Genomic DNA, 70,199 nt, shown 5'->3' with positions numbered 1-70,199 from the left:
TACGGCGTAGGGTATGGGTTAGGGTTAGTGTTAGGGTTAGGGCTCGGTTTAGGGTACGGTTAGGATTAGGGTACGTGTTAGGTTTAGGGTAGGGGTTAGGGTTAGGGTACGCGTTAGGGTTAGGGTAGTTAGTTAACCTATCCCACTCTCTAGATACCCCTTAGCACGTAAAGGAATATTATTTGGGGTTCCAGCAATGGAGAAGAATTTAGACACTAGGATAAGATAAGGAACACACCCATTATAAAGAAATCACATTAGGATTCTCTTTTTAAGCTGTTGCTTAAAACACTAGTGCTTAGGAAATCTATTGGAGGCAGAAGCAGTCAAGGGTAGCCTAGGGTTAGTGTTAGGCTTAGGGTTAGGCTTAGGGTACGGCTTAGGGTACGGGTTTGGGGAGGGGTTCAGGTACGGCGTAGGGTATGGGTTAGGGTTAGGGTTAGTGTTAGTGTTAGGGTTAGGGCTCGGTTTAGGGTACGGGTTAGGATTAGGGTACGTGTTAGTGTTAGAGTAGGGGTTAGGGTTAGAGTACGCATTAGGGTTAGGGTAGTTATTAAACCTATCCCACTCTCTAGATACCCCTTAGCACGTAAGGCAATATTATTTGGGGGTGCAGCCATGGAGAAGAGTTTAGACACTAGGATAAGATAAGGAACACACCCATTATAAAGAAATCACATTAGGATTCTCTTTTTAAGCTGTTCCTTAAAACACTAGTGCTTAGGAAATCTATTGGAGGCAGAAGCAGTCAAGGGTAGCGTAGGGTTAGGGTTAGGCTTAGGGTTAGGCTTAGGGTACGGCTTGGGGTATGGGTTCGGGGAGGTGTTCGTGTACGGCGTAGGGTATGGGTTAGGGTTAGGGTTTGGGTTAGCGTTAGGGTTAGGGCTCGGTTTAGGGTACGGGTTAGGATTAGGGTACGTGTTAGGGTTAGGGTTGGGGTTAGGGTTAGGTTACGCGTTAGGGCTAGGGTAGTTAGTAAACCTATCCCACTCTCTAGCTCCCCCTTAGCACGTAAAGGAATATTATTTGGGTGTCCAGCCATGGAGAAGAGTTTAGACACTAGGATAAGATAAGGAACACACCCATTATAAAGAAATCACATTAGGATTCTCTTTTTAAGCTGTTCCTTAAAACACTACTGCTTAGGAAATCAATTGGAGGCAGAAGCAGTCAAGGGTAGCCTACGGTTAGGGTTAGGCTTAGGGTTAGGTTTAGGGTATGGCTTAGGGTATGGGTTCGGGGAGGGGTGCGGGTACGGCGTAGGGTATGGGTTAGGGTTAGGGTTAGGGTTAGTGTTAGGGTTAGGGCTCGGTTTAGGGTACAGGTTAGGATTAGGGTACGTGTTAGGGTTAAGGTAGGGGTTAGGGTTAGGGTATGCGTTAGGGTTAGGGTAGTTATTAAACCTATCCCACTCTCTAGATACCCCTTAGCACGTAAGGGAATATTATTTGGGGGTGCAGCCATGGAGAAGAGTTTAGCCACTAGGATAAGATAAGGAACACACCCATTATAAAGAAATCACATTAGGATTCTCTTTTTAAGCTGTTCCTTAAAACAGTAGTGCTTAGGAAATCTATTGGAGGCAGAAGCAGTCAAGGGTAGCCTAGGGTTAGGGTTAGGCTTAGGGTTAGGCTTAGGGTACGGCTTAGGTTACGGGTTCGGGGAGGGGTGCGGGTACGGCGTAGGGTATGGGTTAGGGTTAGGGTTAGGGTTAGTGTTAGGGTTAGGGCTCGGTTTAGGGTATGGTTTAGGATTAGGGTACGTGATAGGGTTAGGGTAGGGGTTAGGGTTAGGGTACGCGTTAGGGTTAGGGTAGTTATTAAACCTATCCCACTCTCTAGATACCCCTTAGCACGTAAAGGAATATTATTTGAGGGTCCAGCCATGGAGAAAAGTTTAGACACTAGGATAAGATAAGGAACACACCCATTATAAAGAAATCACATTAGGATTCTCTTTTTAAGCTGTTCCTTAAAACACTAGTGCTTAGGAAATCTATTGGAGGCAGAAGCAGTCACGGGTAGCCTAGGGTTAGGGTTAGGCTTAGGGTTAGGTTTAGGGTACGGCTTGGGGTATGGGTTCGGGAAGGTGTTCGTGTACGGCGTAGGGTATGGGTTAGGGTTAGGGTTTGGGTTAGTGTTAGGGTTAGGGCTCGGTTTAGGGTACGGGTTAGGATTAGGGTACGTGTTAGGGTTAGGGTAGGGGTTAGGGTTAGGTTACGCGTTAGGGCTAGGGTAGTTAGTAAACCTATCCCACTCTCTAGCTCCCCCTTAGCACGTAAAGGAATATTATTTGGGGGTCCAGCCATGGAGAAGAGTTTAGACACTAGGATAAGATAAGGAACACACCCATTATAAAGAAATCACATTAGGATTCTCTTTTTAAGCTGTTCCTTAAAACAGTAGTGCTTAGGAAATCTATTGGAGGCAGAAGCAGTCAAGGGTAGCGTAGGGTTAGGGTTAGGCTTAGGGTTAGGCTTAGGGTACGGCTTAGGTTACGGGTTCGGGGAGGGGTGCGGGTACGGCGTAGGGTATGGGTTAGGGTTAGGGTTAGGGTTAGTGTTAGGGTTAGGGCTCGGTTTAGGGTATGGTTTAGGATTAGGGTACGTGATAGGGTTAGGGTAGGGGTTAGGGTTAGGGTACGCGTTAGGGTTAGGGTAGTTATTAAACCTATCCCACTCTCTAGATACCCCTTAGCACGTAAAGGAATATTATTTGAGGGTCCAGCCATGGAGAAAAGTTTAGACACTAGGATAAGATAAGGAACACACCCATTATAAAGAAATCACATTAGGATTCTCTTTTTAAGCTGTTCCTTAAAACACTAGTGCTTAGGAAATCTATTGGAGGCAGAAGCAGTCAAGGGTAGCGTAGGGTTAGGGTTAGGCTTAGGGTTCGGCTTAGGGTACGGCTTAGGGTACGGGTTCGGGGAGGGTTTCGGGTACGGCGTAGGGTATGGGTTAGGGTTAGGGTTAGGGTTAGTGTTAGGGTTAGGGCTCGGTTTAGGGTACGGTTAGGATTAGTGTACGTGTTAGGTTTAGGGTAGGGGTTAGGGTTAGGGTACGCGTTAGGGTTAGGGTAGTTAGTAAACCTATCCCACTCTCTAGATACCCCTTAGCACGTAAAGGAATATTATTTGGGGTTCCAGCAATGGAGAAGAATTTAGACACTAGGATAAGATAAGGAACACACCCATTATAAAGAAATCACATTAGGATTCTCTTTTTAAGCTGTTGCTTAAAACACTAGTGCTTAGGAAATCTATTGGAGGCAGAAGCAGTCAAGGGTAGCCTAGGGTTAGTGTTAGGCTTAGGGTTAGGCTTAGGGTACGGCTTAGGGTACGGGTTTGGGGAGGGGTTCAGGTACGGCGTAGGGTATGGGTTAGGGTTAGGGTTAGTGTTAGTGTTAGGGTTAGGGCTCGGTTTAGGGTACGGGTTAGGATTAGGGTACGTGTTACTGTTAGAGTAGGGGTTAGGGTTAGAGTACGCATTAGGGTTAGGGTAGTTATTAAACCTATCCCACTCTCTAGATACCCCTTAGCACGTAAGGCAATATTATTTGGGGGTGCAGCCATGGAGAAGAGTTTAGACACTAGGATCAGATAAGGAACACACCCATTATAAAGAAATCACATTAGGATTCTCTTTTTAAGCTGTTCCTTAAAACACTAGTGCTTAGGAAATCTATTGGAGGCAGAAGCAGTCAAGGGTAGCCTAGGGTTAGGGTTAGGCTTAGGGTTAGGCTTAGGGTACGGCTTGGGGTATGGGTTAGGGGAGGTATTCGTGTACGGCGTAGGGTATGGGTTAGGGTTAGGGTTAGGGTTAGTGTTAGGGTTAGGGCTCGGTTTAGGGTACAGGTTAGGATTAGGGTACGTGTTAGGGTTAGGGTAGGGGTTAGGGTTAGGGTATGCGTTAGGGTTAGGGTAGTTATTAAACCTATCCCACTCTCTAGATACCCCTTAGCACGTAAGGGAATATTATTTGGGGGTGCAGCCATGGAGAAGAGTTTAGCAACTAGGATAAGATAAGGAACACACCCATTATAAAGAAATCACATTAGGATTCTCTTTTTAAGCTGTTCCTTAAAACAGTAGTGCTTAGGAAATCGATTGGAGGCAGAAGCAGTCAAGGGTAGCCTAGGGTTAGGGTTAGGCTTAGGGTTAGGCTTAGGGTACGGCTTAGGTTACGGGTTCGGGGAGGGGTGCGGGTACGGCGTAGGGTATGGGTTAGGGTTAGGGTTAGGGTTAGTGTTAGGGTTAGGGCTCGGTTTAGGGTATGGTTTAGGATTAGGGTACGTGATAGGGTTAGGGTAGGGGTTAGGGTTAGGGTACGCGTTAGGGTTAGGGTAGTTATTAAACCTATCCCACTCTCTAGATACCCCTTAGCACGTAAAGGAATATTATTTGAGGGTCCAGCCATGGAGAAAAGTTTAGACACTAGGATAAGATAAGGAACACACCCATTATAAAGAAATCACATTAGGATTCTCTTTTTAAGCTGTTCCTTAAAACACTAGTGCTTAGGAAATCTATTGGAGGCAGAAGCAGTCAAGGGTAGCCTAGGGTTAGGGTTAGGCTTAGGGTTCGGCTTAGGGTACGGCTTAGGGTACGGGTTCGGGGAGGGTTTCGGGTACGGCGTAGGGTATGGGTTAGGGTTAGGGTTAGGGTTAGTGTTAGGGTTAGGGCTCGGTTTAGGGTACGGTTAGGATTAGTGTACGTGTTAGGTTTAGGGTAGGGGTTAGGGTTAGGGTACGCGTTAGGGTTAGGGTAGTTAGTAAACCTATCCCACTCTCTAGATACCCCTTAGCACGTAAAGGAATATTATTTGGGGTTCCAGCAATGGAGAAGAATTTAGACACTAGGATAAGATAAGGAACACACCCATTATAAAGAAATCACATTAGGATTCTCTTTTTAAGCTGTTGCTTAAAACACTAGTGCTTAGGAAATCTATTGGAGGCAGAAGCAGTCAAGGGTAGCCTAGGGTTAGTGTTAGGCTTAGGGTTAGGCTTAGGGTACGGCTTAGGGTACGGGTTTGGGGAGGGGTTCAGGTACGGCGTAGGGTATGGGTTAGGGTTAGGGTTAGTGTTAGTGTTAGGGTTAGGGCTCGGTTTAGGGTACGGGTTAGGATTAGGGTACGTGTTAGTGTTAGAGTAGGGGTTAGGGTTAGAGTACGCATTAGGGTTAGGGTAGTTATTAAACCTATCCCACTCTCTAGATACCCCTTAGCACGTAAGGCAATATTATTTGGGGGTGCAGCCATGGAGAAGAGTTTAGACACTAGGATAAGATAAGGAACACACCCATTATAAAGAAATCACATTAGGATTCTCTTTTTAAGCTGTTCCTTAAAACAGTAGTGCTTAGGAAATCTATTGGAGGCAGAAGCAGTCAAGGGTAGCCTAGGGTTAGGGTTAGGCTTAGGGTACGGCTTAGGTTACGGGTTCGGGGAGGGGTGCGGGTACGGCGTAGGGTATGGGTTAGGGTTAGGGTTAGGGTTAGTGTTAGGGTTAGGGCTCGGTTTAGGGTACAGGTTAGGATTAGGGTACGTGTTAGGGTTAGGGTAGGGTTTAGGGTTAGGGTACGCATTAGGGTTAGGGTAGTTATTAAACCTATCCCACTCTCTAGATACCCCTTAGCACGTAAAGGAATATTATTTGGGGGTCCAGCCATGGAGAAGAGTTTAGACACTAGGATAAGATAAGGAACACATCCATTATAAAGAAATCACTTTAGGATTCTCTTTTTAAGCTGTTCCTTAAAACACTAGTGCTTAGGAAATCTATTGGAGGCAGAAGCAGTCAAGGGTAGCCTAGGGTTAGGGTTAGGCTTAGGGTTAGGCTTAGGGTACGGCTTGGGGTATGGGTTCGGGGAGGTGTTCGTGTACGGCGTAGGGTATGGGTTAGGGTTAGGGTTTGGGTTAGCGTTAGGGTTAGGGCTCGGTTTAGGGTACGGGTTAGGATTAGGGTACGTGTTAGGGTTAGGGTAGGGGTTAGGGTTAGGTTACGCGTTAGGGCTAGGGTAGTTAGTAAACCTATCCCACTCTCTAGCTCCCCCTTAGCACGTAAAGGAATATTATTTGGGTGTCCAGCCATGGAGAAGAGTTTAGACACTAGGATAAGATAAGGAACACACCCATTATAAAGAAATCACATTAGGATTCTCTTTTTAAGCTGTTCCTTAAAACACTACTGCTTAGGAAATCAATTGGAGGCAGAAGCAGTCAAGGGTAGCCTACGGTTAGGGTTAGGCTTAGGGTTAGGTTTAGGGTATGGCTTAGGGTATGGGTTCGGGGAGGGGTGCGGGTACGGCGTAGGGTATGGGTTAGGGTTAGGGTTAGGGTTAGTGTTAGGGTTAGGGCTCGGTTTAGGGTACAGGTTAGGATTAGGGTACGTGTTAGGGTTAGGGTAGGGGTTAGGGTTAGGGTATGCGTTAGGGTTAGGGTAGTTATTAAACCTATCCCACTCTCTAGATACCCCTTAGCACGTAAGGGAATATTATTTGGGGGTGCAGCCATGGAGAAGAGTTTAGCCACTAGGATAAGATAAGGAACACACCCATTATAAAGAAATCACATTAGGATTCTCTTTTTAAGCTGTTCCTTAAAACAGTAGTGCTTAGGAAATCTATTGGAGGCAGAAGCAGTCAAGGGTAGCCTAGGGTTAGGGTTAGGCTTAGGGTTAGGCTTAGGGTACGGCTTAGGTTACGGGTTCGGGGAGGGGTGCGGGTACGGCGTAGGGTATGGGTTAGGGTTAGGGTTAGGGTTAGTGTTAGGGTTAGGGCTCGGTTTAGGGTATGGTTTAGGATTAGGGTACGTGATAGGGTTAGGGTAGGGGTTAGGGTTAGGGTACGCGTTAGGGTTAGGGTAGTTATTAAACCTATCCCACTCTCTAGATACCCCTTAGCACGTAAAGGAATATTATTTGAGGGTCCAGCCATGGAGAAAAGTTTAGACACTAGGATAAGATAAGGAACACACCCATTATAAAGAAATCACATTAGGATTCTCTTTTTAAGCTGTTCCTTAAAACACTAGTGCTTAGGAAATCTATTGGAGGCAGAAGCAGTCAAGGGTAGCGTAGGGTTAGGGTTAGGCTTAGGGTTCGGCTTAGGGTACGGCTTAGGGTACGGGTTCGGGGAGGGTTTCGGGTACGGCGTAGGGTATGGGTTAGGGTTAGGGTTAGGGTTAGTGTTAGGGTTAGGGCTCGGTTTAGGGTACGGTTAGGATTAGTGTACGTGTTAGGTTTAGGGTAGGGGTTAGGGTTAGGGTATGCGTTAGGGTTAGGGTAGTTAGTAAACCTATCCCACTCTCTAGATACCCCTTAGCACGTAAAGGAATATTATTTGGGGTTCCAGCAATGGAGAAGAATTTAGACACTAGGATAAGATAAGGAACACACCCATTATAAAGAAATCACATTAGGATTCTCTTTTTAAGCTGTTGCTTAAAACACTAGTGCTTAGGAAATCTATTGGAGGCAGAAGCAGTCAAGGGTAGCCTAGGGTTAGTGTTAGGCTTAGGGTTAGGCTTAGGGTACGGCTTAGGGTACGGGTTTGGGGAGGGGTTCAGGTACGGCGTAGGGTATGGGTTAGGGTTAGGGTTAGTGTTAGTGTTAGGGTTAGGGCTCGGTTTAGGGTACGGGTTAGGATTAGGGTACGTGTTACTGTTAGAGTAGGGGTTAGGGTTAGAGTACGCATTAGGGTTAGGGTAGTTATTAAACCTATCCCACTCTCTAGATACCCCTTAGCACGTAAGGCAATATTATTTGGGGGTGCAGCCATGGAGAAGAGTTTAGACACTAGGATAAGATAAGGAACACACCCATTATAAAGAAATCACATTAGGATTCTCTTTTTAAGCTGTTCCTTAAAACACTAGTGCTTAGGAAATCTATTGGAGGCAGAAGCAGTCACGGGTAGCCTAGGGTTAGGGTTAGGCTTAGGGTTAGGTTTAGGGTACGGCTTGGGGTATGGGTTCGGGAAGGTGTTCGTGTACGGCGTAGGGTATGGGTTAGGGTTAGGGTTTGGGTTAGTGTTAGGGTTAGGGCTCGGTTTAGGGTACGGGTTAGGATTAGGGTACGTGTTAGGGTTAGGGTAGGGGTTAGGGTTAGGTTACGCGTTAGGGCTAGGGTAGTTAGTAAACCTATCCCACTCTCTAGATACCCCTTAGCACGTAAGGGAATATTATTTGGGGGTGCAGCCATGGAGAAGAGTTTAGCCACTAGGATAAGATAAGGAACACACCCATTATAAAGAAATCACATTAGGATTCTCTTTTTAAGCTGTTCCTTAAAACAGTAGTGCTTAGGAAATCTATTGGAGGCAGAAGCAGTCAAGGGTAGCCTAGGGTTAGGGTTAGGCTTAGGGTTAGGCTTAGGGTACGGCTTAGGTTACGGGTTCGGGGAGGGGTGCGGGTACGGCGTAGGGTATGGGTTAGGGTTAGGGTTAGGGTTAGTGTTAGGGTTAGGGCTCGGTTTAGGGTATGGTTTAGGATTAGGGTATGTGATAGGGTTAGGGTAGGGGTTAGGGTTAGGGTACGCGTTAGGGTTAGGGTAGTTATTAAACCTATCCCACTCTCTAGATACCCCTTAGCACGTAAAGGAATATTATTTGAGGGTCCAGCCATGGAGAAAAGTTTAGACACTAGGAAAAGATAAGGAACACACCCATTATAAAGAAATCACATTAGGATTCTCTTTTTAAGCTGTTCCTTAAAACACTAGTGCTTAGGAAATCTATTGGAGGTAGAAGCAGTCAAGGGTAGCCTAGGGTTAGGGTTAGGCTTAGGGTTCGGCTTAGGGTACGGCTTAGGGTACGGGTTCGGGGAGGGTTTCGGGTACGGCGTAGGGTATGGGTTAGGGTTAGGGTTAGGGTTAGTGTTAGGGTTAGGGCTCGGTTTAGGGTACGGTTAGGATTAGTGTACGTGTTAGGTTTAGGGTAGGGGTTAGGGTTAGGGTACGCGTTAGGGTTAATGTAGTTAGTAAACCTATCCCACTCTCTAGATACCCCTTAGCACGTAAAGGAATATTATTTGGGGTTCCAGCAATGGAGAAGAATTTAGACACTAGGATAAGATAAGGAACACACCCATTATAAAGAAATCACATTAGGATTCTCTTTTTAAGCTGTTGCTTAAAACACTAGTGCTTAGGAAATCTATTGGAGGCAGAAGCAGTCAAGGGTAGCCTAGGGTTAGTGTTAGGCTTAGGGTTAGGCTTAGGGTACGGCTTAGGGTACGGGTTTGGGGAGGGGTTCAGGTACGGCGTAGGGTATGGGTTAGGGTTAGGGTTAGTGTTAGTGTTAGGGTTAGGGCTCGGTTTAGGGTACGGGTTAGGATTAGGGTACGTGTTAGTGTTAGAGTAGGGGTTAGGGTTAGAGTACGCATTAGGGTTAGGGTAGTTATTAAACCTATCCCACTCTCTAGATACCCCTTAGCACGTAAGGCAATATTATTTGGGGGTGCAGCCATGGAGAAGAGTTTAGACACTAGGATAAGATAAGGAACACACCCATTATAAAGAAATCACATTAGGATTCTCTTTTTAAGCTGTTCCTTAAAACAGTAGTGCTTAGGAAATCTATTGGAGGCAGAAGCAGTCAAGGGTAGCCTAGGGTTAGGGTTAGGCTTAGGGTACGGCTTAGGTTACGGGTTCGGGGAGGGGTGCGGGTACGGCGTAGGGTATGGGTTAGGGTTAGGGTTAGGGTTAGTGTTAGGGTTAGGGCTCGGTTTAGGGTACAGGTTAGGATTAGGGTACGTGTTAGGGTTAGGGTAGGGTTTAGGGTTAGGGTACGCGTTAGGGTTAGGGTAGTTATTAAACCTATCCCACTCTCTAGATACCCCTTAGCACGTAAAGGAATATTATTTGGGGGTCCAGCCATGGAGAAGAGTTTAGACACTTGGATAAGATAAGGAACACATCCATTATAAAGAAATCACTTTAGGATTCTCTTTTTAAGCTGTTCCTTAAAACACTAGTGCTTAGGAAATCTATTGGAGGCAGAAGCAGTCAAGGGTAGCCTAGGGTTAGGGTTAGGCTTAGGGTTAGGCTTAGGGTACGGCTTGGGGTATGGGTTCGGGGAGGTGTTCGTGTACGGCGTAGGGTATGGGTTAGGGTTAGGGTTTGGGTTAGCGTTAGGGTTAGGGCTCGGTTTAGGGTACGGGTTAGGTTTAGGGTACGTGTTAGGGTTAGGGTAGGGGTTAGGGTTAGGTTACGCGTTAGGGCTAGGGTAGTTAGTAAACCTATCCCACTCTCTAGCTCCCCCTTAGCACGTAAAGGAATATTATTTGGGTGTCCAGCCATGGAGAAGAGTTTAGACACTAGGATAAGATAAGGAACACACCCATTATAAAGAAATCACATTAGGATTCTCTTTTTAAGCTGTTCCTTAAAACACTACTGCTTAGGAAATCAATTGGAGGCAGAAGCAGTCAAGGGTAGCCTACGGTTAGGGTTAGGCTTAGGGTTAGGTTTAGGGTATGGCTTAGGGTATGGGTTCGGGGAGGGGTTCGGGTACGGCGTAGGGTATGGGTTAGGGTTAGGGTTAGGGTTAGTGTTAGGGTTAGGGCTCGGTTTAGGGTACAGGTTAGGATTAGGGTACGTGTTAGGGTTAGGGTAGGGGTTAGGGTTAGGGTATGCGTTAGGGTTAGGGTAGTTATTAAACCTATCCCACTCTCTAGATACCCCTTAGCACGTAAGGGAATATTATTTGGGGGTGCAGCCATGGAGAAGAGTTTAGCCACTAGGATAAGATAAGGAACACACCCATTATAAAGAAATCACATTAGGATTCTCTTTTTAAGCTGTTCCTTAAAACAGTAGTGCTTAGGAAATCTATTGGAGGCAGAAGCAGTCAAGGGTAGCCTAGGGTTAGGGTTAGGCTTAGGGTTAGGCTTAGGGTACGGCTTAGGTTATGGGTTCGGGGAGGGGTGCGGGTACGGCGTAGGGTATGGGTTAGGGTTAGGGTTAGGGTTAGTGTTAGGGTTAGGGCTCGGTTTAGGGTATGGTTTAGGATTAGGGTACGTGATAGGGTTAGGGTAGGGGTTAGGGTTAGGGTACGCGTTAGGGTTAGGGTAGTTATTAAACCTATCCCACTCTCTAGATACCCCTTAGCACGTAAAGGAATATTATTTGAGGGTCCAGCCATGGAGAAAAGTTTAGACACTAGGATAAGATAAGGAACACACCCATTATAAAGAAATCACATTAGGATTCTCTTTTTAAGCTGTTCCTTAAAACACTAGTGCTTAGGAAATCTATTGGAGGCAGAAGCAGTCAAGGGTAGCGTAGGGTTAGGGTTAGGCTTAGGGTTCGGCTTAGGGTACGGCTTAGGGTACGGGTTCGGGGAGGGTTTCGGGTACGGCGTAGGGTATGGGTTAGGGTTAGGGTTAGGGTTAGTGTTAGGGTTAGGGCTCGGTTTAGGGTACGGTTAGGATTAGTGTACGTGTTAGGTTTAGGGTAGGGGTTAGGGTTAGGGTACGCGTTAGGGTTAGGGTAGTTAGTAAACCTATCCCACTCTCTAGATACCCCTTAGCACGTAAAGGAATATTATTTGGGGTTCCAGCAATGGAGAAGAATTTAGACACTAGGATAAGATAAGGAACACACCCATTATAAAGAAATCACATTAGGATTCTCTTTTTAAGCTGTTGCTTAAAACACTAGTGCTTAGGAAATCTATTGGAGGCAGAAGCAGTCAAGGGTAGCCTAGGGTTAGTGTTAGGCTTAGGGTTAGGCTTAGGGTACGGCTTAGGGTACGGGTTTGGGGAGGGGTTCAGGTACGGCGTAGGGTATGGGTTAGGGTTAGGGTTAGTGTTAGTGTTAGGTTTAGGGCTCGGTTTAGGGTACGGGTTAGGATTAGGGTACGTGTTACTGTTAGAGTAGGGGTTAGGGTTAGAGTACGCATTAGGGTTAGGGTAGTTATTAAACCTATCCCACTCTCTAGATACCCCTTAGCACGTAAGGCAATATTATTTGGGGGTGCAGCCATGGAGAAGAGTTTAGACACTAGGATAAGATAAGGAACACACCCATTATAAAGAAATCACATTACGATTCTCTTTTTAAGCTGTTCCTTAAAACACTAGTGCTTAGGAAATCTATTGGAGGCAGAAGCAGTCACGGGTAGCCTAGGGTTAGGGTTAGGCTTAGGGTTAGGTTTAGGGTACGGCTTGGGGTATGGGTTCGGGAAGGTGTTCGTGTACGGCGTAGGGAATGGGTTAGGGTTAGGGTTTGGGTTAGTGTTAGGGTTAGGGCTCGGTTTAGGGTACGGGTTAGGATTAGGGTACGTGTTAGGGTTAGGGTAGGGGTTAGGGTTAGGTTACGCGTTAGGGCTAGGGTAGTTAGTAAACCTATCCCACTCTCTAGCTCCCCCTTAGCACGTAAAGGAATATTATTTGGGGGTCCAGCCATGGAGAAGAGTTTAGACACTAGGATAAGATAAGGAACACACCCATTATAAAGAAATCACATTAGGATTCTCTTTTTAAGCTGTTCCTTAAAACAGTAGTGCTTAGGAAATCTATTGGAGGCAGAAGCAGTCAAGGGTAGCGTAGGGTTAGGGTTAGGCTTAGGGTTAGGCTTAGGGTACGGCTTAGGGTACGGGTTCGGGGAGGGTTTCGGGTACGGCGTAGGGTATGGGTTAGGGTTAGTGTTAGGGTTAGGGCTCGGTTTAGGGTACGGTTAGGATTAGGGTACGTGTTAGGTTTAGGGTAGGGGTTAGGGTTAGGGTACGCGTTAGGGTTAGGGTAGTTAGTTAACCTATCCCACTCTCTAGATACCCCTTAGCACGTAAAGGAATATTATTTGGGGTTCCAGCAATGGAGAAGAATTTAGACACTAGGATAAGATAAGGAACACACCCATTATAAAGAAATCACATTAGGATTCTCTTTTTAAGCTGTTGCTTAAAACACTAGTGCTTAGGAAATCTATTGGAGGCAGAAGCAGTCAAGGGTAGCCTAGGGTTAGTGTTAGGCTTAGGGTTAGGCTTAGGGTACGGCTTAGGGTACGGGTTTGGGGAGGGGTTCAGGTACGGCGTAGGGTATGGGTTAGGGTTAGGGTTAGTGTTAGTGTTAGGGTTAGGGCTCGGTTTAGGGTACGGGTTAGGATTAGGGTACGTGTTAGTGTTAGAGTAGGGGTTAGGGTTAGAGTACGCATTAGGGTTAGGGTAGTTATTAAACCTATCCCACTCTCTAGATACCCCTTAGCACGTAAGGCAATATTATTTGGGGGTGCAGCCATGGAGAAGAGTTTAGACACTAGGATAAGATAAGGAACACACCCATTATAAAGAAATCACATTAGGATTCTCTTTTTAAGCTGTTCCTTAAAACACTAGTGCTTAGGAAATCTATTGGAGGCAGAAGCAGTCAAGGGTAGCGTAGGGTTAGGGTTAGGCTTAGGGTTAGGCTTAGGGTACGGCTTGGGGTATGGGTTCGGGGAGGTGTTCGTGTACGGCGTAGGGTATGGGTTAGGGTTAGGGTTTGGGTTAGCGTTAGGGTTAGGGCTCGGTTTAGGGTACGGGTTAGGATTAGGGTACGTGTTAGGGTTAGGGTTGGGGTTAGGGTTAGGTTACGCGTTAGGGCTAGGGTAGTTAGTAAACCTATCCCACTCTCTAGCTCCCCCTTAGCACGTAAAGGAATATTATTTGGGTGTCCAGCCATGGAGAAGAGTTTAGACACTAGGATAAGATAAGGAACACACCCATTATAAAGAAATCACATTAGGATTCTCTTTTTAAGCTGTTCCTTAAAACACTACTGCTTAGGAAATCAATTGGAGGCAGAAGCAGTCAAGGGTAGCCTACGGTTAGGGTTAGGCTTAGGGTTAGGTTTAGGGTATGGCTTAGGGTATGGGTTCGGGGAGGGGTGCGGGTACGGCGTAGGGTATGGGTTAGGGTTAGGGTTAGGGTTAGTGTTAGGGTTAGGGCTCGGTTTAGGGTACAGGTTAGGATTAGGGTACGTGTTAGGGTTAAGGTAGGGGTTAGGGTTAGGGTATGCGTTAGGGTTAGGGTAGTTATTAAACCTATCCCACTCTCTAGATACCCCTTAGCACGTAAGGGAATATTATTTGGGGGTGCAGCCATGGAGAAGAGTTTAGCCACTAGGATAAGATAAGGAACACACCCATTATAAAGAAATCACATTAGGATTCTCTTTTTAAGCTGTTCCTTAAAACAGTAGTGCTTAGGAAATCTATTGGAGGCAGAAGCAGTCAAGGGTAGCCTAGGGTTAGGGTTAGGCTTAGGGTTAGGCTTAGGGTACGGCTTAGGTTACGGGTTCGGGGAGGGGTGCGGGTACGGCGTAGGGTATGGGTTAGGGTTAGGGTTAGGGTTAGTGTTAGGGTTAGGGCTCGGTTTAGGGTATGGTTTAGGATTAGGGTACGTGATAGGGTTAGGGTAGGGGTTAGGGTTAGGGTACGCGTTAGGGTTAGGGTAGTTATTAAACCTATCCCACTCTCTAGATACCCCTTAGCACGTAAAGGAATATTATTTGAGGGTCCAGCCATGGAGAAAAGTTTAGACACTAGGATAAGATAAGGAACACACCCATTATAAAGAAATCACATTAGGATTCTCTTTTTAAGCTGTTCCTTAAAACACTAGTGCTTAGGAAATCTATTGGAGGCAGAAGCAGTCACGGGTAGCCTAGGGTTAGGGTTAGGCTTAGGGTTAGGTTTAGGGTACGGCTTGGGGTATGGGTTCGGGAAGGTGTTCGTGTACGGCGTAGGGTATGGGTTAGGGTTAGGGTTTGGGTTAGTGTTAGGGTTAGGGCTCGGTTTAGGGTACGGGTTAGGATTAGGGTACGTGTTAGGGTTAGGGTAGGGGTTAGGGTTAGGTTACGCGTTAGGGCTAGGGTAGTTAGTAAACCTATCCCACTCTCTAGCTCCCCCTTAGCACGTAAAGGAATATTATTTGGGGGTCCAGCCATGGAGAAGAGTTTAGACACTAGGATAAGATAAGGAACACACCCATTATAAAGAAATCACATTAGGATTCTCTTTTTAAGCTGTTCCTTAAAACAGTAGTGCTTAGGAAATCTATTGGAGGCAGAAGCAGTCAAGGGTAGCGTAGGGTTAGGGTTAGGCTTAGGGTTAGGCTTAGGGTACGGCTTAGGGTACGGGTTCGGGGAGGGTTTCGGGTACGGCGTAGGGTATGGGTTAGGGTTAGGGTTAGGGTTAGTGTTAGGGTTAGGGCTCGGTTTAGGGTACGGTTAGGATTAGGGTACGTGTTAGGTTTAGGGTAGGGGTTAGGGTTAGGGTACGCGTTAGGGTTAGGGTAGTTAGTAAACCTATCCCACTCTCTAGATACCCCTTAGCACGTAAAGGAATATTATTTGGGGTTCCAGCAATGGAGAAGAATTTAGACACTAGGATAAGATAAGGAACACACCCATTATAAAGAAATCACATTAGGATTCTCTTTTTAAGCTGTTGCTTAAAACACTAGTGCTTAGGAAATCTATTGGAGGCAGAAGCAGTCAAGGGTAGCCTAGGGTTAGTGTTAGGCTTAGGGTTAGGCTTAGGGTACGGCTTAGGGTACGGGTTTGGGGAGGGGTTCAGGTACGGCGTAGGGTATGGGTTAGGGTTAGGGTTAGTGTTAGTGTTAGGGTTAGGGCTCGGTTTAGGGTACGGGTTAGGATTAGGGTACGTGTTAGTGTTAGAGTAGGGGTTAGGGTTAGAGTACGCATTAGGGTTAGGGTAGTTATTAAACCTATCCCACTCTCTAGATACCCCTTAGCACGTAAGGCAATATTATTTGGGGGTGCAGCCATGGAGAAGAGTTTAGACACTAGGATAAGATAAGGAACACACCCATTATAAAGAAATCACATTAGGATTCTCTTTTTAAGCTGTTGCTTAAAACACTAGTGCTTAGGAAATCTATTGGAGGCAGAAGCAGTCAAGGGTAGCCTAGGGTTAGGGTTAGGCTTAGGGTTCGGCTTAGGGTACGGCTTAGGGTACGGGTTCGGGGAGGGGTTCGGGTACAACGTAGGGTATGTGTTAGGGTTAGGGTTAGGGTTAGTGTTAAGGTTAGGGCTCGGTTTAGGGTACGGGTTAGGATTAGGGTACGTGTTAGGGTTAGGGTAGGGGTTAGAGTTAGGGCACGCGTTAGGGTTAGGGTAGTTATTAAACCTATCCCACTCTCTAGATACCCCTTAGCACGTAAAGGAATATTATTTGGGGGTCCAGCCATGGAGAAGAGTTTAGACACTAGGATAAGATAAGGAACACACCCATTATAAAGAAATCACATTAGGATTCCCTTTTTAAGCTGTTCCTTAAAACACTAGTGTTTAGGCAATCTATTGGAGGCAGAAGCAGTGAAGGGTAGCCTAGGGTTAGGGTTAGGCTTAGGGTTAGGCTTAGGGTACGGCTTAGGGTACGGGTTCGGGGAGGGGTGCGGGTACGGCGTAGGGTATGGGTTAGGGTTAGGGTTAGGGTTAGTGTTAGGGTTAGTGCTCGGTTTAGGGTACGGGTTAGGATTAGGGTACGTGTTAGGGTTAGGGTAGGGGTTAGGGTTAGGGTACGCGTTAGGGTTAGGGTAGTTATTAAACCTATCCCACTCTCTAGATACCCCTTAGCACGTAAAGGAATATTATTTGGGGGTCCAGCCATGGAGAAGAGTTTAGACACTAGGATAAATAAGGAACACACCCATTATAAAGAAATCACATTAGGATTCTCTTTTTAAGCTGTTCCTTAAAACACTACTGCTTAGGAAATCTATTGGAGGCAGAAGCAGTCAAGGGTAGCCTAGGGTTAGGGTTAGGCTTAGGGTTAGGGTTAGTGTACGGCTTAGGGTACGGGTTCGCGGAGGGGTTCGGTTACGGCGTAGGGTATGGGTTAGGGTTAGGGTCAGGGTTAGTGTTAGGGTTAGGGCTCGGTTTAGGGTACGGGTTAGGATTAGGGTACGTGTTAGGGTTAGGGTAGGGGTTAGGGTTAGGGTACGCGTTAGGGTTAGGGTAGTTAGTAAACCTATCCCACTCTCTAGATACCCCTTAGCACGTAAGGGAATATTATTTGGGGGTCCAGCCATGGAGAAGAGTTTAGACATTAGGATAAGATAAGGAACACACACATTATAAAGAAATCACATTAGGATTCTCTTTTTAAGCTGTTCCTTAAAGCACTAGTGCTTAGGAAATCTATTGGAGGCAGAAGCAGTCAAGGGTAGCCTAGGGTTAGGGTTAGGCTTAGGGTTAGGGTTAGTGTACGGCTTAGGGTACGGGTTCGCGGAGGGGTTCGGTTACGGCGTAGGGTATGGGTTAGGGTTAGGGTTAGGGTTAGTGTTAGGGTTAGGGCTCGGTTTAGGGTACGGGTTAGGATTAGGGTACGTGTTAGGGTTAGGGTAGGGGTTAGGGTTAGGGTACGCGTTAGGGTTAGGGTAGTTAGTAAACCTATCCCACTCTCTAGATACCCCTTAGCACGTAAGGGAATATTATTTGGGGGTCCAGCCATGGAGAAGAGTTTAGACATTAGGATAAGATAAGGAACACACACATTATAAAGAAATCACATTAGGATTCTCTTTTTAAGCTGTTCCTTAAAGCACTAGTGCTTAGGAAATCTATTGGAGGCAGAAGCAGTCAAGGGTAGCCTAGGGTTAGGGTTAGGCTTAGGGTTAGGGTTAGGGTACGGCTTAGGGTACGGTTTCGGGGAGGGGTTCGTGTACGGCGTAGGGTATGGGTTAGGGTTAGGGTTAGGGTTAGTGTTAGGGTTAGGGCTCGGTTTAGGGTACGGGTTCGGATTAGGGTACGTGTTAGGGTTAGGGTAGGGGTTACGGTTAGGGTACGCGTTAGGTTTAGGTTAGTTATTAAACCTATCGCACTGTCTAGATACCCCTTAGCACGTAAAGGAATATTATTTGGGGGTCCAGCCATGGAGAAGAGTCTAGACACTAGGATAAGATAAGGAACACACCCATTATAAAGAAATCACATTAGGATTCTCTTTTTAAGCTGTTCCTTAAAACACTAGTGCTTAGGAAATCTATTGGAGGCAGAAGCAGTCAAGGGAAGCCTAGGGTTAGGATTAGGCTGAGGGTTAGGCTTAGGGTACGGCTTAGGGTACGGGTTCGGGGAGGGGTTCGGGTACAGCGTAGGGTATGTGTTAGGGTTAGGGTTAGGGTTAGTGTTAAGGTTAGGGCTCGGTTTAGGGTACGGGTTAGGATTAGGGTACGTGTTAGGGTTAGGGTAGGGGTTAGAGTTAGGGTACGCGTTAGGGTTAGGGTAGTTATTAAACCTATCCCACTCTCTAGATACCCCTTAGCACGTAAAGGAATATTATTTGGGGGTCCAGCCATGGAGAAGAGTTTAGACACTAGGATAAGATAAGGAACACACCCATTATAAAGAAATCACATTAGGATTCTATTTTTAAGCCGTTCCTTAAAACATTAGTGCTTAGGAAATCTATTGGAGGCAGAAACAGTCAAGGGTAGCCTTGGGTTAGGGTTAGGCTTAGGGTTAGGGTTACGGTATGCCTTAGGGTACGGGTTCGGGGAGGGGTTCGGGTACGGCATAGGGTATGGGTTAGGGTTAGGGTTAGGTTTAGTGTTAGGGTTAGGGCTCGGTTAAGGGAACGGGTTAGGATTAGGGTACGTGTTAGGGTTAGGGTAGGGGTTAGGGTTAGGGTACGCGTTAGGGTTACGGTAGTTATTAAACCTATCCCACTCTCCTGATACCCCTTAGCACGTAAAGGAATATTAGTTGGTGGTCCACCCGTGGAGAAGAGTTTAGACACTAGGATAAGATAAGGAACACACTTATTATAAAGAAATCACATTAGGATTCTCTTTTTAAGCTGTTCCTTAAAACACTAGTGCTTAGGATATCTATTGGAGGCAGAAGCAGTCAAGGGTAGCCTAAGGTTAGTGTTAGGCTTAGGGTTAGGGTTAGGGTACGGGTTAGTGTACAGGTTCGGGTTAGGGTTAGGGTTAGGGTTAGGGTTAGTGTTAGGGTTAGGGCTCGGTTTAGGGTACGGGTTAGGATTAGGGTACGTGTTAGGGTTAGGGTAGGGGTTAGGGTTAGGGTACGCGTTAGGGTTAGGGTAGTTATTAAACCTATCCCACTCTCTAGATACCCCTTAGCACGTAAAGGAATATTATTTGGGGGTCCAGCCATGGAGAAGAGTTTAGACACTAGGATAAGATAAGGAACACACCCATTATAAAGAAGTCACATTAGGATTCTATTTTTAAGCTGTTCCTTAAAACACTAGTGCTTAGGAAATCTATTGGAGGCAGAAGCAGTCAAGGGTAGCCTAGGTTTAGGGTTAGGCTTAGGGTTAGGCTTAGGGTACGGGTTCGGGGAGGGGTTCGGGTACGGCGTAGGGTATGTGTTAGGGTTAGGGTTAGGGTTATTGTTAGGGTTAGGGCTCGGTTTCGGGTACAGGTTAGGATTAGGGTACGTGTTAGGGTTAGGGTAGGGTTTAGGGTTAGGGTACGCTTTAGGGTTAGGGTAGTTATTAAACCTATCCCACTCTCTAGATACCCCTTAGCACGTAAAGGAATATTTTTTGGGGGTCCAGCCATGGAGAAGATTTTAGACACTAGGATAAGATAAGGAACACACCTATTATAAAGAAATCACATTAGGATTCTCTTTTTAAGCTGTTCCTTAAAACACTAGTGCTTAGGAAATCTATTGGAGGCAGAAGCAGTCAAGGGTAGCCTAAGGTTAGGGTTAGGCTTAGGATTAGGGTTAGGGTACGGCTTAGTGTACAGGTTCGGGTTAGGGTTAGGGTTAGGGTTAGGGTTAGTGTTAGGGTTAGGGCTCGGTTTAGGGTACGGGTTAGGATTAGGGTACGTGTTAGGGTTAGGGTAGGGGTTAGGGTTAGGGTACGCGTTAGGATTAGGGTAGTTATTAAACCTATCCCACTCTCTAGATACCCCTTAGCACATAAAGGAATATTATTTGGGGGTCCAGCCATGGAGAAGAGTTTAGACACTAGGATAAGATAAGGAACACACCCATTATAAAGAAATCACATTAGGATTCTCTTTTTAAGCTGTTCCTTAAAACACTAGTGCTTAGGAAATCTATTGGAGGCAGAAGCAGTCAAGGGTAGCCTAGTGTTAGGGTTAGGCTTAGGGTTAGGCTTAGGGTACGGCTTAGGGTACGGGTTCGGGGAGGGGTTCGGGTACGGCGTAGGGTATGGGTTAGGGTTAGAGTTAGGTTTAGTTTTAGCTTTAGGGCTCGATTTAGGGTACGGTTTTGGATTAGGGTACGTGTTAGGGTTAGGGTAGGGGTTAGGGTTAGGGTACGCGTTAGGGTTAGGGTAATTATTAAAACTATCCCACTCTCTAGATACCCCTTAGCACGTAAAGGAATATTATTTGGGGGTCCAGCCATGGAGAAGAGTTTAGACACAAGGATAAGATAAGGAACACACCCATTATAAAGAAATCACATTAGGATTCTCTTTTTAAGCCGTTCCTTAAAACACTAGTGCTTGGAAAATCTATTGGAGGCAGAAGCAGTCACGGGTAGCATAGGGTTAGCGTTAGGCTTAGCTTTAGGCTTAAGGTACGGCTTAGTGTACGGGTTCGGGGAGGGGTTCGGGTACGGCGTAGGGTATGGGTTAGGGTTAGGGTTAGGGTTAGTGTTAGGATTAGGGCTCGGTTTAGGGTATGGGTAAGGATTAGGATACGTGTTAGGGTTAGGGTAGGGGTTAGGGTTAGGGTACGCGTTAGGGTTAGGGTAGTTATTAAACCTATCCCACTCTCTACATACCCCTTAGCACGTAAAGGAATATTATTTGGGCGTCCAGCCATGGAGAAGAGTTTAGACACTAGGATAAGATAAGGAACACACCCATTATAAAGAAATCACATTAGGTTTCTATTTTTAAGCTGTTCCTTAAAACACTAGTGCTTAGGAAATCTATTGGAGGCAGAAGCAGTCAAGGGTAGCCTAGGGTTAGGGTTAGGCTTAGGGTTAGGCTTAGGGTATGGCTTAGGGTACGGGTTCGGGGAGGGGTTCGGGTACGGCGTAGGGTATGTGTTAGGGTTAGGGTTAGGGTTAGTGTTAGGGTTAGGGCTCGGTTTAGGGTACAGATTAGGATTAGGGTACGTGTTAGGGTTAGGGTAGGGTTTAGGGTTAGGGTACGCGTTAAGGTTAGGGTAGTTATTAAACCTATCCCACTCTCTAGATACTCCTTAGCACGTAAAGGAATATTATTTGGGGGTCCAGCCATGGAGAAGAGTTTAGACACTAGGATAAGATAAGGAACACACCCATTATAAAGAAATCACATTAGGATTCCCTTTTTAAGCTGTTCCTTAAAACACTAGTGTTTAGGAAATCTATTGGAGGCAGAAGCAGTGAAGGGTAGCCTAGGGTTAGGGTTAGGCTTAGGGTTAGGCTTAGGGTACGGCTTAGGGTACGGGTTCGGGGAGGGGTGCGGGTACGGCGTAGGGTATGGGTTAGGGTTAGGGTTAGGGTTAGTGTTAGGGTTAGTGCTCGGTTTAGGGTACGGGTTAGGATTAGGGTACGTGTTAGGGTTAGGGTAGGGGTTAGGGTTAGGGTACGCGTTAGGGTTAGGGTAGTTATTAAACCTATCCCACTCTCTAGATACCCCTTAGCACGTAAAGGAATATTATTTGGGGGTCCAGCCATGGAGAAGAGTTTAGACACTAGGATAAATAAGGAACACACCCATTATAAAGAAATCACATTAGGATTCTCTTTTTAAGCTGTTCCTTAAAACACTACTGCTTAGGAAATCTATTGGAGGCAGAAGCAGTCAAGGGTAGCCTAGGGTTAGGGTTAGGCTTAGGGTTTGGGTTAGTGTACGGCTTAGGGTACGGGTTCGCGGAGGGGTTCGGTTACGGCGTAGGGTATGGGTTAGGGTTAGGGTTAGGGTTAGTGTTAGGGTTAGGGCTCGGTTTAGGGTACGGGTTAGGATTAGGGTACGTGTTAGGGTTAGGGTAGGGGTTAGGGTTAGGGTACGCGTTAGGGTTAGGGTAGTTAGTAAACCTATCCCACTCTCTAGATACCCCTTAGCACGTAAGGGAATATTATTTGGGGGTCCAGCCATGGAGAAGAGTTTAGACATTAGGATAAGATAAGGAACACACACATTATAAAGAAATCACATTAGGATTCTCTTTTTAAGCTGTTCCTTAAAGCACTAGTGCTTAGGAAATCTATTGGAGGCAGAAGCAGTCAAGGGTAGCCTAGGGTTAGGGTTAGGCTTAGGGTTAGGGTTAGTGTACGGCTTAGGGTACGGGTTCGCGGAGGGGTTCGGTTACGGCGTAGGGTATGGGTTAGGGTTAGGGTTAGGGTTAGTGTTAGGGTTAGGGCTCGGTTTAGGGTACGGGTTAGGATTAGGGTACGTGTTAGGGTTAGGGTAGGGGTTAGGGTTAGGGTACGCGTTAGGGTTAGGGTAGTTAGTAAACCTATCCCACTCTCTAGATACCCCTTAGCACGTAAGGGAATATTATTTGGGGGTCCAGCCATGGAGAAGAGTTTAGACATTAGGATAAGATAAGGAACACACACATTATAAAGAAATCACATTAGGATTCTCTTTTTAAGCTGTTCCTTAAAGCACTAGTGCTTAGGAAATCTATTGGAGGCAGAAGCAGTCAAGGGTAGCCTAGGGTTAGGGTTAGGCTTAGGGTTAGGGTTAGGGTACGGCTTAGGGTACGGTTTCGGGGAGGGGTTCGTGTACGGCGTAGGGTATGGGTTAGGGTTAGGGTTAGGGTTAGTGTTAGGGTTAGGGCTCGGTTTAGGGTACGGGTTCGGATTAGGGTACGTGTTAGGGTTAGGGTAGGGGTTACGGTTAGTGTACGCGTTAGGTTTAGGTTAGTTATTAAACCTATCGCACTGTCTAGATACCCCTTAGCACGTAAAGGAATATTATTTGGGGGTCCAGCCATGGAGAAGAGTCTAGACACTAGGATAAGATAAGGAACACACCCATTATAAAGAAATCACATTAGGATTCTCTTTTTAAGCTGTTCCTTAAAACACTAGTGCTTAGGAAATCTATTGGAGGCAGAAGCAGTCAAGGGAAGCCTAGGGTTAGGATTAGGCTGAGGGTTAGGCTTAGGGTACGGCTTAGGGTACGGGTTCGGGGAGGGGTTCGGGTACAGCGTAGGGTATGTGTTAGGGTTAGGGTTAGGGTTAGTGTTAAGGTTAGGGCTCGGTTTAGGGTACGGGTTAGGATTAGGGTACGTGTTAGGGTTAGGGTAGGGGTTAGAGTTAGGGTACGCGTTAGGGTTAGGGTAGTTATTAAACCTATCCCACTCTCTAGATACCCCTTAGCACGTAAAGGAATATTATTTGGGGGTCCAGCCATGGAGAAGAGTTTAGACACTAGGATAAGATAAGGAACACACCCATTATAAAGAAATCACATTAGGATTCTATTTTTAAGCCGTTCCTTAAAACATTAGTGCTTAGGAAATCTATTGGAGGCAGAAACAGTCAAGGGTAGCCTTGGGTTAGGGTTAGGCTTAGGGTTAGGGTTACGGTATGCCTTAGGGTACGGGTTCGGGGAGGGGTTCGGGTACGGCATAGGGTATGGGTTAGGGTTAGGGTTAGGTTTAGTGTTAGGGTTAGGGCTCGGTTAAGGGAACGGGTTAGGATTAGGGTACGTGTTAGGGTTAGGGTAGGGGTTAGGGTTAGGGTACGCGTTAGGGTTACGGTAGTTATTAAACCTATCCCACTCTCCTGATACCCCTTAGCACGTAAAGGAATATTAGTTGGTGGTCCACCCGTGGAGAAGAGTTTAGACACTAGGATAAGATAAGGAACACACTTATTATAAAGAAATCACATTAGGATTCTCTTTTTAAGCTGTTCCTTAAAACACTAGTGCTTAGGATATCTATTGGAGGCAGAAGCAGTCAAGGGTAGCCTAAGGTTAGTGTTAGGCTTAGGGTTAGGGTTAGGGTACGGGTTAGTGTACAGGTTCGGGTTAGGGTTAGGGTTAGGGTTAGGGTTAGTGTTAGGGTTAGGGCTCGGTTTAGGGTACGGGTTAGGATTAGGGTACGTGTTAGGGTTAGGGTAGGGGTTAGGGTTAGGGTACGCGTTAGGGTTAGGGTAGTTATTAAACCTATCCCACTCTCTAGATACCCCTTAGCACGTAAAGGAATATTATTTGGGGGTCCAGCCATGGAGAAGAGTTTAGACACTAGGATAAGATAAGGAACACACCCATTATAAAGAAGTCACATTAGGATTCTATTTTTAAGCTGTTCCTTAAAACACTAGTGCTTAGGAAATCTATTGGAGGCAGAAGCAGTCAAGGGTAGCCTAGGTTTAGGGTTAGGCTTAGGGTTAGGCTTAGGGTACGGGTTCGGGGAGGGGTTCGGGTACGGCGTAGGGTATGTGTTAGGGTTAGGGTTAGGGTTATTGTTAGGGTTAGGGCTCGGTTTCGGGTACAGGTTAGGATTAGGGTACGTGTTAGGGTTAGGGTAGGGTTTAGGGTTAGGGTACGCTTTAGGGTTAGGGTAGTTATTAAACCTATCCCACTCTCTAGATACCCCTTAGCACGTAAAGGAATATTTTTTGGGGGTCCAGCCATGGAGAAGATTTTAGACACTAGGATAAGATAAGGAACACACCTATTATAAAGAAATCACATTAGGATTCTCTTTTTAAGCTGTTCCTTAAAACACTAGTGCTTAGGAAATCTATTGGAGGCAGAAGCAGTCAAGGGTAGCCTAAGGTTAGGGTTAGGCTTAGGATTAGGGTTAGGGTACGGCTTAGTGTACAGGTTCGGGTTAGGGTTAGGGTTAGGGTTAGGGTTAGTGTTAGGGTTAGGGCTCGGTTTAGGGTACGGGTTAGGATTAGGGTACGTGTTAGGGTTAGGGTAGGGGTTAGGGTTAGGGTACGCGTTAGGATTAGGGTAGTTATTAAACCTATCCCACTCTCTAGATACCCCTTAGCACATAAAGGAATATTATTTGGGGGTCCAGCCATGGAGAAGAGTTTAGACACTAGGATAAGATAAGGAACACACCCATTATAAAGAAATCACATTAGGATTCTCTTTTTAAGGTGTTCCTTAAAACACTAGTGCTTAGGAAATCTATTGGAGGCAGAAGCAGTCAAGGGTAGCCTAGTGTTAGGGTTAGGCTTAGGGTTAGGCTTAGGGTACGGCTTAGGGTACGGGTTCGGGGAGGGGTTCGGGTACGGCGTAGGGTATGGGTTAGGGTTAGAGTTAGGTTTAGTTTTAGCTTTAGGGCTCGATTTAGGGTACGGTTTTGGATTAGGGTACGTGTTAGGGTTAGGGTAGGGGTTAGGGTTAGGGTACGCGTTAGGGTTAGGGTAATTATTAAAACTATCCCACTCTCTAGATACCCCTTAGCACGTAAAGGAATATTATTTGGGGGTCCAGCCATGGAGAAGAGTTTAGACACAAGGATAAGATAAGGAACACACCCATTATAAAGAAATCACATTAGGATTCTCTTTTTAAGCCGTTCCTTAAAACACTAGTGCTTGGAAAATCTATTGGAGGCAGAAGCAGTCACGGGTAGCATAGGGTTAGCGTTAGGCTTAGCTTTAGGCTTAAGGTACGGCTTAGTGTACGGGTTCGGGGAGGGGTTCGGGTACGGCGTAGGGTATGGGTTAGGGTTAGGGTTAGGGTTAGTGTTAGGATTAGGGCTCGGTTTAGGGTATGGGTAAGGATTAGGATACGTGTTAGGGTTAGGGTAGGGGTTAGGGTTAGGGTACGCGTTAGGGTTAGGGTAGTTATTAAACCTATCCCACTCTCTACATACCCCTTAGCACGTAAAGGAATATTATTTGGGCGTCCAGCCATGGAGAAGAGTTTAGACACTAGGATAAGATAAGGAACACACCCATTATAAAGAAATCACATTAGGTTTCTATTTTTAAGCTGTTCCTTAAAACACTAGTGCTTAGGAAATCTATTGGAGGCAGAAGCAGTCAAGGGTAGCCTAGGGTTAGGGTTAGGCTTAGGGTTAGGCTTAGGGTATGGCTTAGGGTACGGGTTCGGGGAGGGGTTCGGGTACGGCGTAGGGTATGTGTTAGGGTTAGGGTTAGGGTTAGTGTTAGGGTTAGGGCTCGGTTTAGGGTACAGATTAGGATTAGGGTACGTGTTAGGGTTAGGGTAGGGTTTAGGGTTAGGGTACGCGTTAGGGTTAGGGTAGTTATTAAACCTATCCCACTCTCTAGATACTCCTTAGCACGTAAAGGAATATTATTTGGGGGTCCAGCCATGGAGAAGAGTTTAGACACTAGGATAAGATAAGGAACACACCCATTATAAAGAAATCACATAAGGATTCTCTTTTTAAGCTGTTCCTTAAAACTCTAGTGCTTAGGAAATCTATTGGAGGCAGAAACAGTCAAGGGTAGCTTAGGGATAGGGTTAGGCTTAGGGTTAGGGTTACGGTACGGCTTAGGATACGGGTTCGGGGAGGGTTTCGGGTACGGCATAGGGTATGGGTTAGGGTTAGGGTTAGGTTTAGTGTTAGGTTTAGGGCTCGGTTAAGGTAACGGGTTAGGATTAGGGTACGTGTTAGGGTTAGGGTAGGGGTTAGGGTTAGGGTACGCGTTAGGGTTAGGCTAGTTATTAAACCTATCCCACTCTCTAGATACCCCTTAGCACGTAAAGGAATATTAGTTGGAGGTCCACCCGTGGAGAAGAGTTTAGACACTAGGATAAGATAAGGAACACACCTATTATAAAGAAATCACATTAGGATTCTCTTTTTAAGCTGTTCCTTAAAACACTAGTGCTTAGGAAATCTATTGGAGGCAGAAGCAGTCAAGGGTAGCCTAAGGTTAGGGTTAGGCTTAGGGTTAGGGTTAGGGTACGGCTTAGTGTACGGGTTCGGGTTAGGGTTAGGGTTAGGGTTAGGGTTAGGGTACGGCTTAGGGTACGGGTTCGGGGAGGGGTTCGGATACGGCGTAGGGTATGTGTTAGGGTTAGGGTTAGGGTTAGTGCTCGGTTTAGGGTACGGGTTAAGATTAGGGTACGTGTTAGGGTTAGGGTAGGGTTTAGGTTTAGGGTACGCGTTAGGGTTAGGGTAGTTATTAAACCTATCCCACACTCTAGATACCCCTTAGCACGTAAAGGAATATTATTTGGGGTTCCAGCCATGGAGTAGAGTTTAGACACAAGGATAAGATAAGGAACACACCCATTATAAAGAAATCACATTAGGATTCCCTTTTTAAGCCATTCCTTAAAACACTAGTGCTTAGGAAATCTATTGGAGGCAGAAACAGTCAAGGGTAGCCTAGGGTTAGGGTTAGGCTTAGGGTTAGGGTTACGGTACGGCTTAGGGTACGGGTTCGGGGAGGGGTTCGGGTACGGCGTAGGGTATGGGTTAGGGTTAGGGTTAGGTTTAGTGTTAGGGTTAGGGCTCGGTTTAGGGTACGGGTTAGGATTAGGGTACGTGTTAGGGTTAGGGTAGGGGTTAGGGTTAGGGAATGCGTTAGGGTTAGGGTAGTTATTAAACCTATCCCACTCTCTAGATACCCCTTAGCACGTAAAGGAATATTAGTTGGAGGTCCAGCCGTGGAGAAGAGTTTAGAGACTAGGATAAGATAAGGAACACACCTATTATAAAGAAATCACATTAGGATTCTCTTTTTAAGCTGTTCCTTAAAACACTAGTGCTTAGGAAATCTATTGGAGGCAGAAGCAGTCAAGGGTAGCCTAAGGTTAGGGTTAGGCTTAGGGTTAGGCTTAGGGTACGGCTTAGGTTACGGGTTCCGGGAGGTGTTCGGGTACGGCGTAGGGTATGGGTTAGGGTTAGGGTTAGGTTTAGTTTTAGCTTTAGGGCTCGATTTAGGGTACGGTTTAGGGTTAGGGTTAGGGTTAGGGTTAGGGTTAGGGTTAGGGTTAGGGTTAGGGCTCGGCTTAGGGTACGGGTTCGGATTAGGGTACGTGTTAGGGTTAGGGTAGGGGTTAGGGTTAGGGTACGCGTTAGGGTTAGGGTAGTTATTAAACCTATCGCACTGTCTAGATACCCCTTAGCACGTAAAGGAATATTATTTGGGGGTCCAGCCATGGAGAAGAGTCTAGACACTAGGATAAGATAAGGAACACACCCATTATAAAGAAATCACATTAGGATTCTCTTTTTAAGCTGTTCCTTAAAACACTAGTGCTTAGGAAATCTATTGGAGGCAGAAGCAGTCAAGGGAAGCCTAGGGTTAGGATTAGGCTGAGGGTTAGGCTTAGGGTACGGCTTAGGGTACGGGTTCGGGGAGGGGTTCGGGTACAGCGTAGGGTATGTGTTAGGGTTAGGGTTAGGGTTAGTGTTAAGGTTAGGGCTCGGTTTAGGGTACGGGTTAGGATTAGGGTACGTGTTAGGGTTAGGGTAGGGGTTAGAGTTAGGGTACGCGTTAGGGTTAGGGTAGTTATTAAACCTATCCCACTCTCTAGATACCCCTTAGCACGTAAAGGAATATTATTTGGGGGTCCAGCCATGGAGAAGAGTTTAGACACTAGGATAAGATAAGGAACACACCCATTATAAAGAAATCACATTAGGATTCTATTTTTAAGCCGTTCCTTAAAACATTAGTGCTTAGGAAATCTATTGGAGGCAGAAACAGTCAAGGGTAGCCTTGGGTTAGGGTTAGGCTTAGGGTTAGGGTTACGGTATGGCTTAGGGTACGGGTTCGGGGAGGGGTTCGGGTACGGCATAGGGTATGGGTTAGGGTTAGGGTTAGGTTTAGTGTTAGGGTTAGGGCTCGGTTAAGGGAACGGGTTAGGATTAGGGTACGTGTTAGGGTTAGGGTAGGGGTTAGGGTTAGGGTACGCGTTAGGGTTACGGTAGTTATTAAACCTATCCCACTCTCCTGATACCCCTTAGCACGTAAAGGAATATTAGTTGGAGGTCCACCCGTGGAGAAGAGTTTAGACACTAGGATAAGATAAGGAACACACTTATTATAAAGAAATCACATTAGGATTCTCTTTTTAAGCTGTTCCTTAAAACACTAGTGCTTAGGATATCTATTGGAGGCAGAAGCAGTCAAGGGTAGCCTAAGGTTAGTGTTAGGCTTAGGGTTAGGGTTAGGGTACGGGTTAGTGTACAGGTTCGGGTTAGGGTTAGGGTTAGGGTTAGGGTTAGTGTTAGGGTTAGGGCTCGGTTTAGGGTACAGGTTAGGATTAGGGTACGTGTTAGGGTTAGGGTAGGGGTTAGGGTTAGGGTACGCGTTAGGGTTAGGGTAGTTATTAAACCTATCCCACTCTCTACATACCCCTTAGCACGTAAAGGAATATTATTTGGGCGTCCAGCCATGGAGAAGAGTTTAGACACTAGGATAAGATAAGGAACACACCCATTATAAAGAAATCACATTAGGATTCTCTTTTTAAGCTGTTCCTTAAAACACTAGTGCTTAGGAAATCTATTGGAGGCAGAAGCAGTCAAGGGTAGCCTAGGGTTAGGGTTAGGCTTAGGGTTAGTCTTAGGGTACGGCTTAGGGTACGGGTTCGGGGAGGGGTTCGGGTACGGCGTAGGGTATGTGTTAGGGTTAGGGTTAGGGTTATTGTTAGGGTTAGGGCTCGGTTTAGGGTACGGGTTAGGATTAGGGTACGTGTTAGGGTTAGGGTAGGGGTTAGGGTTAGGGTACGCGTTAGGGTTAGGGTAGTTATTAAACCTATCCCACTCTCTAGATACCCCTTAGCACGTAAAGGAATATTATTTGAGGGTCCAGCCATGGAGAAGAGTTTAGACACTAGGATAAGATAAGGAACACACCCATTATAAAGAAATCACATTAGGATTCTCTTTTTAAGCTGTTCCTTAAAACACTAGTGCTTAGGAAATCTATTGGAGGCAGAAGCAGTCAAGGGTAGCCTAGGGTTAGGGTTAGGCTTAGGGTTAGGCTTAGGGTACGGCTTAGGGTACGGGTACGGGGAGGGGTTCGGGTACGGCGTAGGGTATGGGTTAGGGTTAGGGTTAGGTTTAGTTTTAGCTTTAGGGCTCGGTTTAGGGTACGGGTTAGGATTAGGGTACGTGTTAGGGTTAGGGTAGGGGTTAGGGTTAGGGTACGCGTTAGGGTTAGGGTAGTTAGTAAACCTATCCCACTCTCTAGATACCCCTTAGCACGTAAAGGAATATTATTTGGGTGTCCAGCCACGGAGAAGAGTTTAGACACTAGGATAAGATAAGGAACACACCCATTATAAAGAAATCACATTAGGTTTCTCTTTTTAAGCTGTTGCTTAAAACACTAGTGCTTAGGAAATCTATTGGAGGCAGAAGCAGTCAAGGGTAGCCTAGGGTTAGGGTTAGGCTTAGGGTTAGGCTTAGGGTATGGCTTAGGGTACGGGTTCGGGGAGGGGTTCGGGTACGGCGTAGGGTATGTGTTAGGGTTAGGGTTAGGGTTAGTGTTAGGGTTAGGGCTCGGTTTAGGGTACAGATTAGGATTAGGGTACGTGTTAGGGTTAGGGTAGGGTTTAGGGTTAGGGTACGCGTTAGGGTTAGGGTAGTTATTAAACCTATCCCACTCTCTAGATACTCCTTAGCACGTAAAGGAATATTATTTGGGGGTCCAGCCATGGAGAAGAGTTTAGACACTAGGATAAGATAAGGAACACACCCATTATAAAGAAATCACATAAGGATTCTCTTTTTAAGCTGTTCCTTAAAACTCTAGTGCTTAGGAAATCTATTGGAGGCAGAAACAGTCAAGGGTAGCTTAGGGATAGGGTTAGGCTTAGGGTTAGGGTTACGGTACGGCTTAGGATACGGGTTCGGGGAGGGTTTCGGGTACGGCATAGGGTATGGGTTAGGGTTAGGGTTAGGTTTAGTGTTAGGTTTAGGGCTCGGTTAAGGTAACGGGTTAGGATTAGGGTACGTGTTAGGGTTAGGGTAGGGGTTAGGGTTAGGGTACGCGTTAGGGTTAGGCTAGTTATTAAACCTATCCCACTCTCTAGATACCCCTTAGCACGTAAAGGAATATTAGTTGGAGGTCCACCCGTGGAGAAGAGTTTAGACACTAGGATAAGATAAGGAACACACCTATTATAAAGAAATCACATTAGGATTCTCTTTTTAAGCTGTTCCTTAAAACACTAGTGCTTAGGAAATCTATTGGAGGCAGAAGCAGTCAAGGGTAGCCCAAGGTTAGGGTTAGGCTTAGGGTTAGGGTTAGGGTACGGCTTAGTGTACGGGTTCGGGTTAGGGTTAGGGTTAGGGTTAGGGTTAGGGTACGGCTTAGGGTACGGGTTCGGGGAGGGGTTCGGATACGGCGTAGGGTATGTGTTAGGGTTAGGGTTAGGGTTAGTGCTCGGTTTAGGGTACGGGTTAAGATTAGGGTACGTGTTAGGGTTAGGGTAGGGTTTAGGTTTAGGGTACGCGTTAGGGTTAGGGTAGTTATTAAACCTATCCCACACTCTAGATACCCCTTAGCACGTAAAGGAATATTATTTGGGGTTCCAGCCATGGAGTAGAGTTTAGACACAAGGATAAGATAAGGAACACACCCATTATAAAGAAATCACATTAGGATTCCCTTTTTAAGCCATTCCTTAAAACACTAGTGCTTAGGAAATCTATTGGAGGCAGAAACAGTCAAGGGTAGCCTAGGGTTAGGGTTAGGCTTAGGGTTAGGGTTACGGTACGGCTTAGGGTACGGGTTCGGGGAGGGGTTCGGGTACGGCGTAGGGTATGGGTTAGGGTTAGGGTTAGGTTTAGTGTTAGGGTTAGGGCTCGGTTTAGGGTACGGGTTAGGATTAGGGTACGTGTTAGGGTTAGGGTAGGGGTTAGGGTTAGGGAATGCGTTAGGGTTAGGGTAGTTATTAAACCTATCCCACTCTCTAGATACCCCTTAGCACGTAAAGGAATATTAGTTGGAGGTCCAGCCGTGGAGAAGAGTTTAGACACTAGGATAAGATAAGGAACACACCTATTATAAAGAAATCACATTAGGATTCTCTTTTTAAGCTGTTCCTTAAAACACTAGTGCTTTGGAAATCTATTGGAGGCAGAAGCAGTCAAGGGTAGCCTAAGGTTAGGGTTAGGCTTAGGGTTAGGCTTAGGGTACGGCTTAGGTTCCGGGTTCCGGGAGGGGTTCGGGTACGGCGTAGGGTATGGGTTAGGGTTAGGGTTAGGTTTAGTTTTAGCTTTAGGGCTCGATTTAGGGTACGGTTTAGGGTTAGGGTTAGGGTTAGGGTTAGGGTTAGGGTTAGGGTTAGGGTTAGGGCTCGGTTTAGGGTACGGGTTCGGATTAGGGTACGTGTTAGGGTTAGGGTAGGGGTTAGGGTTAGGGTACGCGTTAGGGTTAGGGTAGTTATTAAACCTATCGCACTGTCTAGATACCCCTTAGCACGTAAAGGAATATTATTTGGGGGTCCAGCCATGGAGAAGAGTCTAGACACTAGGATAAGATAAGGAACACACCCATTATAAAGAAATCACATTAGGATTCTCTTTTTAAGCTGTTCCTTAAAACACTAGTGCTTAGGAAATCTATTGGAGGCAGAAGCAGTCAAGGGTAGCCTAGGGTTAGGGTTAGGCTGATGGTTAGGCTTAGGGTACGGCTTAGGGTACGGGTTCGGTGAGGGGTGCGGGTACGGCGTAGGGTATGGGTTAGGGTTAGGGTTAGGGTTAGTGTTAGGGTTAGGGCTCGGTTTAGGGTACGGGTTAGGATTAGGGTACGTGTTAGGGTTAGGGTAGGGGTTAGGGTTAGGGTACGCGTTAGGGTTAGGGTAGTTATTAAACCTATCCCACTCTCTAGATACCCCTTAGCACGTAAAGGAATATTATTTGGGGTTCCAGCCATGGAGAAGAATTTAGACACTAGGATAAGATAAGGAACACACCCATTATAAAGAAATCACATTAGGATTCTCTTTTTAAGCTGTTGCTTAAAACACTAGTGCTTAGGAAATCTATTGGAGGCAGAAGCAGTCAAGGGTAGCCTAGGGTTAGTGTTAGGCTTAGGGTTAGGCTTAGGGTACGGCTTAGGGTACGGGTTTGGGGAGGGGTTCAGGTACGGCATAGGGTATGGGTTAGGGTTAGGGTTAGTGTTAGTGTTAGGGTTAGGGCTCGGTTTAGGGTACGGGTTAGGATTAGGGTACGTGTTAGTGTTAGGGTAGGGGTTAGGGTTAGAGTACGCATTAGGTTTAGGGTAGTTATTAAACCTATCCCACTCTCTAGATACCCCTTAGCACGTAAGGCAATATTATTTGGGGGTGCAGCCATGGAGAAGAGTTTAGACACTAGGATAAGATAAGGAACACACCCATTATAAAGAAATCACATTAGGATTCTCTTTTTAAGCTGTTCCTTAAAACACTAGTGCTTAGGAAATCTATTGGAGGCAGAAGCAGTCAAGGGTAGCCTAGGATAAGGTTAGGCTTAGGGTGAGGCTTAGGGTACGGCTTAGGGTACGGGTTCGGGGAGGGTTTCGGGTACGGCGTAGGGTATGGGTTAGGGTTAGGGTTAGTGTTAGGGTTAGGGCTCGGTTTAGGGTACGGGTTAGGATTAGGGTACGTGTTAGGGTTAGGGTAGGGGTTAGGGTTAGGGTACGCGTTAGGGTTAGGGTAGTTATTAAACCTATCCCACTCTCTAGATACCCCTTAGCACGTAAAGGAATATTATTTGGGGGTCCAGCCATGGAGAAGAGTTTAGACACTAGGATAAGATAAGGAACACACCCATTATAAAGAAATCACTTTAGGATTCTCTTTTTAAGCTGTTCGTTAAAACACTAGTGCTTAGGAAATCTATTGGAGGCAGAAGCAGTCAAGGGTAGCCTAGGGTTAGGGTTAGGCTTAGGGTTAGGCTTAGGGTACGGCTTAGGGTACGGGTTCAGGGAGGGGTGCGGGTACGGCGTAGGGTATGGGTTAGGGTTAGGGTTAGGGTTAGTGTTAGGGTTAGGGCTCGGTTTAGGGTACGGGTTAGGATTAGGGAACGTGTTAGGGTTAGGGTAGGGGTTAGGGTTAGGGTACGCGTTAGGGTTAGGGTAGTTATTAAACCTATCCCAATCTCTAGATACCCCTTAGCACGTAAAGGAATATTATTTGAGGGTCCAGCCATGGAGAAAAGTTTAGACACTAGGATAAGATAAGGAATACACCCATTATAAAGAAATCACATTAGGATTCTCTTTTTAAGCTGTTCCTTAAAACACTAGTGCTTAGGAAATCTATTGGAGGCAGAAGCAGTCAAGGGTAGCCTAGGGTTAGGGTTAGGCTTAGGGTTAGGCTTAGGGTACGGCTTAGAGTACGGGTTTGGGGAGGGTTTCGGGTACGGCGTAGGGTATGGGTTAGGGTTAGGGTTAGGGTTAGTGTTAGGGTTAGGGCTCGGTTTAGGGTACGGGTTAGGATTAGGGTACGTGTTAGGGTTAGGGTAGGGGTTAGGGTTAGGGTACGCGTTAGGGTTAGGGTAGTTATTAAACCTATCCCACTCTCTAGATACCCCTTAGCACGTAAAGGAATATTATTTGGGGGTCCAGCCATGGAGAAGAGTTTAGACACTAGGATAAGATAAGGAACACACCCATTATAAAGAAATCACATTAGGATTCTCTTTTTAAGCTGTTCCTTAAAACACTAGTGCTTAGGAAATCTATTGGAGGCAGAAGCAGTCAAGGGTAGCCTAGGGTTAGGGTTAGGCTTAGGGTTAGGGTTAGGGTACGGCTTGGGGAATGGGTTCGGGGAGGGGTTCGGGTACGGCGTAGGGTATGGGTTAGGGTTAGGGTTAGGGTTAGTGTTAGGGTTAGGGCTCGGTTTAGGGTACGGGTTAGGATTAGGGTACGTGTTAGGGTTAGGGTAGGGGTTAGGGTTAGGGTATGCGTTAGGGTTAGGGTAGTTATTAAACCTATCCCACTCTCTAGATACCCCTTAGCACGTAAAGGAATATTATTTGGGGGTCCAGCCATGGAGAAGAGTTTAGACACTAGGATAAGATAAGGAACACACCCATTATAAAGAAATCACATTAGGATTCTCTTTTTAAGCTGTTCCTTAAAACACTAGTGCTTACGAAATCTATTGGAGGCAGAAGCAGTCAAGGGTAGCCTAGGGTTAGGGTTAGGCTTAGGGTTAGGCTTAGGGTACGGCTTAGGGTACGGGTTCGGGGAGGGGTGCGGGTACGGCGTAGGGTATGGGTTAGGGTTAGGGTTAGGGTTAGGGTTAGGGCTCGGTTTAGGGTACAGGTTAGTATTAGGGTACGTGTTAGGGTTAGGGTAGGGGTTAGGGTTAGGGTACGCGTTAGGGTTAGGGTAGTTATTAAACCTATCCCACTCTCTAGATACCCCTTAGCACGTAAAGGAATATTATTTGAGGGTCCAGCCATGGAGAAGAGTTTAGACACTAGGATAAGATAAGGAACACACCCATTATAAAGAAATCACATTAGGATTCTCTTTTTAAGCTGTTCCTTAAAACACTAGTGCTTAGGAAATCTATTGGAGGCAGAAGCAGTCAAAGGTAGCCTAGGGTTAGGGTTAGGCTTAGGGTTAGGCTTAGGGTACGGCTTAGGGTACGGGTTCGGGGAGGGTTTCGGGTACGGCGTAGGGTATGGGTTAGGGTTAGGGTTAGGGTTAGTGTTAGGGTTAGGGCTCGGTTTAGGGTACGGGTTAGGATTAGGGTACGTGTTAGGGTTAGGGTAGGGGTTAGGGTTAGGGTACGCGTTAGGGTTAGGGTAGTTATTAAACCTATCCCACTCTTTAGATACCCCTTAGCACGTAAAGGAATATTATTTGGGGGTCCAGCCATGGAGAAGAGTTTAGACACTAGGATAAGATAAGGAACACACCCATTATAAAGAAATCACATTAGGATTCTCTTTTTAAGCTGTTCCTTAAAACACTAGTGCTTAGGAAATCTATTGGAGGCAGAAGCAGTCAAGGGTAGCCTAGGGTTAGGGTTAGGCTTAGGGTTAGGTTTAGGGTACGGCTTGGGGAATGGGTTCGGGGAGGGGTTCGGGTACGGCGTAGGGTATGGGTTAGGGTTAGGGTTAGGGTTAGTGTTAGGGTTAGGGCTCGGTTTAGGGTACGGGTTAGGATTAGGGTACGTGTTAGGGTTAGGGTAGGGTTTAGGGTTAGGGTATGCGTTAGGGTTAGGGTAGTTATTAAACCTATCCCACTCTCTAGATACCCCTTAGCACGTAAAGGAATATTATTTGGGGGTCCAGCCATGGAGAAGAGTTTAGACACTAGGATAAGATAAGGAACACACCCATTATAAAGAAATCACATTAGGATTCTCTTTTTAAGCTGTTCCTTAAAACACTAGTGCTTAGGAAATCTATTGGAGGCAGAAGCAGTCAAGGGTAGCCTAGGTTTAGGGTTAGGCTTAGGGTTAGGCTTAGGGTACGGCTTAGGGTACGGGTTCGGGGAGGGGTGCGGGTACGGCGTAGGGTATGGGTTAGGGTTAGGGTTAGTGTTAGGGTTAGGGCTCGGTTTAGGGTACAGGTTAGTATTAGGGTACGTGTTAGGGTTAGGGTAGGGGTTAGGGTTAGGGTACGCGTTAGGGTTAGGGTAGTTATTAAACCTATCCCACTCTCTAGATACCCCTTAGCACGTAAAGGAATATTATTTGAGGGTCCAGCCATGGAGAAGAGTTTAGACACTAGGATAAGATAAGGAACACACCCATTATAAAGAAATCACATTAGGATTCTCTTTTTAAGCTGTTCCTTAAAACACTAGTGCTTAGGAAATCTATTGGAGGCAGAAGCAGTCAAGGGTAACCTAGGGTTAGGGTTAGGCTTAGGGTTAGGCTTAGGGTACGGCTTAGGGTACGGGTTCGGGGAGGGTTTCGGGTACGGCGTAGGGTATGGGTTAGGGTTAGGGTTATTGTTAGGGTTAGGGCTCGGTTTAGGGTACGGGTTAGGATTAGGGTACGTGTTAGGGTTAGGGTAGGGGTTAGGGTTAGGGTACGCGTTAGGGTTAGGGTAGTTATTAAACCTATCCCACTCTCTAGATACCCCTTAGCACGTAAAGGAATATTATTTGGGGGTCCAGCCATGGAGAAGAGTTTAGACACTAGGATAAGATAAGGAACACACCCATTATAAAGAAATCACATTAGGATTCTCTTTTTAAGCTGTTCCTTAAAACACTAGTGCTTAGGAAATCTATTGGAGGCAGAAGCAGTCAAGGGTAGCCTAGGATAAGGTTAGGCTTAGGGTGAGGCTTAGGGTACGGCTTAGGGTACGGGTTCGGGGAGGGTTTCGGGTACGGCGTAGGGTATGGGTTAGGGTTAGGGTTAGGGTTAGTGTTAGGGTTAGGGCTCGGTTTAGGGTACGGGTTAGGATTAGGGTACGTGTTAGGGTTAGGGTAGGGGTTAGGGTTAGGGTACGCGTTAGGGTTAGGGTAGTTAGTAAACCTATCCCACTCTCTAGATACCCCTTAGCACGTAAAGGAATATTATTTGGGGTTCCAGCCATGGAGAAGAATTTAGACACTAGGATAAATAAGGAACACACCCATTATAAAGAAATCACATTAGGATTCTCTTTTTAAGCTGTTGCTTAAAACACTAGTGCTTAGGAAATCTATTGGAGGCAGAAGCAGTCAAGGGTAGCCTAGGGTTAGTGTTAGGCTTAGGGTTAGGCTTAGGGTACGGCTTAGAGTACGGGTTTGGGGAGGGGTTCAGGTACGGCGTAGGGTATGGGTTAGGGTTAGGGTTAGTGTTAGTGTTAGGGTTAGGGCTCGGTTTAGGGTACGGGTTAGGATTAGGGTACGTGTTAGTGTTAGGTTAGGGGTTAGGGTTAGAGTACGCATTAGGGTTAGGGTAGTTATTAAACCTATCCCACTCTCTAGATACCCCTTAGCACGTAAGGCAATATTATTTGGGGGTGCAGCCATGGAGAAGAGTTTAGACACTAGGATAAGATAAGGAACACACCCATTATAAAGAAATCACATTAGGATTCTCTTTTTAAGCTGTTCCTTAAAACAGTAGTGCTTAGGAAATCTATTGGAGGCAGAAGCAGTCAAGGGTAGCCTAGGATAAGGTTAGCCTTAGGGTGAGGCTTAGGGTACGGCTTAGGGTACGGGTTCGGGGAGGGGTGCGGGTACGGCGTAGGGTATGGGTTAGGGTTAGGGTTAGGGTTAGTGTTAGGGTTAGGGCTCGGTTTAGGGTACAGGTTAGTATTAGGGTACGTGTTAGGGTTAGGGTAGGGGTTAGGGTTAGGGTACGCGTTAGGGTTAGGGTAGTTATTAAACCTATCCCACTCTCTAGATACCCCTTAGCACGTAAAGGAATATTATTTGAGGGTCCAGCCATGGAGAAGAGTTTAGACACTAGGATAAGATAAGGAACACACCCATTATAAAGAAATCACATTAGGATTCTCTTTTTAAGCTGTTCCTTAAAACACTAGTGCTTAGGAAATCTATTGGAGGCAGAAGCAGTCAAGGGTAACCTAGGGTTAGGGTTAGGCTTAGGGTTAGGCTTAGGGTACGGCTTAGGGTACGGGATCGGGGAGGGTTTCGGGTACGGCGTAGGGTATGGGTTAGGGTTAGGGTTAGGGTTATTGTTAGGGTTAGGGCTCGGTTTAGGGTACGGGTTAGGATTAGGGTACGTGTTAGGGTTAGGGTAGGGGTTAGGGTTAGGGTACGCGTTAGGGTTAGGGTAGTTAGTAAACCTATCCCACTCTCTAGATACCCCTTAGCACGTAAAGGAATATTATTTGAGGGTCCAGCCATGGAGAAGAGTTTAGACACTAGGATAAGATAAGGAACACACCCATTATAAAGAAATCACATTAGGATTCTCTTTTTAAGCTGTTCCTTAAAACACTAGTGCTTAGGAAATCTATTGGAGGCAGAAGCAGTCAAGGGTAGCGTAGGGTTAGGGTTAGGCTTAGGGTTAGGCTTAGGGTACGGCTTAGGGTACGGGTTCGGGGAGGGTTTCGGGTACGGCGTAGGGTATGGGTTAGGGTTAGGGTTAGGGTTAGTGTTAGGGTTAGGGCTCGGTTTAGGGTACGGTTAGGATTAGGGTACGTGTTAGGTTTAGGGTTGGGGTTAGGGTTAGGGTACGCGTTAGGGTTAGGGTAGTTAGTAAACCTATCCCACTCTCTAGATACCCCTTAGCACGTAAAGGAATATTATTTGGGGTTCCAGCAATGGAGAAGAATTTAGACACTAGGATAAGATAAGGAACACACCCATTATAAAGAAATCACATTAGGATTCTCTTTTTAAGCTGTTGCTTAAAACACTAGTGCTTAGGAAATCTATTGGAGGCAGAAGCAGTCAAGGGTAGCCTAGGGTTAGTGTTAGGCTTAGGGTTAGGCTTAGGGTACGGCTTAGGGTACGAGTTTGGGGAGGGGTTCAGGTACGGCGTAGGGTATGGGTTAGGGTTAGGGTTAGTGTTAGTGTTAGGGTTAGGGCTCGGTTTAGGGTACGGGTTAGGATTAGGGTACGTGTTAGTGTTAGGGTAGGGGTTAGGGTTAGAGTACGCATTAGGGTTAGGGTAGTTATTAAACCTATCCCACTCTCTAGATACCCCTTAGCACGTAAGGCAATATTATTTGGGGGTGCAGCCATGGAGAAGAGTTTAGACACTAGGATAAGATAAGGAACACACCCATTATAAAGAAATCACATTAGGATTCTCTTTTTAAGCTGTTCCTTAAAACACTAGTGCTTAGGAAATCTATTGGAGGCAGAAGCAGTCAAGGGTAGCCTAGTGTTAGGGTTAGGCTTAGGGTTAGGTTTAGGGTACGGCTTGGGGTATGGGTTCGGGGAGGTGTTCGTGTACGGCGTAGGGTATGGGTTAGGGTTAGGGTTTGGGTTAGTGTTAGGGTTAGGGCTCGGTTTAGGGTACGGGTTAGGATTAGGGTACGTGTTAGGGTTAGGGTAGGGGTTAGGGTTAGGTTACGCGTTAGGGCTAGGGTAGTTAGTAAACCTATCCCACTCTCTAGCTCCCCCTTAGCACGTAAAGGAATATTATTTGGGGGTCCAGCCATGGAGAAGAGTTTAGACACTAGGATAAGATAAGGAACACACCCATTATAAAGAAATCACTTTAGGATTCTCTTTTTAAGCTGTTCCTTAAAACACTACTGCTTAGGAAATCAATTGGAGGCAGAAGCAGTCAAGGGTAGCCTAGGGTTAGGGTTAGGCTTAGGGTTAGGTTTAGGGTATGGCTTAGGGTACGAGTTCGGGGAGGGGTGCGGGTACGGCGTAGGGTATGGGTTAGGGTTAGGGTTAGGGTTAGTGTTAGCGTTAGGGCTCGGTTTAGGGTACAGGTTAGGATTAGGGTACGTGTTAGGGTTAGGGTAGGGGTTAGGGTTAGGGTACGCGTTAGGGTTAGGGTAGTTATTAAACCTATCCCACTCTCTAGATACCCCTTAGCACGTAAGGGAATATTATTTGGGGGTGCAGCCATGGAGAAGAGTTTAGACACTAGGATAAGATAAGGAACACACCCATTATAAAGAAATCACATTAGGATTCTCTTTTTAAGCTGTTCCTTAAAACAGTAGTGCTTAGGAAATCTATTGGAGGCAGAAGCAGTCAAGGGTAGCCTAGGGTTAGGGTTAGGCTTAGGGTTAGGCTTAGGGTTCGGCTTAGGGTACGGGTTCGGGGAGGGGTGCGGGTACGGCGTAGGGTATGGGTTAGGGTTAGGGTTAGGGTTAGTGTTAGGGTTAGGGCTCGGTTTAGGGTACGGGTTAGGATTAGGGTACGTGTTAGGGTTAGGGTAGGGGTTAGGGTTAGGGTACGCGTTAGGGTTAGGGTAGTTATTAAACCTATCCCACTCTCTAGATACCCCTTAGCAGGTAAAGGAATATTATTTGGGGGTCCAGCCATGGAGAAGAGTTTAGACACTAGGATAAGATAAGGAACACACCCATTATAAAGAAATCACTTTAGGATTCTCTTTTTAAGCTGTTCGTTAAAACACTAGTGCTTAGGAAATCTATTGGAGGCAGAAGCAGTCAAGGGTAGCCTAGGGTTAGTGTTAGGCTTAGGGTTAGTCTTAGGGTACGGCTTAGGGTACGGGTTCAGGGAGGGGTGCGGGTACGGCGTAGGGTATGGGTTAGGGTTAGGGTTAGGGTTAGTGTTAGGGTTAGGGCTCGGTTTAGGGTACGGGTTAGGATTAGGGTACGTGTTAGGGTTAGGGTAGGGGTTAGGGTTAGGGTACGCGTTAGGGTTAGGGTAGTTATTAAACCTATCCCAATCTCTAGATACCCCTTAGCACGTAAAGGAATATTATTTGAGGGTCCAGCCATGGAGAAAAGTTTAGACACTAGGATAAGATAAGGAACACACCCATTATAAAGAAATCACATTAGGATTCTCTTTTTAAGCTGTTCCTTAAAACACTAGTGCTTAGGAAATCTATTGGAGGCAGAAGCAGTCAAGGGTAGCCTAGGGTTAGGGTTAGGCTTAGGGTTAGGCTTAGGGTACGGCTTAGGGTACGAGTTCAGGGAGGGTTTCGGGTACGGCGTAGGGTATGGGTTAGGGTTAGGGTTAGTGTTAGGGTTAGGGCTCGGTTTAGGGTACGGGTTAGGATTAGGGTACGTGTTAGGGTTAGGGTAGGGGTTAGGGTTAGGGTACGCGTTAGGGTTAGGGTAGTTATTAAACCTATCCCACTCTCTAGATACCCCTTAGCACGTAAAGGAATATTATTTGGGGGTGCAGCCATGGAGAAGAGTTTAGACACTAGGATAAGATAAGGAACACACCCATTATAAAGAAATCACTTTAGGATTCTCTTTTTAAGCTGTTCCTTAAAACAGTAGTGCTTAGGAAATCTATTGGAGGCAGAAGCAGTCAAGGGTAGCCTAGGGTTAGGGTTAGGCTTAGGGTTAGGGTTAGGGTACGGCTTGGGGTATGGGTTCGGGGAGGTGTTCGTGTACGGCGTAGGGTATGGGTTAGGGTTAGGGTTTGGGTTAGTGTTAGGGTTAGGGCTCGGTTTAGGGTACGGGTTAGGATTAGGGTACGTGTTAGGGTTAGGGTAGGGGTTAGGGTTAGGTTACGCGTTAGGGCTAGGGTAGTTAGTAAACCTATCCCACTCTCTAGCTCCCCCTTAGCACGTAAAGGAATATTATTTGGGGGTCCAGCCATGGAGAAGAGTTTAGACACTAGGATAAGATAAGGAACACACCCATTATAAAGAAATCACTTTAGGATTCTCTTTTTAAGCTGTTCCTTAAAACACTACTGCTTAGGAAATCAATTGGAGGCAGAAGCAGTCAAGGGTAGCCTAGGGTTAGGGTTAGGCTTAGGGTTAGGTTTAGGGTATGGCTTAGGGTACGGGTTCGGGGAGGGGTGCGGGTACGGCGTAGGGTATGGGTTAGGGTTAGGGTTAGGGTTAGTGTTAGGGTTAGGCCTCGGTTTAGGGTACAGGTTAGGATTAGGGTACGTGTTAGGGTTAGGGTAGTGGTTAGGGTTAGGGTACGCGTTAGGGTTAGGGTAGTTATTAAACCTATCCCACTCTCTAGATACCCCTTAGCACGTAAGGGAATATTATTTGGGGGTGCAGCCATGGAGAAGAGTTTAGACACTAGGATAAGATAAGGAACACACCCATTATAAAGAAATCACATTAGGATTCTCTTTTTAAGCTGTTCCTTAAAACAGTAGTGCTTAGGAAATCTATTGGAGGCAGAAGCAGTCAAGGGTAGCCTAGGATAAGGTTAGGCTTAGGGTGAGGCTTAGGGTACGGCTTAGGGTACGGGTTCGGGGAGGGTTTCGGGTACGGCGTAGGGTATGGGTTAGGGTTAGGGTTAGTGTTAGGGTTAGGGCTCGGTTTAGGGTACGGGTTAGGATTAGGGTACGTGTTAGGGTTAGGGTAGGGGTTAGGGTTAGGGTACGCGTTAGGGTTAGGGTAGTTATTAAACCTATCCCACTCTCTAGATACCCCTTAGCACGTAAAGGAATATTATTTGGGGGTCCAGCCATGGAGAAGAGTTTAGACACTAGGATAAGATAAGGAACACACCCATTATAAAGAAATCACTTTAGGATTCTCTTTTTAAGCTGTTCGTTAAAACACTAGTGCTTAGGAAATCTATTGGAGGCAGAAGCAGTCAAGGGTAGCCTAGGGTTAGGGTTAGGCTTAGGGTTAGGCTTAGGGTACGGCTTAGGGTACGGGTTCAGGGAGGGGTGCGGGTACGGCGTAGGGTATGGGTTAGGGTTAGGGTTAGGGTTAGTGTTAGGGTTAGGGCTCGGTTTAGGGTACGGGTTAGGATTAGGGTACGTGTTAGGGTTAGGGTAGGGGTTAGGGTTAGGGTACGCGTTAGGGTTAGGGTAGTTATTAAACCTATCCCACTCTCTAGATACCCCTTAGCACGTAAAGGAATATTATTTGAGGGTCCAGCCATGGAGAAGAGTTTAGACACTAGGATAAGATAAGGAACACACCCACTATAAAGAAATCACATTAGGATTCTCTTTTTAAGCTGTTCCTTAAAACACTAGTGCTTAGGAAATCTATTGGAGGCAGAAGCAGTCAAGGGTAACCTAGGGTTAGGGTTAGGCTTAGGGTTAGGCTTAGGGTACGGCTTAGGGTACGGGATCGGGGAGGGTTTCGGGTACGGCGTAGGGTATGGGTTAGGGTTAGGGTTAGGGTTATTGTTAGGGTTAGGGCTCGGTTTAGGGTACGGGTTAGGATTAGGGTACGTGTTAGGGTTAGGGTAGGGGTTAGGGTTAGGGTACGCGTTAGGGTTAGGGTAGTTAGTAAACCTATCCCACTCTCTAGATACCCCTTAGCACGTAAAGGAATATTATTTGGGGTTCCAGCCATGGAGAAGAATTTAGACACTAGGATAAGATAAGGAACACACCCATTATAAAGAAATCACATTAGGATTCTCTTTTTAAGCTGTTGCTTAAAACACTAGTGCTTAGGAAATCTATTGGAGGCAGAAGCAGTCAAGGGTAGCCTAGGGTTAGTGTTAGGCTTAGGGTTAGGCTTAGGGTACGGCTTAGGGTACGGGTTTGGGGAGGGGTTCAGGTACGGCATAGGGTATGGGTTAGGGTTAGGGTTAGTGTTAGTGTTAGGGTTAGGGCTCGGTTTAGGGTACGGGTTAGGATTAGGGTACGTGTTAGTGTTAGGGTAGGGGTTAGGGTTAGAGTACGCATTAGGTTTAGGGTAGTTATTAAACCTATCCCACTCTCTAGATACCCCTTAGCACGTAAGGCAATATTATTTGGGGGTGCAGCCATGGAGAAGAGTTTAGACACTAGGATAAGATAAGGAACACACCCATTATAAAGAAATCACATTAGGATTCTCTTTTTAAGCTGTTCCTTAAAACACTAGTGCTTAGGAAATCTATTGGAGGCAGAAGCAGTCAAGGGTAGCCTAGGGTTAGGGTTAGGCTTAGGGTTAGGCTTAGGGTACGGCTTAGGGTACGGGTTCGGGGAGGGGTGCGGGTACGGCGTAGGGTATGGGTTAGGGTTAGGGTTAGGGTTAGTGTTAGGGTTAGGGCTCGGTTTAGGGTACCTGTTAGGATTAGGGTACGTGTTACGGTTAGGGTAGGGGTTAGGGTTAGGGTACGCGTTAGGGTTAGGGTAGTTATTAAACCTATCCCACTCTCTAGATACCCCTTAGCACGTAAAGGAATATTATTTGAGGGTCCAGCAATGGAGAAGAGTTTAGACACTAGGATAAGATAAGGAACACACCCATTATAAAGAAATCACATTAGGATTCTCTTTTTAAGCTGTTCCTTAAAACACTAGTGCTTAGGAAATCTATTGGAGGCAGAAGCAGTCAAGGGTAGCCTAGGATAAGGTTAGGCTTAGGGTGAGGCTTAGGGTACGGCTTAGGGTACGGGTTCGGGGAGGGTTTCGGGTACGGCGTAGGGTATGGGTTAGGGTTAGGGTTACTGTTAGGGTTAGGGCTCGGTTTAGGGTACGGGTTAGGATTAGGGTACGTGTTAGGGTTAGGGTAGGGGTTAGGGTTAGGGGCGCGTTAGGGTTAGGGTAGTTATTAAACCTATCCCACTCTCTAGATACCCCTTAGCACGTAAAGGAATATTATTTGGGGGTCCAGCCATGGAGAAGAGTTTAGACACTAGGATAAGATAAGGAACACACCCATTATAAAGAAATCACTTTAGGATTCTCTTTTTAAGCTGTTCGTTAAAACACTAGTGCTTAGGAAATCTATTGGAGGCAGAAGCAGTCAAGGGTAGCCTAGGGTTAGGGTTAGGCTTAGGGTTAGGCTTAGGGTACGGCTTAGGGTACGGGTTCAGGGAGGGGTGCGGGTACGGCGTAGGGTATGGGTTAGGGTTAGGGTTAGGGTTAGTGTTAGGGTTAGGGCTCGGTTTAGGGTACGGGTTAGGATTAGGGTACGTGTTAGGGTTAGGGTAGGGGTTAGGGTTAGGGTACGCGTTAGGGTTAGGGTAGTTATTAAACCTATCCCAATCTCTAGATACCCCTTAGCACGTAAAGGAATATTATTTGAGGGTCCAGCCATGGAGAAAAGTTTAGACACTAGGATAAGATAAGGAACACACCCATTATAAAGAAATCACATTAGGATTCTCTTTTTAAGCTGTTCCTTAAAACACTACTGCTTAGGAAATCAATTGGAGGCAGAAGCAGTCAAGGGTAGCCTAGGGTTAGGGTTAGGCTTAGGGTTAGTTTTAGGGTATGGCTTAGGGTACGGGTTCGGGGAGGGTTTCGGGTACGGCGTAGGGTATGGGTTAGGGTTAGGGTTAGGGTTAGTGTTAGGGTTAGGCCTCGGTTTAGGGTACAGGTTAGGATTAGGGTACGTGTTAGGGTTAGGGTAGGGGTTAGGGTTAGGGTACGCGTTAGGTTTAGGGTAGTTATTAAACCTATCCCAATCTCTAGATACCCCTTAGCACGTAAGGGAATATTATTTGGGGGTGCAGCCATGGAGAAGAGTTTAGACACTAGGATAAGATAAGGAACACACCCATTATAAAGAAATCACATTAGGATTCTCTTTTTAAGCTGTTCCTTAAAACACTAGTGCTTAGGAAATCTATTGGAGGCAGAAGCAGTCAAGGGTAGCCTAGGGTTAGGCTTAGGCTTAGGGTTAGGTTTAGGGTATGGCTTAGGGTACGGGTTCGGGGAGGGTTTCGGGTACGGCGTAGGGTATGGGTTAGGGTTAGGGTTAGGGTTAGTGTTAGGGTTAGGCCTCGGTTTAGGGTACAGGTTAGGATTAGGGTACGTGTTAGGGTTAGGGTAGGGGTTAGGGTTAGGGTACGCGTTAGGGTTAGGGTAGTTATTAAACCTATCCCACTCTCTAGATACCCCTTAGCACGTAAGGGAATATTATTTGGGGGTGCAGCCATGGAGAAGAGTTTAGACACTAGGATAAGATAAGGAACACACCCATTATAAAGAAATCACATTAGGATTCTCTTTTTAAGCTGTTCCTTAAAACAGTAGTGCTTAGGAAATCTATTGGAGGCAGAAGCAGTCAAGGGTAGCCTAGGGTTAGGGTTAGGCTTAGGGTTAGGCTTAGGGTACGGCTTAGGTTACGGGTTCGGGGAGGGGTGCGGGTACGGCGTAGGGTATGGGTTAGGGTTAGGGTTAGGGTTAGTGTTAGGGTTAGGGCTCGGTTTAGGGTACGGTTAGGATTAGGGTACGTGTTAGGTTTAGGGTAGGGGTTAGGGTTAGGGTACGCGTTAGGGTTAGGGTAGTTAGTAAACCTATCCCACTCTCTAGATACCCCTTAGCACGTAAAGGAATATTATTTGGGGTTCCAGCCATGGAGAAGAATTTAGACACTAGGATAAGATAAGGAACACACCCATTATAAAGAAATCACATTAGGATTCTCTTTTTAAGCTGTTGCTTAAAACACTAGTGCTTAGGAAATCTATTGGAGGCAGAAGCAGTCAAGGGTAGCCTAGGGTTAGTGTTAGGTTTAGGGTTAGGCTTAGGGTACGGCTTTCGGTACGGGTTTGGGGAGGGGTTCAGGTACGGCGTAGGGTATGGGTTAGGGTTAGGGTTAGTGTTAGTGTTAGGGTTAGGGCTCGGTTTAGTGTACGGGTTAGGATTAGGGTACGTGTTAGTGTTAGGTTAGGGGTTAGGGTTAGAGTACGCATTAGGGTTAGGGTAGTTATTAAACCTATCCCACTCTCTAGATACCCCTTAGCACGTAAGGCAATATTATTTGGGGGTGCAGCCATGGAGAAGAGTTTAGACACTAGGATAAGATAAGGAACACACCCATTATAAAGAAATCACATTAGGATTCTCTTTTTAAGCTGTTCCTTAAAACACTAGTGCTTAGGAAATCTATTGGAGGCAGAAGCAGTCAAGGGTAGCCTAGGGTTAGGGTTAGGCTTAGGGTTATGTTTAGGGTACGGCTTGGGGAATGGGTTCGGGGAGGGGTTCGGGTACGGCATAGGGTATGGGTTAGGGTTAGGGTTAGGGTTAGTGTTAGGGTTAGGGCTCGGTTTAGGGTACGGGTTAGGATTAGGGTACGTGTTAGGGTTAGGGTAGGGGTTAGGGTTAGGGTATGCGTTAGGGTTAGGGTAGTTATTAAACCTATCCCACTCTCTAGATACCCCTTAGCACGTAAAGGAATATTATTTGGGGGTCCAGCCATGGAGAAGAGTTTAGACACTAGGATAAGATAAGGAACACACCCATTATAAAGAAATCACATTAGGATTCTCTTTTTAAGCTGTTCCTTAAAACACTAGTGCTTAGGAAATCTATTGGAGGCAGAAGCAGTCAAGGGTAGCCTAGGGTTAGGGTTAGGCTTAGGGTTAGGCTTAGGGTACGGCTTAGGGTACGGGTTCGGGGAGGGGTGCGGGTACGGCGTAGGGTATGGGTTAGGGTTAGGGTTAGTGTTAGGGTTAGGGCTCGGTTTAGTGTACAGGTTAGTATTAGGGTACGTGTTAGGGTTAGGGTAGGGGTTAGGGTTAGGGTACGCGTTAGGGTTAGGGTAGTTATTAAACCTATCCCACTCTCTAGATACCCCTTAGCACGTAAAGGAATATTATTTGAGGGTCCAGCCATGGAGAAGAGTTTAGACACTAGGATAAGATAAGGAACACACCCATTATAAAGAAATCACATTAGGATTCTCTTTTTAAGCTGTTCCTTAAAACACTAGTGCTTAGGAAATCTATTGGAGGCAGAAGCAGTCAAGGGTAGCCTAGGGTTAGGGTTAGGCTTAGGGTTAGGCTTAGGGTACGGCTTAGGGTACGGGTTCGGGGAGGGTTTCGGGTACGGTGTAGGGTATGGGTTAGGGTTAGGGTTAGGGTTAGTGTTAGGGTTAGGGCTCGGTTTAGGGTACGGGTTAGGATTAGGGTACGTGTTAGGGTTAGGGTAGGGGTTAGGGTTAGGGTACGCGTTAGGGTTAGGGTAGTTATTAAACCTATCCCACTCTCTAGATACCCCTTAGCACGTAAAGGAATATTATTTGGGGGTCCAGCCATGGAGAAGAGTTTAGACACTAGGATAAGATAAGGAACACACCCATTATAAAGAAATCACATTAGGATTCTCTTTTTAAGCTGTTCCTTAAAACACTAGTGCTTAGGAAATCTATTGGAGGCAGAAGCAGTCAAGGGTAGCCTAGGGTTAGGGTTAGGCTTAGGGTTAGGCTTAGGGTACGGCTTAGGGTACGGGTTCGGGGAGGGGTGCGGGTACGGCGTAGGGTATGGGTTAGGGTTAGGGTTAGGGTTAGTGTTAGGGTTAGGGCTCGGTTTAGGGTACGGTTAGGATTAGGGTACGTGTTAGGTTTAGGGTAGGGGTTAGGGTTAGGGTACGCGTTAGGGTTAGGGTAGTTAGTAAACCTATCCCACTCTCTAGATACCCCTTAGCACGTAAAGGAATATTATTTGGGGTTCCAGCCATGGAGAAGAATTTAGACACTAGGATAAGATAAGGAACACACCCATTATAAAGAAATCACATTAGGATTCTCTTTTTAAGCTGTTGCTTAAAACACTAGTGCTTAGGAAATCTATTGGGGGCAGAAGCAGTCAAGGGTAGCCTAGGGTTAGTGTTAGGCTTAGGGTTAGGCTTAGGGTACGGCTTAGAGTACGGGTTTGGGGAGGGGTTCAGGTACGGCGTAGGGTATGGGTTAGGGTTAGGGTTAGTGTTAGTGTTAGGGTTAGGGCTCGGTTTAGGGTACGGGTTAGGATTAGGGTACGTGTTAGTGTTAGGGTAGGGGTTAGGGTTAGAGTACGCATTAGGTTTAGGGTAGTTATTAAACCTATCCCACTCTCTAGATACCCCTTAGCACGTAAGGCAATATTATTTGGGGGTGCAGCCATGGAGAAGAGTTTAGACACTAGGATAAGATAAGGAACACACCCATTATAAAGAAATCACATTAGGATTCTCTTTTTAAGCTGTTCCTTAAAACACTAGTGCTTAGGAAATCTATTGGAGGCAGAAGCAGTCAAGGGTAGCCTAGGGTTAGGGTTAGGCTTAGGGTTAGGTTTAGGGTACGGCTTGGGGAATGGGTTCGGGGAGGGGTTCGGGTACGGCGTAGGGTATGGGTTAGGGTTATGGTTAGGGTTAGTGTTAGGGTTAGGGCTCGGTTTAGGGTACGGGTTAGGATTAGGGTACGTGTTAGGGTTAGGGTAGGGGTTAGGGTTAGGGTATGCGTTAGGGTTAGGGTAGTTATTAAACCTATCCCACTCTCTAGATACCCCTTAGCACGTAAAGGAATATTATTTGGGGGTCCAGCCATGGAGAAGAGTTTAGACACTAGGATAAGATAAGGAACACACCCATTATAAAGAAATCACATTAGGATTCTCTTTTTAAGCTGTTCCTTAAAACACTAGTGCTTAGGAAATCTATTGGAGGCAGAAGCAGTCAAGGGTAGCCTAGGGTTAGTGTTAGGTTTAGGGTTAGGCTTAGGGTACGGCTTTCGGTACGGGTTTGGGGAGGGGTTCAGGTACGGCGTAGGGTATGGGTTAGGGTTAGGGTTAGTGTTAGTGTTAGGGTTAGGGCTCGGTTTAGGGTACGGGTTAGGATTAGGGTACGTGTTAGTGTTAGGTTAGGGGTTAGGGTTAGAGTACGCATTAGGGTTAGGGTAGTTATTAAACCTATCCCACTCTCTAGATACCCCTTAGCACGTAAGGCAATATTATTTGGGGGTGCAGCCATGGAGAAGAGTTTAGACACTAGGATAAGATAAGGAACACACCCATTATAAAGAAATCACATTAGGATTCTCTTTTTAAGCTGTTCCTTAAAACACTAGTGCTTAGGAAATCTATTGGAGGCAGAAGCAGTCAAGGGTAGCCTAGTGTTAGGGTTAGGCTTAGGGTTAGGTTTAGGGTACGGCTTGGGGTATGGGTTCGGGGAGGTGTTCGTGTACGGCGTAGGGTATGGGTTAGGGTTAGGGTTTGGGTTAGTGTTAGGGTTAGGGCTCGGTTTAGGGTACGGGTTAGGATTAGGGTACGTGTTAGGGTTAGGGTAGGGGTTAGGGTTAGGTTACGCGTTAGGGCTAGGGTAGTTAGTAAACCTATCCCACTCTCTAGCTCCCCCTTAGCACGTAAAGGAATATTATTTGGGGGTCCAGCCATGGAGAAGAGTTTAGACACTAGGATAAGATAAGGAACACACCCATTATAAAGAAATCACTTTAGGATTCTCTTTTTAAGCTGTTCCTTAAAACACTACTGCTTAGGAAATCAATTGGAGGCAGAAGCAGTCAAGGGTAGCCTAGGGTTAGGGTTAGGCTTAGGGTTAGGTTTAGGGTATGGCTTAGGGTACGAGTTCGGGGAGGGGTTCGGGTACGGCGTAGGGTATGGGTTAGGGTTAGGGTTAGGGTTAGTGTTAGGGTTAGGGCTCGGTTTAGGGTACAGGTTAGGATTAGGGTACGTGTTAGGGTTAGGGTAGGGGTTAGGGTTAGGGTACGCGTTAGGGTTAGGGTAGTTATTAAACCTATCCCACTCTCTAGATACCCCTTAGCACGTAAGGGAATATTATTTGGGGGTGCAGCCATGGAGAAGAGTTTAGACACTAGGATAAGATAAGGAACACACCCATTATAAAGAAATCACTTTAGGATTCTCTTTTTAAGCTGTTCGTTAAAACACTAGTGCTTAGGAAATCTATTGGAGGCAGAAGCAGTCAAGGGTAGCCTAGGATAAGGTTAGGCTTAGGGTGAGGCTTAGGGTACGGCTTAGGGTACGGGTTCGGGGAGGGGTGCGGGTACGGCGTAGGGTATGGGTTAGGGTTAGGGTTAGGGTTAGTGTTAGGGTTAGGGCTCGGTTTAGGGTACAGGTTAGTATTAGGGTACGTGTTAGGGTTAGGGTAGGGGTTAGGGTTAGGGTACGCGTTAGGGTTAGGGTAGTTATTAAACCTATCCCACTCTCTAGATACCCCTTAGCACGTAAAGGAATATTATTTGAGGGTCCAGCCATGGAGAAGAGTTTAGACACTAGGATAAGATAAGGAACACACCCATTATAAAGAAATCACATTAGGATTCTCTTTTTAAGCTGTTCCTTAAAACACTAGTGCTTAGGAAATCTATTGGAGGCAGAAGCAGTCAAGGGTAACCTAGGGTTAGGGTTAGGCTTAGGGTTAGGCTTAGGGTACGGCTTAGGGTACGGGATCGGGGAGGGTTTCGGGTACGGCGTAGGGTATGGGTTAGGGTTAGGGTTAGGGTTATTGTTAGGGTTAGGGCTCGGTTTAGGGTACGGGTTAGGATTAGTGTACGTGTTAGGGTTAGGGTAGGGGTTAGGGTTAGGGTACGCGTTAGGGTTAGGGTAGTTAGTAAACCTATCCCACTCTCTAGATACCCCTTAGCACGTAAAGGAATATTATTTGAGGGTCCAGCCATGGAGAAGAGTTTAGACACTAGGATAAGATAAGGAACACACCCATTATAAAGAAATCACATTAGGATTCTCTTTTTAAGCTGTTCCTTAAAACACTAGTGCTTAGGAAATCTATTGGAGGCAGAAGCAGTCAAGGGTAGCGTAGGGTTAGGGTTAGGCTTAGGGTTAGGCTTAGAGTACGGCTTAGGGTACGGGTTCGGGGAGGGTTTCGGGTACGGCGTAGGGTATGGGTTAGGGTTAGGGTTAGGGTTAGTGTTAGGGTTAGGGCTCGGTTTAGGGTACGGTTAGGATTAGGGTACGTGTTAGGTTTAGGGTTGGGGTTAGGGTTAGGGTACGCGTTAGGGTTAGGGTAGTTAGTAAACCTATCCCACTCTCTAGATACCCCTTAGCACGTAAAGGAATATTATTTGGGGTTCCAGCAATGGAGAAGAATTTAGACACTAGGATAAGATAAGGAACACACCCATTATAAAGAAATCACATTAGGATTCTCTTTTTAAGCTGTTGCTTAAAACACTAGTGCTTAGGAAATCTATTGGAGGCAGAAGCAGTCAAGGGTAGCCTAGGGTTAGTGTTAGGCTTAGGGTTAGGCTTAGGGTACGGCTTAGGGTACGAGTTTGGGGAGGGGTTCAGGTACGGCGTAGGGTATGGGTTAGGGTTAGGGTTAGTGTTAGTGTTAGGGTTAGGGCTCGGTTTAGGGTACGGGTTAGGATTAGGGTACGTGTTAGTGTTAGGGTAGGGGTTAGGGTTAGAGTACGCATTAGGGTTAGGGTAGTTATTAAACCTATCCCACTCTCTAGATACCCCTTAGCACGTAAGGCAATATTATTTGGGGGTGCAGCCATGGAGAAGAGTTTAGACACTAGGATAAGATAAGGAACACACCCATTATAAAGAAATCACATTAGGATTCTCTTTTTAAGCTGTTCCTTAAAACACTAGTGCTTAGGAAATCTATTGGAGGCAGAAGCAGTCAAGGGTAGCCTAGTGTTAGGGTTAGGCTTAGGGTTAGGTTTAGGGTACGGCTTGGGGTATGGGTTCGGGGAGGTGTTCGTGTACGGCGTAGGGTATGGGTTAGGGTTAGGGTTTGGGTTAGTGTTAGGGTTAGGGCTCGGTTTAGGGTACGGGTTAGGATTAGGGTACGTGTTAGGGTTAGGGTAGGGGTTAGGGTTAGGTTACGCGTTAGGGCTAGGGTAGTTAGTAAACCTATCCCACTCTCTAGCTCCCCCTTAGCACGTAAAGGAATATTATTTGGGGGTCCAGCCATGGAGAAGAGTTTAGACACTAGGATAAGATAAGGAACACACCCATTATAAAGAAATCACTTTAGGATTCTCTTTTTAAGCTGTTCCTTAAAACACTACTGCTTAGGAAATCAATTGGAGGCAGAAGCAGTCAAGGGTAGCCTAGGGTTAGGGTTAGGCTTAGGGTTAGGTTTAGGGTATGGCTTAGGGTACGAGTTCGGGGAGGGGTGCGGGTACGGCGTAGGGTATGGGTTAGGGTTAGGGTTAGGGTTAGTGTTAGCGTTAGGGCTCGGTTTAGGGTACAGGTTAGGATTAGGGTACGTGTTAGGGTTAGGGTAGGGGTTAGGGTTAGGGTACGCGTTAGGGTTAGGGTAGTTATTAAACCTATCCCACTCTCTAGATACCCCTTAGCACGTAAGGGAATATTATTTGGGGGTGCAGCCATGGAGAAGAGTTTAGACACTAGGATAAGATAAGGAACACACCCATTATAAAGAAATCACATTAGGATTCTCTTTTTAAGCTGTTCCTTAAAACAGTAGTGCTTAGGAAATCTATTGGAGGCAGAAGCAGTCAAGGGTAGCCTAGGGTTAGGGTTAGGCTTAGGGTTAGGCTTAGGGTTCGGCTTAGGGTACGGGTTCGGGGAGGGGTGCGGGTACGGCGTAGGGTATGGGTTAGGGTTAGGGTTAGGGTTAGTGTTAGGGTTAGGGCTCGGTTTAGGGTACGGGTTAGGATTAGGGTACGTGTTAGGGTTAGGGTAGGGGTTAGGGTTAGGGTACGCGTTAGGGTTAGGGTAGTTATTAAACCTATCCCACTCTCTAGATACCCCTTAGCACGTAAAGGAATATTATTTGGGGGTCCAGCCATGGAGAAGAGTTTAGACACTAGGATAAGATAAGGAACACACCCATTATAAAGAAATCACTTTAGGATTCTCTTTTTAAGCTGTTCGTTAAAACACTAGTGCTTAGGAAATCTATTGGAGGCAGAAGCAGTCAAGGGTAGCCTAGGGTTAGTGTTAGGCTTAGGGTTAGTCTTAGGGTACGGCTTAGGGTACGGGTTCAGGGAGGGGTGCGGGTACGGCGTAGGGTATGGGTTAGGGTTAGGGTTAGGGTTAGTGTTAGGGTTAGGGCTCGGTTTAGGGTACGGGTTAGGATTAGGGTACGTGTTAGGGTTAGGGTAGGGGTTAGGGTTAGGGTACGCGTTAGGGTTAGGGTAGTTATTAAACCTATCCCAATCTCTAGATACCCCTTAGCACGTAAAGGAATATTATTTGAGGGTCCAGCCATGGAGAAAAGTTTAGACACTAGGATAAGATAAGGAACACACCCATTATAAAGAAATCACATTAGGATTCTCTTTTTAAGCTGTTCCTTAAAACACTAGTGCTTAGGAAATCTATTGGAGGCAGAAGCAGTCAAGGGTAGCCTAGGGTTAGGGTTAGGCTTAGGGTTAGGCTTAGGGTACGGCTTAGGGTACGAGTTCAGGGAGGGTTTCGGGTACGGCGTAGGGTATGGGTTAGGGTTAGGGTTAGGGTTAGTGTTAGGGTTAGGGCTCGGTTTAGGGTACGGGTTAGGATTAGGGTACGTGTTAGGGTTAGGGTAGGGGTTAGGGTTAGGGTACGCGTTAGGGTTAGGGTAGTTATTAAACCTATCCCACTCTCTAGATACCCCTTAGCACGTAAAGGAATATTATTTGGGGGTGCAGCCATGGAGAAGAGTTTAGACACTAGGATAAGATAAGGAACACACCCATTATAAAGAAATCACTTTAGGATTCTCTTTTTAAGCTGTTCCTTAAAACAGTAGTGCTTAGGAAATCTATTGGAGGCAGAAGCAGTCAAGGGTAGCCTAGGGTTAGGGTTAGGCTTAGGGTTAGGGTTAGGGTACGGCTTGGGGTATGGGTTCGGGGAGGTGTTCGTGTACGGCGTAGGGTATGGGTTAGGGTTAGGGTTTGGGTTAGTGTTAGGGTTAGGGCTCGGTTTAGGGTACGGGTTAGGATTAGGGTACGTGTTAGGGTTAGGGTAGGGGTTAGGGTTAGGTTACGCGTTAGGGCTAGGGTAGTTAGTAAACCTATCCCACTCTCTAGCTCCCCCTTAGCACGTAAAGGAATATTATTTGGGGGTCCAGCCATGGAGAAGAGTTTAGACACTAGGATAAGATAAGGAACACACCCATTATAAAGAAATCACATTAGGATTCTCTTTTTAAGCTGTTCCTTAAAACACTACTGCTTAGGAAATCAATTGGAGGCAGAAGCAGTCAAGGGTAGCCTAGGGTTAGGGTTAGGCTTAGGGTTAGGTTTAGGGTATGGCTTAGGGTACGGGTTCGGGGAGGGGTGCGGGTACGGCGTAGGGTATGGGTTAGGGTTAGGGTTAGGGTTAGTGTTAGGGTTAGGCCTCGGTTTAGGGTACAGGTTAGGATTAGGGTACGTGTTAGGGTTAGGGTAGTGGTTAGGGTTAGGGTACGCGTTAGGGTTAGGGTAGTTATTAAACCTATCCCACTCTCTAGATACCCCTTAGCACGTAAGGGAATATTATTTGGGGGTGCAGCCATGGAGAAGAGTTTAGACACTAGGATAAGATAAGGAACACACCCATTATAAAGAAATCACATTAGGATTCTCTTTTTAAGCTGTTCCTTAAAACAGTAGTGCTTAGGAAATCTATTGGAGGCAGAAGCAGTCAAGGGTAGCCTAGGATAAGGTTAGGCTTAGGGTGAGGGTTAGGGTACGGCTTAGGGTACGGGTTCGGGGAGGGTTTCGGGTACGGCGTAGGGTATGGGTTAGGGTTAGGGTTAGTGTTAGGGTTAGGGCTCGGTTTAGGGTACGGGTTAGGATTAGGGTACGTGTTAGGGTTAGGGTAGGGGTTAGGGTTAGGGTACGCGTTAGGGTTAGGGTAGTTATTAAACCTATCCCACTCTCTAGATACCCCTTAGCACGTAAAGGAATATTATTTGGGGGTCCAGCCATGGAGAAGAGTTTAGACACTAGGATAAGATAAGGAACACACCCATTATAAAGAAATCACTTTAGGATTCTCTTTTTAAGCTGTTCGTTAAAACACTAGTGCTTAGGAAATCTATTGGAGGCAGAAGCAGTCAAGGGTAGCCTAGGATAAGGTTAGGCTTAGGGTGAGGCTTAGGGTACGGCTTAGGGTACGGGTTCGGGGAGGGGTGCGGGTACGGCGTAGGGTATGGGTTAGGGTTAGGGTTAGGGTTAGTGTTAGGGTTAGGGCTCGGTTTAGGGTACAGGTTAGTATTAGGGTACGTGTTAGGGTTAGGGTAGGGGTTAGGGTTAGGGTACGCGTTAGGGTTAGGGTAGTTATTAAACCTATCCCACTCTCTAGATACCCCTTAGCACGTAAAGGAATATTATTTGAGGGTCCAGCCATGGAGAAGAGTTTAGACACTAGGATAAGATAAGGAACACACCCATTATAAAGAAATCACATTAGGATTCTCTTTTTAAGCTGTTCCTTAAAACACTAGTGCTTAGGAAATCTATTGGAGGCAGAAGCAGTCAAGGGTAACCTAGGGTTAGGGTTCGGCTTAGGGTTAGGCTTAGGGTACGGCTTAGGGTACGGGATCGGGGAGGGTTTCGGGTACGGCGTAGGGTATGGGTTAGGGTTAGGGTTAGGGTTATTGTTAGGGTTAGGGCTCGGTTTAGGGTACGGGTTAGGATTAGGGTACGTGTTAGGGTTAGGGTAGGGGTTAGGGTTAGGGTACGCGTTAGGGTTAGGGTAGTTAGTAAACCTATCCCACTCTCTAGATACCCCTTAGCACGTAAAGGAATATTATTTGAGGGTCCAGCCATGGAGAAGAGTTTAGACACTAGGATAAGATAAGGAACACACCCATTATAAAGAAATCACATTAGGATTCTCTTTTTAAGCTGTTCCTTAAAACACTAGTGCTTAGGAAATCTATTGGAGGCAGAAGCAGTCAAGGGTAGCGTAGGGTTAGGGTTAGGCTTAGGGTTAGGCTTAGAGTACGGCTTAGGGTACGGGTTCGGGGAGGGTTTCGGGTACGGCGTAGGGTATGGGTTAGGGTTAGGGTTAGGGTTAGTGTTAGGGTTAGGGCTCGGTTTAGGGTACGGTTAGGATTAGGGTACGTGTTAGGTTTAGGGTTGGGGTTAGGGTTAGGGTACGCGTTAGGGTTAGGGTAGTTAGTAAACCTATCCCACTCTCTAGATACCCCTTAGCACGTAAAGGAATATTATTTGGGGTTCCAGCAATGGAGAAGAATTTAGACACTAGGATAAGATAAGGAACACACCCATTATAAAGAAATCACATTAGGATTCTCTTTTTAAGCTGTTGCTTAAAACACTAGTGCTTAGGAAATATATTGGAGGCAGAAGCAGTCAAGGGTAGCCTAGGGTTAGTGTTAGGCTTAGGGTTAGGCTTAGGGTACGGCTTAGGGTACGAGTTTGGGGAGGGGTTCAGGTACGGCGTAGGGTATGGGTTAGGGTTAGGGTTAGTGTTAGTGTTAGGGTTAGGGCTCGGTTTAGGGTACGGGTTAGGATTAGGGTACGTGTTAGTGTTAGGGTAGGGGTTAGGGTTAGAGTACGCATTAGGGTTAGGGTAGTTATTAAACCTATCCCACTCTCTAGATACCCCTTAGCACGTAAGGCAATATTATTTGGGGGTGCAGCCATGGAGAAGAGTTTAGACACTAGGATAAGATAAGGAACACACCCATTATAAAGAAATCACATTAGGATTCTCTTTTTAAGCTGTTCCTTAAAACACTAGTGCTTAGGAAATCTATTGGAGGCAGAAGCAGTCAAGGGTAGCCTAGTGTTAGGGTTAGGCTTAGGGTTAGGTTTAGGGTACGGCTTGGGGTATGGGTTCGGGGAGGTGTTCGTGTACGGCGTAGGGTATGGGTTAGGGTTAGGGTTTGGGTTAGTGTTAGGGTTAGGGCTCGGTTTAGGGTACGGGTTAGGATTAGGGTACGTGTTAGGGTTAGGGTAGGGGTTAGGGTTAGGTTACGCGTTAGGGCTAGGGTAGTTAGTAAACCTATCCCACTCTCTAGCTCCCCCTTAGCACGTAAAGGAATATTATTTGGGGGTCCAGCCATGGAGAAGAGTTTAGACACTAGGATAAGATAAGGAACACACCCATTATAAAGAAATCACTTTAGGATTCTCTTTTTAAGCTGTTCCTTAAAACACTACTGCTTAGGAAATCAATTGGAGGCAGAAGCAGTCAAGGGTAGCCTAGGGTTAGGGTTAGGCTTAGGGTTAGGTTTAGGGTATGGCTTAGGGTACGAGTTCGGGGAGGGGTGCGGGTACGGCGTAGGGTATGGGTTAGGGTTAGGGTTAGGGTTAGTGTTAGCGTTAGGGCTCGGTTTAGGGTACAGGTTAGGATTAGGGTACGTGTTAGGGTTAGGGTAGGGGTTAGGGTTAGGGTACGCGTTAGGATTAGGGTAGTTATTAAACCTATCCCACTCTCTAGATACCCCTTAGCACGTAAGGGAATATTATTTGGGGGTGCAGCCATGGAGAAGAGTTTAGACACTAGGATAAGATAAGGAACACACCCATTATAAAGAAATCACATTAGGATTCTCTTTTTAAGCTGTTCCTTAAAACAGTAGTGCTTAGGAAATCTATTGGAGGCAGAAGCAGTCAAGGGTAGCCTAGGGTTAGGGTTAGGCTTAGGGTTAGGCTTAGGGTTCGGCTTAGGGTACGGGTTCGGGGAGGGGTGCGGGTACGGCGTAGGGTATGGGTTAGGGTTAGGGTTAGGGTTAGTGTTAGGGTTAGGGCTCGGTTTAGGGTACGGGTTAGGATTAGGGTACGTGTTAGGGTTAGGGTAGGGGTTAGGGTTAGGGTACGCGTTAGGGTTAGGGTAGTTATTAAACCTATCCCACTCTCTAGATACCCCTTAGCAGGTAAAGGAATATTATTTGGGGGTCCAGCCATGGAGAAGAGTTTAGACACTAGGATAAGATAAGGAACACACCCATTATAAAGAAATCACTTTAGGATTCTCTTTTTAAGCTGTTCGTTAAAACACTAGTGCTTAGGAAATCTATTGGAGGCAGAAGCAGTCAAGGGTAGCCTAGGGTTAGTGTTAGGCTTAGGGTTAGTCTTAGGGTACGGCTTAGGGTACGGGTTCAGGGAGGGGTGCGGGTACGGCGTAGGGTATGGGTTAGGGTTAGGGTTAGGGTTAGTGTTAGGGTTAGGGCTCGGTTTAGGGTACGGGTTAGGATTAGGGTACGTGTTAGGGTTAGGGTAGGGGTTAGGGTTAGGGTACGCGTTAGGGTTAGGGTAGTTATTAAACCTATCCCAATCTCTAGATACCCCTTAGCACGTAAAGGAATATTATTTGAGGGTCCAGCCATGGAGAAAAGTTTAGACACTAGGATAAGATAAGGAACACACCCATTATAAAGAAATCACATTAGGATTCTCTTTTTAAGCTGTTCCTTAAAACACTAGTGCTTAGGAAATCTATTGGAGGCAGAAGCAGTCAAGGGTAGCCTAGGGTTAGGGTTAGGCTTAGGGTTAGGCTTAGGGTACGGCTTAGGGTACGAGTTCAGGGAGGGTTTCGGGTACGGCGTAGGGTATGGGTTAGGGTTAGGGTTAGGGTTAGTGTTAGGGTTAGGGCTCGGTTTAGGGTACGGGTTAGGATTAGGGTACGTGTTAGGGTTAGGGTAGGGGTTAGGGTTAGGGTACGCGTTAGGGTTAGGGTAGTTATTAAACCTATCCCACTCTCTAGATACCCCTTAGCACGTAAAGGAATATTATTTGGGGGTGCAGCCATGGAGAAGAGTTTAGACACTAGGATAAGATAAGGAACACACCCATTATAAAGAAATCACTTTAGGATTCTCTTTTTAAGCTGTTCCTTAAAACAGTAGTGCTTAGGAAATCTATTGGAGGCAGAAGCAGTCAAGGGTAGCCTAGGGTTAGGGTTAGGCTTAGGGTTAGGGTTAGGGTACGGCTTGGGGTATGGGTTCGGGGAGGTGTTCGTGTACGGCGTAGGGTATGGGTTAGGGTTAGGGTTTGGGTTAGTGTTAGGGTTAGGGCTCGGTTTAGGGTACGGGTTAGGATTAGGGTACGTGTTAGGGTTAGGGTAGGGGTTAGGGTTAGGTTACGCGTTAGGGCTAGGGTAGTTAGTAAACCTATCCCACTCTCTAGCTCCCCCTTAGCACGTAAAGGAATATTATTTGGGGGTCCAGCCATGGAGAAGAGTTTAGACACTAGGATAAGATAAGGAACACACCCATTATAAAGAAATCACATTAGGATTCTCTTTTTAAGCTGTTCCTTAAAACACTACTGCTTAGGAAATCAATTGGAGGCAGAAGCAGTCAAGGGTAGCCTAGGGTTAGGGTTAGGCTTAGGGTTAGGTTTAGGGTATGGCTTAGGGTACGGGTTCGGGGAGGGGTGCGGGTACGGCGTAGGGTATGGGTTAGGGTTAGGGTTAGGGTTAGTGTTAGGGTTAGGCCTCGGTTTAGGGTACAGGTTAGGATTAGGGTACGTGTTAGGGTTAGGGTAGGGGTTAGGGTTAGGGTACGCGTTAGGGTTAGGGTAGTTATTAAACCTATCCCACTCTCTAGATACCCCTTAGCACGTAAGGGAATATTATTTGGGGGTGCAGCCATGGAGAAGAGTTTAGACACTGGGATAAGATAAGGAACACACCCATTATAAAGAAATCACATTAGGATTCTCTTTTTAAGCTGTTCCTTAAAACAGTAGTGCTTAGGAAATCTATTGGAGGCAGAAGCAGTCAAGGGTAGCCTAGGATAAGGTTAGGCTTAGGGTGAGGCTTAGGGTACGGCTTAGGGTACGGGTTCGGGGAGGGTTTCGGGTACGGCGTAGGGTATGGGTTAGGGTTAGGGTTAGTGTTAGGGTTAGGGCTCGGTTTAGGGTACGGGTTAGGATTAGGGTACGTGTTAGGGTTAGGGTAGGGGTTAGGGTTAGGGTACGCGTTAGGGTTAGGGTAGTTATTAAACCTATCCCACTCTCTAGATACCCCTTAGCACGTAAAGGAATATTATTTGGGGGTCCAGCCATGGAGAAGAGTTTAGACACTAGGATAAGATAAGGAACACACCCATTATAAAGAAATCACTTTAGGATTCTCTTTTTAAGCTGTTCGTTAAAACACTAGTGCTTAGGAAATCTATTGGAGGCAGAAGCAGTCAAGGGTAGCCTAGGATAAGGTTAGGCTTAGGGTGAGGCTTAGGGTACGGCTTAGGGTACGGGTTCGGGGAGGGGTGCGGGTACGGCGTAGGGTATGGGTTAGGGTTAGGGTTAGGGTTAGTGTTAGGGTTAGGGCTCGGTTTAGGGTACAGGTTAGTATTAGGGTACGTGTTAGGGTTAGGGTAGGGGTTAGGGTTAGGGTACGCGTTAGGGTTAGGGTAGTTATTAAACCTATCCCACTCTCTAGATACCCCTTAGCACGTAAAGGAATATTATTTGAGGGTCCAGCCATGGAGAAGAGTTTAGACACTAGGATAAGATAAGGAACACACCCATTATAAAGAAATCACATTAGGATTCTCTTTTTAAGCTGTTCCTTAAAACACTAGTGCTTAGGAAATCTATTGGAGGCAGAAGCAGTCAAGGGTAACCTAGGGTTAGGGTTCGGCTTAGGGTTAGGCTTAGGGTACGGCTTAGGGTACGGGATCGGGGAGGGTTTCGGGTACGGCGTAGGGTATGGGTTAGGGTTAGGGTTAGGGTTATTGTTAGGGTTAGGGCTCGGTTTAGGGTACGGGTTAGGATTAGGGTACGTGTTAGGGTTAGGGTAGGGGTTAGGGTTAGGGTACGCGTTAGGGTTAGGGTAGTTAGTAAACCTATCCCACTCTCTAGATACCCCTTAGCACGTAAAGGAATATTATTTGAGGGTCCAGCCATGGAGAAGAGTTTAGACACTAGGATAAGATAAGGAACACACCCATTATAAAGAAATCACATTAGGATTCTCTTTTTAAGCTGTTCCTTAAAACACTAGTGCTTAGGAAATCTATTGGAGGCAGAAGCAGTCAAGGGTAGCGTAGGGTTAGGGTTAGGCTTAGGGTTAGGCTTAGAGTACGGCTTAGGGTACGGGTTCGGGGAGGGTTTCGGGTACGGCGTAGGGTATGGGTTAGGGTTAGGGTTAGGGTTAGTGTTAGGGTTAGGGCTCGGTTTAGGGTACGGTTAGGATTAGGGTACGTGTTAGGTTTAGGGTTGGGGTTAGGGTTAGGGTACGCGTTAGGGTTAGGGTAGTTAGTAAACCTATCCCACTCTCTAGATACCCCTTAGCACGTAAAGGAATATTATTTGGGGTTCCAGCAATGGAGAAGAATTTAGACACTAGGATAAGATAAGGAACACACCCATTATAAAGAAATCACATTAGGATTCTCTTTTTAAGCTGTTGCTTAAAACACTAGTGCTTAGGAAATATATTGGAGGCAGAAGCAGTCAAGGGTAGCCTAGGGTTAGTGTTAGGCTTAGGGTTAGGCTTAGGGTACGGCTTAGGGTACGAGTTTGGGGAGGGGTTCAGGTACGGCGTAGGGTATGGGTTAGGGTTAGGGTTAGTGTTAGTGTTAGGGTTAGGGCTCGGTTTAGGGTACGGGTTAGGATTAGGGTACGTGTTAGTGTTAGGGTAGGGGTTAGGGTTAGAGTACGCATTAGGGTTAGGGTAGTTATTAAACCTATCCCACTCTCTAGATACCCCTTAGCACGTAAGGCAATATTATTTGGGGGTGCAGCCATGGAGAAGAGTTTAGACACTAGGATAAGATAAGGAACACACCCATTATAAAGAAATCACATTAGGATTCTCTTTTTAAGCTGTTCCTTAAAACACTAGTGCTTAGGAAATCTATTGGAGGCAGAAGCAGTCAAGGGTAGCCTAGTGTTAGGGTTAGGCTTAGGGTTAGGTTTAGGGTACGGCTTGGGGTATGGGTTCGGGGAGGTGTTCGTGTACGGCGTAGGGTATGGGTTAGGGTTAGGGTTTGGGTTAGTGTTAGGGTTAGGGCTCGGTTTAGGGTACGGGTTAGGATTAGGGTACGTGTTAGGGTTAGGGTAGGGGTTAGGGTTAGGTTACGCGTTAGGGCTAGGGTAGTTAGTAAACCTATCCCACTCTCTAGCTCCCCCTTAGCACGTAAAGGAATATTATTTGGGGGTCCAGCCATGGAGAAGAGTTTAGACACTAGGATAAGATAAGGAACACACCCATTATAAAGAAATCACTTTAGGATTCTCTTTTTAAGCTGTTCCTTAAAACACTACTGCTTAGGAAATCAATTGGAGGCAGAAGCAGTCAAGGGTAGCCTAGGGTTAGGGTTAGGCTTAGGGTTAGGTTTAGGGTATGGCTTAGGGTACGAGTTCGGGGAGGGGTGCGGGTACGGCGTAGGGTATGGGTTAGGGTTAGGGTTAGGGTTAGTGTTAGCGTTAGGGCTCGGTTTAGGGTACAGGTTAGGATTAGGGTACGTGTTAGGGTTAGGGTAGGGGTTAGGGTTAGGGTACGCGTTAGGGTTAGGGTAGTTATTAAACCTATCCCACTCTCTAGATACCCCTTAGCACGTAAGGGAATATTATTTGGGGGTGCAGCCATGGAGAAGAGTTTAGACACTAGGATAAGATAAGGAACACACCCATTATAAAGAAATCACATTAGGATTCTCTTTTTAAGCTGTTCCTTAAAACAGTAGTGCTTAGGAAATCTATTGGAGGCAGAAGCAGTCAAGGGTAGCCTAGGGTTAGGGTTAGGCTTAGGGTTAGGCTTAGGGTTCGGCTTAGGGTACGGGTTCGGGGAGGGGTGCGGGTACGGCGTAGGGTATGGGTTAGGGTTAGGGTTAGGGTTAGTGTTAGGGTTAGGGCTCGGTTTAGGGTACGGGTTAGGATTAGGGTACGTGTTAGGGTTAGGGTAGGGGTTAGGGTTAGGGTACGCGTTAGGGTTAGGGTAGTTATTAAACCTATCCCACTCTCTAGATACCCCTTAGCAGGTAAAGGAATATTATTTGGGGGTCCAGCCATGGAGAAGAGTTTAGACACTAGGATAAGATAAGGAACACACCCATTATAAAGAAATCACTTTAGGATTCTCTTTTTAAGCTGTTCGTTAAAACACTAGTGCTTAGGAAATCTATTGGAGGCAGAAGCAGTCAAGGGTAGCCTAGGGTTAGTGTTAGGCTTAGGGTTAGTCTTAGGGTACGGCTTAGGGTACGGGTTCAGGGAGGGGTGCGGGTACGGCGTAGGGTATGGGTTAGGGTTAGGGTTAGGGTTAGTGTTAGGGTTAGGGCTCGGTTTAGGGTACGGGTTAGGATTAGGGTACGTGTTAGGGTTAGGGTAGGGGTTAGGGTTAGGGTACGCGTTAGGGTTAGGGTAGTTATTAAACCTATCCCAATCTCTAGATACCCCTTAGCACGTAAAGGAATATTATTTGAGGGTCCAGCCATGGAGAAAAGTTTAGACACTAGGATAAGATAAGGAACACACCCATTATAAAGAAATCACATTAGGATTCTCTTTTTAAGCTGTTCCTTAAAACACTAGTGCTTAGGAAATCTATTGGAGGCAGAAGCAGTCAAGGGTAGCCTAGGGTTAGGGTTAGGCTTAGGGTTAGGCTTAGGGTACGGCTTAGGGTACGAGTTCAGGGAGGGTTTCGGGTACGGCGTAGGGTATGGGTTAGGGTTAGGGTTAGGGTTAGTGTTAGGGTTAGGGCTCGGTTTAGGGTACGGGTTAGGATTAGGGTACGTGTTAGGGTTAGGGTAGGGGTTAGGGTTAGGGTACGCGTTAGGGTTAGGGTAGTTATTAAACCTATCCCACTCTCTAGATACCCCTTAGCACGTAAAGGAATATTATTTGGGGGTGCAGCCATGGAGAAGAGTTTAGACACTAGGATAAGATAAGGAACACACCCATTATAAAGAAATCACTTTAGGATTCTCTTTTTAAGCTGTTCCTTAAAACAGTAGTGCTTAGGAAATCTATTGGAGGCAGAAGCAGTCAAGGGTAGCCTAGGGTTAGGGTTAGGCTTAGGGTTAGGGTTAGGGTACGGCTTGGGGTATGGGTTCGGGGAGGTGTTCGTGTACGGCGTAGGGTATGGGTTAGGGTTAGGGTTTGGGTTAGTGTTAGGGTTAGGGCTCGGTTTAGGGTACGGGTTAGGATTAGGGTACGTGTTAGGGTTAGGGTAGGGGTTAGGGTTAGGTTACGCGTTAGGGCTAGGGTAGTTAGTAAACCTATCCCACTCTCTAGCTCCCCCTTAGCACGTAAAGGAATATTATTTGGGGGTCCAGCCATGGAGAAGAGTTTAGACACTAGGATAAGATAAGGAACACACCCATTATAAAGAAATCACATTAGGATTCTCTTTTTAAGCTGTTCCTTAAAACACTACTGCTTAGGAAATCAATTGGAGGCAGAAGCAGTCAAGGGTAGCCTAGGGTTAGGGTTAGGCTTAGGGTTAGGTTTAGGGTATGGCTTAGGGTACGGGTTCGGGGAGGGGTGCGGGTACGGCGTAGGGTATGGGTTAGGGTTAGGGTTAGGGTTAGTGTTAGGGTTAGGCCTCGGTTTAGGGTACAGGTTAGGATTAGGGTACGTGTTAGGGTTAGGGTAGGGGTTAGGGTTAGGGTACGCGTTAGGGTTAGGGTAGTTATTAAACCTATCCCACTCTCTAGATACCCCTTAGCACGTAAGGGAATATTATTTGGGGGTGCAGCCATGGAGAAGAGTTTAGACACTGGGATAAGATAAGGAACACACCCATTATAAAGAAATCACATTAGGATTCTCTTTTTAAGCTGTTCCTTAAAACAGTAGTGCTTAGGAAATCTATTGGAGGCAGAAGCAGTCAAGGGTAGCCTAGGATAAGGTTAGGCTTAGGGTGAGGCTTAGGGTACGGCTTAGGGTACGGGTTCGGGGAGGGTTTCGGGTACGGCGTAGGGTATGGGTTAGGGTTAGGGTTAGTGTTAGGGTTAGGGCTCGGTTTAGGGTACGGGTTAGGATTAGGGTACGTGTTAGGGTTAGGGTAGGGGTTAGGGTTAGGGTACGCGTTAGGGTTAGGGTAGTTATTAAACCTATCCCACTCTCTAGATACCCCTTAGCACGTAAAGGAATATTATTTGGGGGTCCAGCCATGGAGAAGAGTTTAGACACTAGGATAAGATAAGGAACACACCCATTATAAAGAAATCACTTTAGGATTCTCTTTTTAAGCTGTTCGTTAAAACACTAGTGCTTAGGAAATCTATTGGAGGCAGAAGCAGTCAAGGGTAGCCTAGGGTTAGGGTTAGGCTTAGGGTTAGGCTTAGGGTACGGCTTAGGGTACGGGTTCAGGGAGGGGTGCGGGTACGGCGTAGGGTATGGGTTAGGGTTAGGGTTAGGGTTAGTGTTAGGGTTAGGGCTCGGTTTAGGGTACGGGTTAGGATTAGGGTACGTCTTAGGGTTAGGGTAGGGGTTAGGGTTAGGGTACGCGTTAGGGTTAGGGTAGTTATTAAACCTATCCCACTCTCTAGATACCCCTTAGCACGTAAAGGAATATTATTTGAGGGTCCAGCCATGGAGAAGAGTTTAGACACTAGGATAAGATAAGGAACACACCCATTATAAAGAAATCACATTAGGATTCTCTTTTTAAGCTGTTCCTTAAAACACTAGTGCTTAGGAAATCTATTGGAGGCAGAAGCAGTCAAGGGTAACCTAGGGTTAGGGTTAGGCTTAGGGTTAGGCTTAGGGTACGGCTTAGGGTACGGGATCGGGGAGGGTTTCGGGTACGGCGTAGGGTATGGGTTAGGGTTAGGGTTAGGGTTATTGTTAGGGTTAGGGCTCGGTTTAGGGTACGGGTTAGGATTAGGGTACGTGTTAGGGTTAGGGTAGGGGTTAGGGTTAGGGTACGCGTTAGGGTTAGGGTAGTTAGTAAACCTATCCCACTCTCTAGATACCCCTAGCACGTAAAGGAATATTATTTGGGGTTCCAGCCATGGAGAAGAATTTAGACACTAGGATAAGATAAGGAACACACCCATTATAAAGAAATCACATTAGGATTCTCTTTTTAAGCTGTTGCTTAAAACACTAGTGCTTAGGAAATCTATTGGAGGCAGAAGCAGTCAAGGGTAGCCTAGGGTTAGTGTTAGGCTTAGGGTTAGGCTTAGGGTACGGCTTAGGGTACGGGTTTGGGGAGGGGTTCAGGTACGGCATAGGGTTTGGGTTAGGGTTAGGGTTAGTGTTAGTGTTAGGGTTAGGGCTCGGTTTAGGGTACGGGTTAGGATTAGGGTACGTGTTAGTGTTAGGGTAGGGGTTAGGGTTAGAGTACGCATTAGGTTTAGGGTAGTTATTAAACCTATCCCACTCTCTAGATACCCCTTAGCACGTAAGGCAATATTATTTGGGGGTGCAGCCATGGAGAAGAGTTTAGACACTAGGATAAGATAAGGAACACACCCATTATAAAGAAATCACATTAGGATTCTCTTTTTAAGCTGTTCCTTAAAACACTAGTGCTTAGGAAATCTATTGGAGGCAGAAGCAGTCAAGGGTAGCCTAGGGTTAGGGTTAGGCTTAGGGTTAGGCTTAGGGTACGGCTTAGGGTACGGGTTCGGGGAGGGGTGCGGGTACGGCGTAGGGTATGGGTTAGGGTTAGGGTTAGGGTTAGTGTTAGGGTTAGGGCTCGGTTTAGGGTACCTGTTAGGATTAGGGTACGTGTTAGGGTTAGGGTAGGGGTTAGGGTTAGGGTACGCGTTAGGGTTAGGGTAGTTATTAAACCTATCCCACTCTCTAGATACCCCTTAGCACGTAAAGGAATATTATTTGAGGGTCCAGCAATGGAGAAGAGTTTAGACACTAGGATAAGATAAGGAACACACCCATTATAAAGAAATCACATTAGGATTCTCTTTTTAAGCTGTTCCTTAAAACACTAGTGCTTAGGAAATCTATTGGAGGCAGAAGCAGTCAAGGGTAGCCTAGGATAAGGTTAGGCTTAGGGTGAGGCTTAGGGTACGGCTTAGGGTACGGGTTCGGGGAGGGTTTCGGGTACGGCGTAGGGTATGGGTTAGGGTTAGGGTTAGTGTTAGGGTTAGGGCTCGGTTTAGGGTACGGGTTAGGATTAGGGTACGTGTTAGGGTTAGGGTAGGGGTTAGGGTTAGGGTACGCGTTAGGGTTAGGGTAGTTATTAAACCTATCCCACTCTCTAGATACCCCTTAGCACGTAAAGGAATATTATTTGGGGGTGCAGCCATGGAGAAGAGTTTAGACACTAGGATAAGATAAGGAACACACCCATTATAAAGAAATCACTTTAGGATTCTCTTTTTAAGCTGTTCCTTAAAACAGTAGTGCTTAGGAAATCTATTGGAGGCAGAAGCAGTCAAGGGTAGCCTAGGGTTAGGGTTAGGCTTAGGGTTAGGGTTAGGGTACGGCTTGGGGTATGGGTTCGGGGAGGTGTTCGTGTACGGCGTAGGGTATGGGTTAGGGTTAGGGTTTGGGTTAGTTTTAGGGTTAGGGCTCGGTTTAGGGTACGGGTTAGGATTAGGGTACGTGTTAGGGTTAGGGTAGGGGTTAGGGTTAGGTTACGCGTTAGGGCTAGGGTAGTTAGTAAACCTATCCCACTCTCTAGCTCCCCCTTAGCACGTAAAGGAATATTATTTGGGGGTCCAGCCATGGAGAAGAGTTTAGACACTAGGATAAGATAAGGAACACACCCATTATAAAGAAATCACTTTAGGATTCTCTTTTTAAGCTGTTCCTTAAAACACTACTGCTTAGGAAATCAATTGGAGGCAGAAGCAGTCAAGGGTAGCCTAGGGTTAGGGTTAGGCTTAGGGTTAGGTTTAGGGTATGGCTTAGGGTACGGGTTCGGGGAGGGGTGCGGGTACGGCGTAGGGTATGGGTTAGGGTTAGGGTTAGGGTTAGTGTTAGGGTTAGGCCTCGGTTTAGGGTACAGGTTAGGATTAGGGTACGTGTTAGGGTTAGGGTAGTGGTTAGGGTTAGGGTACGCGTTAGGGTTAGGGTAGTTATTAAACCTATCCCACTCTCTAGATACCCCTTAGCACGTAAGGGAATATTATTTGGGGGTGCAGCCATGGAGAAGAGTTTAGACACTAGGATAAGATAAGGAACACACCCATTATAAAGAAATCACATTAGGATTCTCTTTTTAAGCTGTTCCTTAAAACAGTAGTGCTTAGGAAATCTATTGGAGGCAGAAGCAGTCAAGGGTAGCCTAGGATAAGGTTAGGCTTAGGGTGAGGCTTAGGGTACGGCTTAGGGTACGGGTTCGGGGAGGGTTTCGGGTACGGCGTAGGGTATGGGTTAGGGTTAGGGTTAGTGTTAGGGTTAGGGCTCGGTTTAGGGTACGGGTTAGGATTAGGGTACGTGTTAGGGTTAGGGTAGGGGTTAGGGTTAGGGTACGCGTTAGGGTTAGGGTAGTTATTAAACCTATCCCACTCTCTAGATACCCCTTAGCACGTAAAGGAATATTATTTGGGGGTCCAGCCATGGAGAAGAGTTTAGACACTAGGATAAGATAAGGAACACACCCATTATAAAGAAATCACTTTAGGATTCTCTTTTTAAGCTGTTCGTTAAAACACTAGTGCTTAGGAAATCTATTGGAGGCAGAAGCAGTCAAGGGTAGCCTAGGGTTAGGGTTAGGCTTAGGGTTAGGCTTAGGGTACGGCTTAGGGTACGGGTTCAGGGAGGGGTGCGGGTACGGCGTAGGGTATGGGTTAGGGTTAGGGTTAGGGTTAGTGTTAGGGTTAGGGCTCGGTTTAGGGTACGGGTTAGGATTAGGGTACGTGTTAGGGTTAGGGTAGGGGTTAGGGTTAGGGTACGCGTTAGGGTTAGGGTAGTTATTAAACCTATCCCACTCTCTAGATACCCCTTAGCACGTAAAGGAATATTATTTGAGGGTCCAGCCATGGAGAAGAGTTTAGACACTAGGATAAGATAAGGAACACACCCACTATAAAGAAATCACATTAGGATTCTCTTTTTAAGCTGTTCCTTAAAACACTAGTGCTTAGGAAATCTATTGGAGGCAGAAGCAGTCAAGGGTAACCTAGGGTTAGGGTTAGGCTTAGGGTTAGGCTTAGGGTACGGCTTAGGGTACGGGATCGGGGAGGGTTTCGGGTACGGCGTAGGGTATGGGTTAGGGTTAGGGTTAGGGTTATTGTTAGGGTTAGGGCTCGGTTTAGGGTACGGGTTAGGATTAGGGTACGTGTTAGGGTTAGGGTAGGGGTTAGGGTTAGGGTACGCGTTAGGGTTAGGGTAGTTAGTAAACCTATCCCACTCTCTAGATACCCCTTAGCACGTAAAGGAATATTATTTGGGGTTCCAGCCATGGAGAAGAAT

At 46.3% G+C, this 70,199-nt stretch overlaps 1 long non-coding RNA gene across 1 annotated transcript; it reads left to right on the top strand.

Annotated features, from left to right (window-relative positions):
• Positions 1–21,275: 21,275 nt before the first annotated feature.
• Positions 21,276–55,741, top strand: LOC309621691. Its single transcript, XR_014240185.1, has 3 exons — positions 21,276–21,290; positions 31,913–31,965; positions 55,609–55,741. It is a non-coding gene; the product is annotated as an uncharacterized lncRNA (long non-coding RNA).
• The last annotated feature ends 14,458 nt before the right edge of the window (positions 55,742–70,199 follow it).

The sequence above is a fragment of the Balaenoptera borealis genome (genome assembly GCF_965194805.1).
Source record: "Balaenoptera borealis genome assembly, contig: HAP1_SCAFFOLD_879, whole genome shotgun sequence".
NCBI lineage: Eukaryota > Metazoa > Chordata > Mammalia > Artiodactyla > Balaenopteridae > Balaenoptera > Balaenoptera borealis.
Note: the sequence above shows the minus strand (reverse complement) of the source record. Positions and strands in the feature narration are given on the sequence as shown.